Genomic DNA, 60,948 nt, shown 5'->3' with positions numbered 1-60,948 from the left:
GTGAGAAGCTCAGTGCTAAGGCTGTTTAAAGCTGAAATGTCAGGGATAGTAACAGGACCTTTTTTTTTCCCTTTTTTTTTTTTTTTTTTTTGCCAGCATCTGACAGCCAACCCTGATTTTGCAACTTCAATGCAGTGGGTCTGAGGCACTGACCAAAATGTTTAAGGAAGTGTAATGCCCGAGTCAAGGAAGTGTCATGCCTGGGACTGTGTCATCTCTGCATCACTTCTCAGTCATCATCAGATCCAGTAACACACATCCCACCTTTTTTTCTTCCTCCCTTAGTGCAACTCATCATCTCCCCTTCCCAGCTGGGATCACCTCACGCCCAGTTGCATCAATTCAACTGTTAGCATGGGCAGACTCCAACAATTGGAAGACTTTATTATTATTTTTAATTATCGCCAACTGGGGGTTCCACAGTAGAGTGTCCAAGACAAAGTGAAACAGTTGCCACCCTCAACTTCTCATTTTTTCCCTCCCTAGTGCTTTCTGAGTTTATGTTGTTCAGTATATGAGGTAAGCGACCCAGCTTTAAAACACCACCTTAAAAAACCAAAAAGTTATGAGGAAAGAGGGATGCCAGCATGGAGTTTTAATTGCAGAGCCTTTCAGTGCTGTGGTTCAGCAATCCTTTGCAGAGATAGACACATATCTGAGAGGGGCACAGGCCAGTAGTTCAGGAACAGGGCTTGAAGCATCTCCAGCTTGCTTTAGCAGAACAACACTAGGAGCAATGAATAGTTAGGACTTCATGGTGACTGCCCACATGCAAAAGGCCAGCTCTCTCACAGAGTTCTCACAAAAGAGAGCCATACAGGCATTAACAGTAAATCAAAGCATACAGAAAAAGGTTAGATACTCAGAGGGAAGCAGTATGACTCACTTCAGCTCACAGAGACAGCTCGGACCCCAGACAACAGCAATACCTTCCTCAAAAGTGGAGGATGCAGAATCCATGATCAGCCCCTGCCCTCATTCCACAGGAGGCACGAGTCAGGATCAGGACGGGGCAAGTGCCATGCACAGAGGACACCAGGAAACACTATCCCTTGCTTGGCTAAGTAAGCAGGAAAATCAGTGTTGATTTTGAGAACAAGGCTGCTTAGCCAAGTGCCAGTCAATGGAAGCCTGTTCTCACTCAGAACCCAGCAAAGAGCCCCTTAAGGCAGGCCAGCTCTTCTCTCCACTCAATGCTCCATTTGCTCAAAGAAGCCAAGATGCACAGAGGCCAGGAAGCTTCCTGAGCTTTAGGCTGTGAGATGCACGTGCTGGCAAACAGTTTGTCACATTAAGCACTGAGCTACAGTAAGGTGCACTGGGACTTTTACACATGCTGTTGTCTGTGGGTCAAGCAGCTCTGCTTCCCTATTACAAAAACAGGAAGCCAGGGACTAGCCCTTGCACTCACTACCACACCCTAAGCCAGGGTAGGGAGGCTGCCCTGAACCAGTTTTTGCCTTGAGAAAAACATCCACCTAAGACCATGTGGGGGCATCCTCTTATAATCCATCTTTATTTGTAAAAATCCACATATAAAATCTTCGGTTTCCTTTTACAAAAACATAAAGGCACATAAAACTACTCAAACTCTCATCCCCCTGGACTGATGGTCGGACATTCCCCCCACCCCAACCTCCCCCTTGCTTTCTCCTCCAGTCCACATTTCTTCATGTTTCCTTTAGTTTTCAGCTCACTCCTGCTCAGACAGTTCTGCTCTTGCAAAGATGAAGTATGCACACAGGGGAGATGGTGGAGAGGTGGCATGGGCTGTGCGTGGAATGTTTTACAGGTACTTTTTAGTAGTAGGTCTCTTTTTCCACCCAGCCTGAAAAAAAAGGAGGGAGAAAGCAGAGTTAGTCTCAAGGCAAACCAAATATGAGGCTCATGAGAGCTCCTTTTCAGTTCTTGAAAACTTGCACTGTAGCACCTGAGCTAGTAAGAGACCTGCCACAATGGAAAATTCTTGCCAAAGTGATGTTCTCCAGCTCTCATGATCTCTTCCAGCTTTCTAGAACTATCCAAGCATTATTCAGTCTTTCCCATCTACTTCAGTGCATCTGTACTTTTATATAATGGGAAAGAATATAGGGACAGCAAGAAGCCCATAATTTGAAACTAACTGCACAATTAATGTTGAGGAAGGGGAAAACACAGCAAAATACAGCCCCAAATAGTGCTTAGGGGTTCCTAAGCTTTGCTGGGGTTTCTGGAGAACTCAGCAGCATAAAGAGGTGGGGAAGGAAACACAGTGATGAGCAGCACATTCTTACCGCCAGGGTTGCGCCTGATAATGAACTTTCTGACTTCATCATACACGAATATGAGGAGGGAGTATGGGAAAGCACAGAACCACCAGGTCGGCCTGTTTGGGAGAGGAGACAGTGAGAACACGGGCTGTGGAGATGCTCTTTGCCTGGCACAGCTCTGACTTGATGGCACACTCAAGCACAAGAAGGCTGGCATGACCCAGCTTGCCAGTTCAGTCAAGACTCCTCCAAGCCAAGAATTACTACCAGGTTTTCTGCTGCAATAGATTAATTCACTTTTGTATAATAATTCCAACACAAGGTGTGTCATGGCACCTTTGCTCATCTCTGTACCAGCACCTCCCCAGCTATCAATCAAGCAATATTGCCTCTAAGTACACAACCTTTGTGCCCAGAGCCTTACTAACTGGAACTGTATTCTTTCCCTCGTGATTTACACATACTAACATCCAGCTGCTGCAGGCACTGGGCAGAGGCCAGCTTTCTTGTTAGGAAATGCTCACACTTCAGCACCCAACTCTTGGAATGCAAGATGTACCAGGATTTTTTTTTTTTCATGAAGATTTCATGGCACTTAAACTTTGAACAGTCCTCCGGCTTAAGACTAAACCCTGCCATGAAGTGTTGCAATGCTGTTGAGCAACACTTAAATGTTGGCACCTTCCCAACCATTAGGAAAGTTACTGTGCATCAACTGGTCATCTGCATCTACGTAGCAGCTTTTAAAAGACTTTACTACTTGTTCTCTTCCTAAAGGATGTAGTAAAAAAGTACAAGACATCATCAGCAGTTCTTCAGTACCCAAGAGTCATTTGGCCTATGAATTACAGCAATAAAACTGGCTTTCTTTGGAGGTGCAGTACCCTACCCATAAAAATACTCCATGAAAATAAGTGCAAGAGGCAGCTGCACTAGAGCACACTGGTACTGAAGTTGTATTGCTGATTTTTAGTGAAGCACTGAACAGGAGGCTCCTCATGAACATTCCACACACAGTGAAGAAAATCCCAGTGTGCCATAGGACAGCAAAGGATCATGACACCCTCTAGCCTGAAATCTTAAGACTAGGTTTGATGCTCCACTGGTTCACAACTATTTTTATCCATCTCCCTACCCCAAGCACTATTGTTCTGTGGTACAATCTGTTACACAAAAAGCACAATGCAACTTACTTCAGAGGATACATCCTTAGAGCAACATCCATCCCAGGGCAGTAGGACAGGAAGGCAGCCAGAGCAGTCTCCTCAAAGAGACCAAATATTAAGATCTTGTTCCTAGAAGAGACAGGAAAGAAGTCAAGGACAAAGTACTTTCAGAGATGACCTCCTAAAAAACACCTAGTTGCCACATGGGAATGAATGGAAACAGACATTCCAGTTCAGCGCAGAAAATCATCAGGTGGGGACTACCAGGCCCATCCATCCAAGGTGACAGCAGAGTTGCCATGATGGTATTTTCAGTTTCTTCAGAGACCGCTCATGATCAAATCAACCAGCATTGCTTTCACCACAAATTCAGGAGGTGGCTGAAGTTCATGCCATGAGATCTCTTGATGAACAACATCAGGAGATCAAGGCTGTATGCTGGAGTGTCAGTGTCCTTTGAGGTGGGCTAGCTCCCACAGACAATGCCAACAGAAGCCACCATTTCTTTGTCTCAGCCTGAGAACTGCAAGTTTACAAGGAAGAGAGCACCCAGTCTTCTTTCACTCACTACCAAGGCAGTCTAGTCAAGACTTTTGCCAAAACACCCAGACGCTGCTGGGATGAAGGACTAGAATGCTGTGTGCTGGAGAACACACAGAGTCCAATTCCAAATCTCCTCCATGGACAGGCTGACTTACTTCATCCCCTGCTGGAAGACAGAGTTTCTTCGGGTCTTACAAATGATCAAGTCTGCCCACTGCACGACCACGATGCTGACAAAGAAGGCTGTATGGCAAGTGAACTCCACTATCTTCCTCTGTTCATAGGTCTAGGAAGCAGACAAAGCAGAGAGCATTTGTTCAGACATGCTGCCTTTGCTCTCTGGTGCTCACACCAAGTTCAGCAGGCATTAATATTTTGGCAGGCAGCTTCTAAGCTGTGCCTCAAAACTTACCCATTGCTGCCCATAGCTGTCTTCCACATCATTAATCCATCGGTCATCCCACTGAACTCTGATCCCTAGCAAGCCGGAAGGCCAGAACCCATTCTCCGCCATGATTACAAAATAGGTGAAGAAACCTCCAAGGGCCTGGATCATACCTAAACAGGTAAGAAAGGATGATAAAACTGATTAAGCTACTGTGCAGAGCAATTATAACAGAACAACAGTTTGCAGGAAACCCTAATCACCTTAAAAATCACTCCTTGCACGGCAGGGCTCAATGTCCCAAGCAGCAACTGTAGAAATAGTTCATACTAACATCAAACTCAGCTGCAACCCTTTTGCTGAACAGCTTCTGCCCCCAACTTTGTACAGTTACTTCTGTTCTGCCCTGTGCTGTGACGGCACCATACTCAAGGACACAAGATAAAACTCCCTTTGTATTCTTATTATGCCTTGCCCGCCCCCCAACCCTTGCAAAACACAGTCAAGAAGGTTCCCAAGGTCTGCTGCAATTAAGCATGAGCTCCCATCCTGTGAACTGGGCACATCTCTGTAGCTGCCTTTAATCAAGGCTCCTAATGCTGTGTGTTCAGGGATACGCTGGAGAGAATCCTTTATTTCTAATTAAACTAACAATGGGATCTATGTTCTTGCTGAACAAGTCTGAACCAGAGGAGAGCTGGTTGTCAGCCAGTTCCTTTACAGCACTGTGCAATTAAACAAAATTACTGTGAAAGCGATTCAATGGGATCAAGCTGCACAAACCACCGTTATAAGCCATGGGGGAAGAATCATGGGAAGTTCTTTACTGCCTGAGGTTCTGGTTTACACACCCCAAACCTCAACCCTACCAAAATAAGCAGAGCAGTCACTGACTCAAGACTGTGTACAACCCCTGCTACCACCAAGTTCAAACTGGTGCCAGAGAAAACAGAGCAGCTTACCAATCTGCCCATAGGCCATGCTGATCAGCCGTTCATTCACCAGCTTGTCTGTTTTGGGATTTCTGGGCTGCCTCTTCATGATGTCACTCTCTGCTTGCTCATATGCCAGGGAGATAGCAGGGACCTGAGGGTGGCAAGACTGCTCTTAGAAGAGTTTCAAGTTTCCACTACATAGAGTCTTCCCTGTCCCATGTATTCAGTGCCAGAAACAGCACTCCCCAAAAGTGATACTCCAAAAGGACCTTACCCCCTTCCCCAGTCTGTCCTTACAGGGAGCTGAAAGATCCTCATACTCAAGAGCCGCGAGATAAATGTGAATAAAAGGAGTTTCAGATGGTCACTTACTTTAAATCAAAACACTAGAGAAAACTATTTAAGCATTTTCCTTCCACCTGTCCTTTCTTTAGGGTACCTAAGAACATCAACATTTTTTCTTGAGACAAAAAAACCACATTCACCATGTCAGTGCCCAAGTCAATGCAGAGGATGGTGACTGTTCCCAGAGGAAGGGGTATGTTTGCAATGATGAAGATCAGGAACGGCGTGATTTCAGGAATGTTACTGGTCAAGGTGTAGGCAATAGACTTCTTCAGGTTATCAAAGATCAGACGACCTGGAGCAAGGAAGAGAGAACAGGGTAATTCTCACTTGTCAGCAAAAGGCAGCCAAGCAGCTCACAGGCAGCCTCAGTGCTAACACCAAATGGCAAAATGCTAGTGCAGCAAATGAAAGGGTTCTCTTGTATGTAAGGGTGAGACTGCTCCATGCACAGCAACACCTGTTGACAGCAACACTTTTGGTCACAGCAATCAGGACTCACTGCATACAGCAGTAGGATACTAAGCCTTGGTTTCTGCACATCATCAAGAGCCCCTGGAGGGACCCTCAGTTCTGCTCCTGTTTGAGAGCTACTTCTCCATCAGGGAGGAAAACGTCACACTCAGCTGGCAAAGATGACTGTAAGGTCACATGTTCGGCAACAGCACAACGTAGTTTTTGTTACTCAGCTCCTTCCTACTCTTACCCATCCTCAAAGGGTCATGCAGAGCACCCATGGAAAGAAATAGAACTTTTAAGGGAGGAGGAAGAGTGCTGCTCTCCTTGAAAACTCTTGTCATGGATGCAAGCTCAAAGAGCCCCCAGATGCCTTTATTTCAGAGGGGATGCTGAAGCATGTTACTTTACCACCACAACACACAAGTTATAGACTCACCTTCTTCAACCCCAGTCACAATGGAGGCAAAGTTGTCATCCAGCAGAATCATGTCAGCTGCCTGCTTGGAGACATCTGAGCCAGCAATACCCATAGCAACACCAATGTCAGCCTTCTTCAGGGCTGGGGAATCATTCACACCATCACCTGTGACTGCTACAATGGCACCCTAGTCAGAAAAAGAGGAACAGCAAGACTGAAATCATCATGTAAGATCTTTTTTTCAGAAAAGCTTTCTCCTACCTTACAGATGAAGCACAAAAAAACGATTTCACTTTGCTGTAAATAAACCTTAGCTCCTCTTTGCCCTCCCCTCACCCTTTCCCTGTTCTGATCAGGCTCATCAAGAGAACCATGCTGCTCTCTCTAAAGGAGACACTGGACAACATTTGAGCATGTTGGATCCTCCTCTCCCAAGCACATTCAGAGAATTTAGGAATTAAGTTTACTAATGAACATCCTAGGATCAGAAGAAAACCTCAGTACAAACTGAAGATGTTTTCCTGTCAGACCCTTATATTTATGTTTTGTAGAGCAGCCTGACATCAGCAGCTGAAGGCTGCTGACAGACAGATTTAATCTGGCCCTTTGCATGAGGGCACTGAGGAGACTTAGCCCTAGCACTTCAACAGCAGAACTGCCTGGTAGTTTACATATATATGTCTGGGCATTTCTCTAATATGACATCCTTATTCTCCCTCTCTTTCTTTACCTGTCGCTGACAGCCTTCCACAATGATAAGCTTCTGCTGAGGAGATGTCCTGGCAAAGACAATTTCTGTATGGTGAAGCAGGATGTCATCCAATTGCTCGCTAGTCATGTCCTTCAAATCTGAGCCATGAACCACACAAGCTTTGGCATCCCTGAAAACAAGATAAGGTATATTTTACTTCACAGTAAGTTTCTCATAAGCTGTACTTGCCCCATAAAAATAAGGCTCTTCAGTGCTCTGGGGAAAGACCAACTTCTACTATGACTAAATATTAATCCAGGCAGCCTTTGCACAAGAGGTTTGATGCTCAAAATTTTGAGAGGCAGATAGGGAACACCAAGAAAAAGACAACAAAACAGAACCAAGCAACAGACAGAAAAAACTCATGAGCAAATTAATTCTTTCCATAGCTTTCTAGAAGGCATCAAGGCAAAGACTAGTTGTTTCCACAAATCTTAGCCTCTCTGAAAAAAAAGGAACTCCTGGCTCAGCTAGTTAGCTTCCAAGGTTTCAAGAGATGCTACTGTCTTCTGCAGGCAATCTTTTTTGCAATAGACTGATGACCATGTGACTGGTGATACATGGTTCTTCACAGAGAGTGTTCACACCACGCAAGTTCCAACTAATTTACACCCTTCGGCCACGAAAGCATGCAATGTTATATTTAGACTGGTTTGGTACCCTACACGCTGCAGCAAAATACCATCTCTCCAGCCCAGCATACCATCCCTTATAGGTCTAGGAGACTATCCATGCAGCTCTTGACATCACCCAGTTTAGACACAGAAATTCCTTCCCCACCCTTGGAGCCAGCTGCTGACCTGCTCAGTCATACAGCCCACCCAACCCCAGCCTGCATTGCTGGGTTTTGAAGTTACCCTCAAAATCTCAAAAAAAAAAAAAAAAAAACAACAACAACAACAAAAAAAAAAAAACCACAAAAAAAAAAAACACCCAACCAAAAAAACACCTCAAGCAATTTCATTTCACAGGGTGTCTCTATTCACAGTTCATAAGCTACATGGCTGTCCTCCAGCCCAAACACAGGCTGGGTCAAGCTAAGCAATGCAGACAGCCCAGCCATTCTGCAAACAGCCTGCTTATGCCAAAGCACATTTTCTGAGGATGCCTCAGTCCCAGCTAGGCTATGAAGGCAATCATTAACCCTTAAGAGGAAGGAGCTCCCTTTTTACATTTATTCTGTTTGTAGCTATGCACTAGTGTCAACTCCTCTACCTGGCATAAGTCCTGCTCCCTTTACTCTCCTACAGTCTTAGTCTTAAGTACTTCCCACACACAAGACCTGCACATTTAATACAATCTTGTGCATTCTTCACATAACTCGTGATATACACTGAAGAGCCACAATATGCTGAGCTAAGCAAGAAGCCAAGCTTTTAATGTCCAGGGGGGAGATGCTGAGGGATTATCCAAGGCAAGGAGAGAGGCAAATGCTGAATTCTTTGAACAGCTCTGGCCTTTCCCAGCAGACATTACCTAGGGTTGACCTGGCTGACAGGAATGTTGAGTCGAGCAGCAATATCTTCTACTGTTTCATTGCCCTCGGAGATGATGCCGACACCCTTGGCAATGGCTTTGGCTGTGATTGGGTGGTCTCCAGTAACCATGATAACCTGAAATGCAAACAGACTGCCATGAAAGCCTTGCCTGTACTGCAGAGCAATGCTGCCCAAAAGGAAGGGCCCCTTACATTGAAAAGGCCACATGTCTTTTGTTCTACTTGTGAGCCCTAGCACAGAGCAAGTCTGATGTACAGGCAGTAACCTGCTACCAGTATGTGAGGGATTGAGGTGAATGGAAGACAAAAAATTGTTCATGTTGAGCTAATGGAGCCAGTTCAGTCTCCAGCCTGTGCTCCCCTCTCATTTTAGTCAGCACAGTGGCACATGCAGAGCTTACCCTGAGCCAAATCATGGGCTTTGGGAGACCATGCTCTCAGCACCTGCCAGGGCCCTAGCAGTTTGGAGTTTCAGTCATTTTTCAGTTCATGAGCACACAACCATTTGTATTTAACTTAGAAATTAAGCCTGAAGTAATAGTAGTTAAATCCTGATCAATTACTCCATCCACTCACATTACAGTCATACAGGAGGTCAAGGAAGCCCTTTATTTCCACAGGTATGAAGTGGGGTGATTTTCAACCCAGGAATAAATTACCTTGATCCCAGCACTTCTGCATTTGCCAACAGCATCTGGCACAGCGGCACGAGGTGGGTCAATCATAGACATCAGTCCTACAAAGCAGAGTTTGTCTACAGGGAAGTTCAGGTCATCCGTATCAAACTGGAAGCCATCAGGGAACTGATCATCAGGCAGAGCCAAGTGGCAGAATCCTGTTAAGACATCAAACCCACATTTACTCTGTTCCTACACATCAGGAGGCAGAAAGAGTGAACACTTACTGCTTCTGCAAACAGCTGCACAAGAATAACAGGGCAGCTTAGTCAGAGACTTAGCCAGGGCTGTTGAGACAGGAGTCACACTCCTATTCTGGTAACTCTCAGCTGTGGCTAGGTGCCCAGTGGAATAAACCCAACAATACTGTGTTGTCCCATGGAAGGTCTCAAATGCTTTGCTGCATTTTGCAATTTCACTGCCAGGAGAGACCAGACCCTGCAGACTGCCTTTTAGATTAAAGGCAGGACTGTCCCTATATGGATTGCTGAAGTGACCTTAATACTATGGTTACACTGCAGGAACAGAGTGACCCTTCACTTAATCTGTGAGGACTGCATGGGAACATGAAGGACAAATATTTTCCAATGTAATCAGGCTGGTTTTCCTTACCTAACACTCTCTCCCCGAGGCCTCCCAACTCAAGGTAGGCATTCTGAAAAGCATCTTTCATTTCCTCATCCAGTGGTTGCTCTTTGCCATGAATGAGAATAGTGCTGCAGCGATCCAAGATCCTCTCTGGAGCTCCCTTCATCACCAGCAAGTAACGGGATTCTGATGGATTTGCATTTTTGTGGATAGACAGCTACGGGTGAAAGAAATGAATCTGTTCTATAAACATGTACCGTGAAGGACACAGTAATCAACATTAGTGTTTTGCAACTATGGCAGCTCAGGGCCATTTGTGATGTTCTGCTCTAGTTCTCATTTACCCACACTTTAAAGAGGTTTACAAACTAAGGAGATTCTGCATTCTTTAGCATTAATGTATAACTGCAGGTGTTGTAATGACCTTTTCTGTATTCAAGTGCCACCTGTTAAGGTCACTTCCCAGCAGTTCTCTCCTATTCCCAGATTTGAGTTACTCCATGCTCTGTGCATTACTGCTACACAGGTTGAGAGCATGACTGATCCTTTGTTAGCAGCTAACACCTTAGTGTCAGTGCAGCTCCCACACGTGTAACTATGGTCTGATTTATAGAGCAGTCTTCAAGCAAGTAATGGCTAGACAAGATTTGGGTGCCAGAACAAGTTCAGAGGCACACTGTGTGCAAATTTGCCCAAGTACTTCACACAGCAGCTCTCCTTTCAAGAGGACACCTGCTTACCTGGTACTTGTTGGTAGAGTTAAATGGTATTTCCACCACTTTGGGATACCTTTCTCTCATTTGCTTGACAGAACCACAGCACAGTTCAATGCATTTCAGAAGTGCAGACTCTGAGGCATCTCCTGCCACTGCTCTCTGAGGAAAAAAGACAACTATCAAAACATACCACCACAGAAGACTGGATATTTAAAATAGATTTTAAGAATGAATTAATCACAGCCCAGTCCCAGCTTCTACATAACATTATATGAAAGCAAAGAAGAAAAAATTCTATTATCTAGTACCAACAAATACTGCATTTCAGAAAGCCAGGCCTCCCATCTTGAGAGAACAGCAGTCTTCTTGTGACAAAGTCAAGAAGCCCTTTAAAAGGGTTAGAGAAAGTCACATAACCAGGTAGTCAAACTAAGTGAGGCTGGAGGGTAAACTTTGAGAAGAACTGCTGTAAGCTGTTTGCCATGAAGAATAGCTAATGTGAGATGAAGACTGACTACATGCACACAGAAACACTTCCATGTGCTCTCCCACTCCAAGATAACACCACCTTATCAAGCCTCTGGGAGAAATTTGATCTGTCCCTTCCCCATAAAGGTTGGCACTGGTAGAGATGGGGGTTCTCAGCCCAGGAGATCTGTATGTGCTCAGTGTCCTGGTGGAGCTTCCTTTGCTGCAATTGAAACCAAGTATTTCTTGCTCTTCTGGTCTCTCTCTTTGTGAGAAATTTACTTTTTTTTTTTCTGTACTACTTTTTGGTATCTAAAGACTTCTCTAAACTTCCCTCCCACAAGCCTTCCTTAAACAGGAAGAACTCCAGCTCTTTAACTTCAGGTCACATTTTGTAGACTTAAGATACAGTCAGAGGAGTGCTGGGGAAAAAGAGTTTGTTCCATCATCTCTACTACCACTGCATCAGAACACCCTTGGGAATAAGTTTATTAAGCAACATGACTAATACTTGACAGATTATAAGCACTGTACAGTTAATTTCAGCCCTGGCTGGGTCACAGTTCAGAAGGAGGAATGTAAACTGGTGCTATGCCAGCATCTGCACCAGCAATGATCCAGTGAAAGCTTAAGGAGACTGTCTCTAGCCAGTCTCCCACAACCACTGCTCCCCCTGCTCTAATGTTTATTTCTCCTAGCACCAGGTGTTTGTAGCTTTGAAGCGTACAAATGCCAGAGATAGCAATTCCTGGAACAGCCAGATACTGGGAAATGCCTAGGAAAGCTTTCTGGTCTTTTCTAGCCCTATCTGAAATATGTGGCCTCCCAAACTGAGTGTAGATGGGCAGTGGATGGCAAGGATTCTGCTGTCGGAAAAATAAAGTCTTTTCAATCCTATCTCCCTGGCCCACAGCACACTTCCTCTAAGACTGCTGGACTGCAAAAAAGATTAAGAGTGGCAGCTACCTCTACTTTGCAGGTCTGTGTGACCCACAGGATGTAATCTCACTACCATTATGAGAGGATGGTGGTGAGGAACAAGACCAACACTTTTTGTTTGGAACTCACCTTGAGAATTGGTACATTTTCCTGGCCAGCCTGAAACACAGCACGGTTACAGAGACCTGCAATTCTGGACAAAGCAGTCCAAGTGGCTGAGCTCTTATCAAAGGAAGCACCTGAAAGCAGACAAAGAGTGTCAAAAAGCCACCCCTCAAGAAAGTCACATAAGCTCAAAATCCCATAGATTTAAGAGCAAGAAACCTTATCTCAGAAACAGGAAATACTCTGAGCATCACTGCATCTCTTTCATTCCTCCTCCCTTCCCAGATACTTGAGGAGCAGCTGATTATTTTAAGACAGCAGCAGTGCAAGAGAACACCTCTGCTTTCAAGATGCCAGTAATGGCTGTATCCAGCAGCAACAGAGGGACACACTAACAAAGCCAAGGAATTCTGGACAGATAATGTTCATTCAGAGGGCTTGAGTAAGGGATGCTAGGTTCTACCTCCAGGTTGTCTTACTGTATCCATCAGCCTACAAACTGGGTGAAATAGCTCCCAAAGGAACAATGCTTAAATAAAGATACTCTCTCATTCTGGCTCTTAAGCTGGCTTTAAAGGAGATGAATTGAAGAGACAGTTAACCAATAACCTAACAAACTTTCTGTGAAATGAAATCTTCTAGGCTTACTTCCACTGCAGCCAAGCCAACCATTGCCAGGCCTAGGGCTTCCAAAAGATTTATAGCTCATTACTTTACATTAGTGTTAAATAAAGTGGCTTTTTTAAGTGGTGCAGATAGGCACAATGTTTTGGACTGGTTCAGGGCAGGATGCAGCAGCACCACTGGAAAAATATTTATGCTAATAATGTGTTGCAAGCACAGCATTTCACAAGGTAGACGACAGCTAGGAAACTCCCGAGTTTGGTTGTATTGAACAGTTCTGGAGAGATAAGCATTTCTCTCAGCTGTACAGCATACTGAGACTTCAGATTTTTATCAACTAGGAGAAACTTCCTGCTAAAGTCTTACACTCATTGCTGGCAGTATGCAAACACAACCTGGATCTTCTGGGAACACCCCTGTCCAAAGGCAAACATCTAGTTCCACACGGGAACTTGCCATCTATGTCCAGCCTCAAGTAATTATTATCAAGGCCAATACTTCTGCTGTCATTACTTTCAACAGATTTAAGATTGAGCAATTTCATCAAGATACGTTCTAGCAAAGATAATCAGGTACTTTGCAAATATTTCTATGTACAGGACAAACATATGGGGCTGAACATTCAAGAGGCTCAAATTCCAATGGAGTAATTCTGCACAAAAGACAGGCTAAACAGAATTTAAGGATTAAACAGAATCATGGTACAGTGCAAAGCTTTCTATGTGTCATTTCAATTTTTATGCTCATTCTAGACTGTACGTTAGAAATCCTTGCATTGTGAACATCACTTGGACTAAGAGCTACAAACACAGGTTCTTAGAAGTACTAGTGTCCAGGTAGGTCCAGAAAAAGCCATTTTTTAATGAGATGCCTCAAGCACAGAGAGGTTATCTTACCACTCTGGTTCTCTGTAGTATCAGCCTCATGGATCTGATTGTCAAACCACATGTGGGCAACTGTCATACGATTCTGTGTCAGAGTGCCTGTTTTGTCAGAACAGATGGTGGATGTGGAACCCAGAGTCTCCACAGCCTCAAGGTTCTTCACCAAGCAGTTCTTACGAGCCATACGCTTGGCTGTTAGTGTCAGACATACCTGGGGACAAGAAAGATGTCAGGTTAGATGCACTTGTGCATTAATAACACTGCTATCCAACTCAATGTGGACATGGAATGACAACCAGCTTCCATGCCCAGCAGTGATTCCCTAACTCCCTGCTCACCCTGCCAGAGCAAAATAAACAGCAACACTTCAGCCCAGGTGCTAGGTTTAAATGACATTTTCCTCATTACAAAACCTCCAGCAAAGGCTTCAGCCTTTCAGCCTACTTCTCAGTGTATTAGAAAGGAAATAACGTGCCTCAGACTAACATTTCAGTCAAAGTTGCCACCTCCTAACGATAAAGAGTTCTCAAGATAGGTGAAGGCAAGCCACATATGAGAAAGCCCAAATTAGCTCTGGTGATAAGGCTTGCAAGTTGCTGGGGTAGAAAGTGAGCAGCTCCAGCTCACTTTCTCGCTAAAGGCTCTTATCTGGTTCCAGTTCCCAACTGTTCATTCCCTGGCTTGGTTGCTACTCTGCTTCCTAAGGCAGCATGCAAGCATTTTCTCCTGTCTACCACCACTCTCCGTACACCTAAGAACACCTAGATGCTCTCATCACCTCTTCAGGAAAGCAAACTTACAAAAACCTCTGACAGATCCCAGACCAAAAGCTGGGGCTAGACTGAAGCTTGCTGGATGCTCTGCCAGTCCTTAAGGGTTGGAAGGGCTGGTGTGCATGTGAGTGTAGAAACCCTGATGGTTGTAGCAGGAAAATCCCTTATTGCCACAGAAAAAGGCAGGACTTAGAACTCCTAGTCTTGCTCACTTCAGCTGTATGATACCAAGCCTCTGTGCAGGTCTAACTCAGGGACCCATCTTTATGAGATAAATTGCTGCAGAACTTGATGTTGATTTAGGCAATTAGTTAAAATACACTGAACTTATAAAGCCCAACCCTACACATTCATCTTCCATTACTTCAGTGTTTACCTCTCTGAATGCACACTGAGATAAAGCACTCCACTTCATTAAGGACCAAATTCAATCTTTTTTCCAACTTCACTCACCGTAACGGTTGCAAGCAGCCCTTCAGGGACATTGGCAACAATGATTCCAATGAGGAAGATAACAGCTTCCAGCCATGTGTACTCAAGGATGAGGGACAGGATGAAGAAGGAGACACCCAGGAACACAGCCACTCCAGTGATGAGGTGGATAAAGTGCTCGATCTCCATGGCAATTGGAGTTTTCCCCCCTTCCAGTCCAGAAGCCAAACTGGCAATACGGCCCATCACAGTGCGATCCCCAGTGCTAATGACAATGCCACGGGCAGTGCCTGGAAGAGAGATGGGTTTCAGAAAACAAAAACAGCCACAGCTTAATATCCTGTAGGTGTGGAAGAGGTGTCCTGAGTGGGCTTCAGCACAAAGACCCCATATTCAGAGCTGTAACAGAAGTCCTGCCAGAGATGCCTGACATTCCTGCTTTCTGCAGCAATTGTAATACTTCTTACAGCTCTACCTCATGGTTCACGTTATGTTATCTGCATTTCAACACTTTATATTTCTAATAACACAGGCAGGCTAGAAGACACACCACATAGCTTCTCCTCTGAAAGAAGCAAGAACAAAAACCCAGTAGTGCTGTGGAGTCTTTGCCCATTCTACAGCAGTGCAGTTAGAATGGACAAGGACTTTGATGGGGACTTCTACCCTGCTTTTGCATTCCCACTGCTTATCTATACAGCTCAATATCATTGCTCATACTTCAGGGAAGTAGGAGACACACATACCTTCCACACAGTTGGTGGAAAAGAAGGCAATGTTCCTGGTCTCCAGTGGGTTCTCATGGGAGAAGTCTGGAGACCTGGTTTGAGGCTCTGATTCACCAGTAAGTGAGGAGTTATCCACCTACATGAAAGAGTACTTTGTCATACACAAGCAGACAGATGCCTACTAGGTACTTTCCCCATCCTTCTCCACTCCAGCCCCCATTCACAGCATAGAAGACTAATTCATCCTCCTTCAGAATGAAGTTTCCAAACAGCCTGTCACTACTGTACCTTGCAACCATGTGCAGATATGATCCGAAGGTCAGCTGGAATTCTGTCTCCCCCTTTTACCTCCACTAGATCTCCAACTACAACACCTTCAGCATTTATGCTCATCTTCTCACCATTTCTGACTACAAGTGCTTGCTGAAAGACAGTGAAGAAACAATCTGTGTCAAAAGCAACTCTTAAGAAAAGGCTCTAAAGAACTGAGAATCTTAAAATAGTTATGCTATACTTCTACAAGGTTTCTACTAAGAGATGTTTATATCTATGTTATTTAAGAAAAATAAGTTGTTTTTTTCCTTGATATTAAAGCTCCTTGTTACCAATGTGATAGTGTGATAGTTATGATCCAGATTGTCCCTGAAGGAATTCAAATTTTAGTGCTTATCACACCAGTTATTGAACTCCCTAGACTATGGAGAAAGTGTCCTATTATTGTAAACAAGCTGATGGAACCCACAGGTTTTCAGGAACTATCTTGGCCTATTGGCATAGCTACTTAGAGCAGTCTCACAGATCCCTCAAAATTAAGAGCTAGTAACCCACATTAACAGCCAGGCCCTTGAAATTGGAGATGGCGTTTAAAACAATTAATACCTTTGAACAAGCTATGGCTTGCCAGACATCAAGGAAATTATTTATTCCATACCTGAGGCACCAAGTTCTTGAAGGACTCCATGATCTTGGAACTTTTTGCTTCTTGGTAATAAGAGAAACAGCCAGTAATGATAACCACAGCTGCCAACACAATACCCAGGTACAGCTACAAAGAGCAGAGAAAGTGAGTCAGAGGACAATCTGCCTGAAAGGCTTCCAGTTTGTCCAAATTAATTGCCTGGCATTTAAGTGCCCCATCACAAGCATGAAGGTACTTGCAGTCTCTGTTCAGTCTGAACACAAAGGCTGTCTACAAGCTAGTGTTGTTAACACAACACAAAGGAAGTTACCTGTTCATTTCATTATGTGGAAGCATTCCAAAACATGTTAAGCTTGCACACTGAATTTCTGTGCTTATGGGAAAAGCTTCTGGACTGAATGCTTAAAGGAAATTAATCTGCCTTGAGCCCAAAAGGCTGCTCAGCCTGCCTTGGAGGTAAACCAGACCTTTTTACTTACATTATCCTTGTTGGGCTCCTCCTCCATCAAGCTCTGTATGCCGTAAGCCAGAAAACACAGAATAGCACCAATCCACAGCAGGAGTGAGAATCCTCCGAAGAGCTGCCGACAGAACTTCACCCATTCAGGAGTGGTGGGTGGGGGGGTGAGGGCATTTGGGCCATCACGAGCCAGGATCTCAGCTGCACGTGCAGTAGTCAAACCCTGCAAGAGAGGTTCCTTTTTAGGCATTGTGGCAAGACCAGCTGCAGAAGGTAGCTGTGAATTTGCTCGAGTTTTATCGCAGCAACAAGGAGCTGCTAACAGAAAAGGGAGATGTCCAAAGCTACCAGGGTTCCACAACACAAGTGCAGGATGTAAGAGATGAATGCCAAAGCAGGAGCTACAGGATGCTGAATGCTACTTGAGGAGCCTGCAGGCCATGGGCTTATGAACACAGAAGAAGGGCAGGACAAGAAGGCTACAGCCACAGACTTTGAGCTCTGAGGAACAGCATAGTGCCATCCACCCTCATCAAATTATGGAACAAGTGAAAGCTGGAGGCCATTAAAGTGATGACATGTTGGAACAACCTTCCAGGAAGTTCAGCTTTCGGAAGCCAAGATCTTGGACACAAAAATGCAAATCTCTGTACTCTGTAAAGAGCAGACTTGATGCTATATGCAATCATGCAAGAAATGCATTAAGCAATGCAAACAACAGCAGAAGTATTAAACCACTGCAGTGCTTTTGCACTGGACTCTATCTAAGGTAGCCTAGGACATTTGCACACCTCTTACTGCAGAAAGGCAGAATTTTAACTGGTACTAGCCATCATTAAGTCTCTGGGTATGTGCTAGCTCTCTAGACTACATTTGCAACATAACAAACATTTGTCTTCATTGCATGCTCCTCCAGAAAAAAACACCAAGAATCAACTTGACCTTGAATGACTCAGAGGCAGATAACAGTGACTTTGTTAGAAGAAAAGTCACTAAAGTATTGCAGTCAAGTTGTACAGTGGGAGGATAAAGAAAAGTATTTGTGAATTCCAACAGTTCTCCCAAAGCCTGAGAAACTTAACTGGAGGAGGGGAGATTAAACACAAAAAGAAAAAAAAAAAAAAAAAAAAAAAAAAAAAAAAAAAAAAACCATACCAAAATCAGACCACCCAGATCTCCCTTTGAAATGCTCTGAGCTGTGGCTGTTTCTTTTCAGATCAGGGCAAAGAGGGAAGGAATACAATGTTTACCTACCCGATTCAAGTCTGTTCCATATTTACGATGAAGTTCATCAAGGCTCAGCTTGTGGTCATCCTGAAAGAAAAGAAATAGTTGGAAGAGAAAAGAATCTGAGAAAAGAGCTCAGTAATTTCACCTTCTACCCCAGGTTCCCTATCTGTAACAGTTGGTGTGATAGCAGGACTACAGTTCATCCTCTCTGTGAAGAGAAATCTCAAACTCATTCTGGAATTCAGCACAGTCACATCTTTAGCATTCTTGTGACTACTTGGGTACTTGAAAGCTTTTTTGACAAAGTCTGACTTTCTCTCATTGCAGTCCTTACACCCTCAGCAGATTCCGTGAAACCTCAGTGAGTGTGTTTTTTTGGGAGGTTGAGAGAAGAATGGAAAGAAAAGGAGTTGGGAAGGAATGTACAGAAGATTTAACCTGTAATTTCACACATTTTTAAGCAGTGTTGCTATATTAAGCACTACTTTGGGGGAAGTGTTTCTTTCCCCAAAGAGGCTTCTTTTCACAGCCTGGCTACTTTTCAGTTGGATTGAGTTGGTTCAGAGCATTGCCTCACTTAAAAAGCTGTACTGGAGGAGCAGATACTTTAAGTACACATGTCTACTGAACACAGAATGTAATCTTTGAGCTATATTTAGAATCCCCTCTTCCTAACAGAGGGGTCAGAAATGGTAAAGCCCAGTCTCAAACCCACAGAACAGAAACAAAATCTGCATCACCTTTAAGGACAGCAGATCTAAGCCAGATGATGTTCACAGACAGATATAGCATCATCCAGCTTTCACAGATGGAGATTGGAGACACTCCCCACAGCCTCAAACATGATTAGAAGGAATAACACTGAGGTCAGTCTGAGCAGAGGCCAGCAGTAAATGGAGCTGTACAGCCTCAACTCCTCAGCTGGAATGAGAACAGCAGTCCCACTCACATGACAGCACAATAAAGCCTGTAATGCTGCTATGCAGAGAGCGCTCGCCTGGCTGAGGAAATACATCCATACTGTGCTATGGGTACTGCAGGCAAGTACAGACTTAGGTTCTGTGTCAAGTGCCTTTTGAGAAGTGATGTTGCCAGGGTCTATTGTGTCCTCCTCTTGATGCTGAAACACTGACAGCACATCTGACTTGGGGACAGAGGGGAGGAGAAGGGAGATCAGTGCCTTCAGTCACACCACACCATCAGCACACCAGCTCGTTTCTCTTACAGTCAGATTAGGCACAGGGCTTTAGGCATAGCAAACATCCTTAAAGCTGCCCTTTCTGTGCCCTACACTCTTACCATTACAACTTCTTTTTTAAGTTCATCCATGTCCCTCTCCTTCTTCCCCTTCTTCTTTCCGCCATGCTCTGATGTAGCAGTGGGCTCATACTTGTCTCTTCCAGCCTGCAAGGGAAGACACAGCACTATTAGAAACACCTTACAGTCAAATTCCACAGCAGTAGACATGAACTATACACACAAGACTGCCAGGCAGACCAAATTATCACAGTTTATTAAAGCTTTAGTAAAGCCTTTGACACAGTTTCCTACAGCATTCTCTTGGAGAAACAGGCTGGTTGGACAAGCTTGTTGCTTGGACAGGTGCACTGTGTGCTGAGTAAAAAACAACTAGAGGGTTGGACCAAGAAAGCGGTGGTGAACAGAGTTACATCTAGCTGGCATCTGGCCACCAGTGGGGCTCTCCAGGCCTCAGTATTGAGGCCAGTCCTGTTTAATATCTTTATCAGTGATCTGGACAAGCAGATTGAGTGCACTCTCAGTCAGTTTGCAGATAATACTAAGCTGGGCAGGAGGGTTGATCTGCTGGAGGGCAAGAAGGCTCTGAGGAGGAATCTGGACTCGCTGGATTGATGGTTTAATAAGGCAAAGTGCTGAGCCCTGCCCTTGGGTCACAACAACCCCAGGCAGCACTACAGGCTGGAGGAAGAGTGGCTGGAAAGCTGCCCAGCAGAAAAGGACCTGGGGGAGCTGGTCAACAGTGGCTCCACATGAGCCAACATGTGCCCAAGAAGGCCAATGGCATCCTGGCCTGTGTCAGCAACAGTGTGGCCAGCAGGACCTCAGCAGTGATTGTCCCCCTGTACCTGGCACTGGTGAGGCCACACCTTGGGTCCTGTGCCTAGTTCTGGGTCCCTGATTGCAAGAAGGACATGGAGGTGCTGGAGAGTGCCCAGAGAAGGGCAACAGAGCTGGTGAAGGGTCTGGAGCACAAGTCTGATGAGAAGCAGCTGGGGTTGCTGAACCTAAAGGAGGTTCAGGGGAGACCTTACTGCTCTCTGCAACTCCCTGAAAGGAGGCTGTAGCCAGGTGAGTGCTGATTTATTCTCCCAAGAAGCCACAGGCTAAGAGGAAATTACCTCCAGTTGTGCCAGGAGAGGTTTAGATTGGCTATTAGGAAAAATTTCTTCACAGAAAGGGCTGTCAAGCCCTGGAACATGATGCCCAGGAAACTGGTTGAGTCACCATCCCCAGCAGTATTTAAAAGATGTGTAGATGTGATACTTGGAGAGATGGCTTAGTGGTGGACTTGGCAATGCTGGGCTAGTGGTTGGACTCAATTATTTTAATGGTCTTTTCCAGCCTACATGATTCTATGAAAGTTATGCCACTACAATAAGTAACAAAAATGAGCTAGTGAACAGAGAAGTCTGCTCAGTATCATATCAAACACACAGATTAGACCCAGACATTGTGCAAGCTTAGCAAGGAGGAAAGCAAGCTACACACTATTCTGGCAGTCTTGACGCGTGAGCCTCGGCTCAAGCTGAAAAAGTGACGAAGAGCAGAAGAAACCAATTCCTGAATGTATGTTTCCTTCAAGACATTAACTCCTCCTCTCCCCTCCCAGCCTTCCACCTCCTCTGGTGAGAAGGAGCAGCCTGTCAACTGAAGATAAATAAGAGGTGGTACCTCTGGCTGGTCTATTCTGGGGGCTAAGTTCCAACACTTTCATTCTCAGTTTGGCAAACTAGCTGGCTGGTTTACACAACAGAAATCTGCTTTCAATTTATGGCAGTTTGAACAGCAAGAATGGTATACAAAGCAGCAGTAAACTTTTGCAGATTCAATCTGTGCTTAGTCCTGCTTACACTTCACAGAGCAGATGATTTGCTTAAAGCCTCTTTATTCAGAACAATTTTTATTCACTTTTATTACAGTTAATTCTACATGAAATTGTGCAAAGATTTAGATCTAGTCACAATGGGGTAAACAAGCACCTAAGGACAAACAAATGATGATTTAGTGCACATAAACATCACTTAAGACAATCTTCTGTTCCCTTCTGTGTGGGACCAATTACATCCCCACACTCTGCCAAGTTTTATGTGATGAGATTTTCACCTAATAAGATCCCTGAGAAGAACTTTAAGATGAAACAGCACTTAGTGGCACCAGAGTCAAATCTTTAACAAGATTAAGAAAAGGTTTCAAAGGCATTGCCTTGCTTGTTCTTTGCATGAGCACCTCAAACCATGAACTGGACTCCAGACAGCTGGATTCCTGCAAGTGACCTGGACACAGGAACTATTATTTGGATCCAAGACCTGTTCTGATGAGCAGCTAGCACAGGAATAATTATCTATTTCGAGAGAAGTATAAATCAAAACCAAAAGTGAAACTGCATGAAAAAGAAGGAAGATCATTACTTTTCTGAAAGAACCCGTCAGTCACATCTAGACAAGGGTTTTACTATGCTGAGAAAGCTCTGTGTGCAACACTCTGCACCCATAGTCACACATTTCACACTGCACAGAAAATCTCCCCTTGCCCTGCTCATTAAGGCAAGCTTTGCACGCCACTACAGAGCTGTGCAATGGAAACAGTTTTTAATAAGTACAGCAGAACAAAGCTATTTGCCTCCACTGATCCAGGAAAAGGACACAGAACTCCAGACTGTCAGCATTCCTGACATTCTCTTCCTTGCACCTAAACTCCCATTTCCCTTCTTCAAAAAGTGAAAGCCACAGTACTTAAATCAGCAAGGTCCTTGCATTCCAGCATCACAGGATTTTGCCTCAGGACAATTCACGAAAAGCCACCATGAAACATCTCTTTCAGTCTCTGAAGGAAACAACTTTGACTTCTGCTGGAATTATGGCAGACAAGTCCAAACAGGGCCATGCACAAAACACATGCCTCTTGATTACTGCTTGAGATGAGAAATGATTCCTAACGAAGGTGAAGGAGCTAGTGTCATGTTTAACTACCACTCCATCACCTTCAGCTTCACCCCTTCTCCCCAAGGAAAGCTTGGCAAGCTCTTGCAGGTGATCTAAAAACCTCCTGGTTCTTTGAAACTTCTGTGAGAAATATAGTTACTCAGCTCACTGGGGGCAGTGAATAATCCCAGGATATAGAGGTGCTTAGGCTTTTTCAGCTGCAGCTGAATCAATCTACAAGTGGCCAAACATGAAAAGGCTCACTCTGCCCTTGTTCAAGCAGGATTTGCTTTAAAAAAAAACAAAACAAAAAAAACCCCAAAAAAAAAAAAACCAAAAAAACAACAAACCACCAACTTAAAAAACCCAGCAATCATCTCCAGTCAGAACAAAGAGTGGATAGAGTTACTTCTTTCTCTAAGCACCCAAGTATTTGGGTCTTAATGGAGTCTATCTTACTGGAGTCTATCTTATGGAGGAGTTCAGCAATTCCTCAGCTTGAAAAAAAAAAAAAAGGCACAATACTTTCAATACTTTCCCTTCTGTTGCTTTAGCACTACATCCCACCCTTACTGAAAAGGTAAATAGGTAAGTCAGGAGAATCAGCTTCAGCTCTTGTTAAAGGATCATTTCATGCAGAATCCGAACTTCCTGCTCCATCATTCAAATCTGAACTTGACACAGGCATCAGAGTCCAAGTCCTGTCCCTGTTCTGTGCCTCCAGGGCCACTGCCTCCCTTCCTGCAGATGAGCCCAATCTGTTCAACAAAGGCTTGTGCTGGCTGGGCTGCCAGGGGAAGAGGTTTTCATCCCACCTCGGCGCTGTAGGATTTCCCTGCTCTCCCCTTCTTTTCCTGTTATACAAAGAGAAGAAGGCCTGTGGTACTCCACATCCACATCTTATCAGGATTTAATCACATGGCCTGAACACAAAGGAAGGTCTGTCTCATCAGAAATGTCACCCCTGTTCCTTGACTTAGCCCAAGAACTGACTCATCAAAACTGCCTCAGAAAAAAAAACAATGCAGCTTCTTTTTTTTTCCATGCAAGATTTATTTTTTTTCCACTGGCTTAAGCACAACATTTGTACACACCAGCGTAAGAAGTTTTATACATCCCCCAGAAAATCCTATTGTCTTTCAGCTACAGCTGATGATTTTCCGCTCTGGACTAATTGAGCCATTCATGGCTGATGTTCTCAATACAAGCCGTGATTGACCAGGAAACAGGAGGGGTACAAATCAGCAGACAAGCTTAGAAGTACCCTGTTCTAAGATCACCTAATCCAACAAGAAATGTCAAGTAAGAGCCAAAACAAATTATGCTGTCTCTGGAGACCTGGTCTGTTTTACTGCTTATGTCATTATAATCAATTGTGCACAGAAAACAGAAAAGTTACTGTCCTGCTGCCTTGTGAGCCAGTAAATATATTAACCAGATGAGTCATAAAACTAACTCCGCCTGTTGGACTGCAAACTCTGTTCCATGACCCTATGTAATCCTAGCAAGAGATGGAAGAGATGGTTTCTTTGGATTATTCTTACTCCTTCCCAAGAACTGTGTTCAATCTCCTATCTTGAATCAAAAATTTAATCTGCATCAATTGGGAGGACTCTCAGCATTTAGGACAGTACAAGGCAGTTTTTACTCAACAGCTAGTAATTGCTAATTGTGCAGTCTGCTGCTTCCCAAATTATGAAAGGACAAGCTCTTCTCCCATGAGAAGAGATGCAATCCTAATCAGGTTTTTAATCATCGGGATAAAACAGAGGACCACCCACACACCTTAAGCCCTGTCTAGGTATTAGGACAAACATCTCTACTGCTCTGGAGTTGTGTGAAGACCCAAGAGCAGACATTTCCAAATGTCATCACTGCACAGCTGAGCAGCCCATCCTGGGTTTTTTGGTGCTGCACCAACTACAAAGAGTCACCTTCCTCACTTCTTTGCCTGTAATAAATAGTCACCATAACTCCAGACATCTCTAGTAGTTGACAAACACATCAAGTTGAGTGGACTGGACCCAGTTTTCCCCTAGACTAGCTGGTGAAGGCTATCCGTTGGAAAGGCCTGGGTGAAGGACAAGCTGCAGTTTTCAGCAGGTCACGACTGGAGTGGGTTGTACTGCTCACCTCACTTGCCAGAGACCCCTGTCCCTGTTCCCCCGTTTTTCCAGAAACACAGGCTGACTAGGCTCAGGGTTTTCTCTGGCAAAAGGACTAGCCTCTAGCCATAGTAATAAAAAGTGAACTGTCATAAAATAGCCATAGTAATAAAGGAATGAAGAAGATAGGGGAAGGGGAAGGGAATATATTAAGATTTTTTAAATTGCACCAGATAAGAACAGGACTGGACCCAGTTTTCCCCTAGACTAGCTGGTGAAGGCTATCCGTTGGAAAGGCCTGGGTGAAGGACGAGCTGCAGTTTTCAGCAGGTCACGACTGGAGTGGGTTGTACTGCTCACCTCACTTGCCAGAGACCCCTGTCCCTGTTCCCCCGTTTTTCCAGAAACACAGGCTGACTAGGCTCAGGGTTTTCTCTGGCAAAAGGACTAGCCTCTAGCCATAGTAATAAAAAGTGAACTGTCATAAAATAGCCATAGTAATAAAGGAATGAAGAAGATAGGGGAAGGGGAAGGGAATATATTAAGATTTTTTAAATTGCACCAGATAAGAACTGCTTTGATTTGCATTATTTCCCCTCAGTTGGTTCCATTATGCAATAAACCTTCCTAGTTCCTGACAGGGGGAAAAATCCTTAACTGGGGTTCAAAGAAATCCAAGCTAGCTAAGAGGTGTTTCTGCTCCACACAGGGGTACTTGATCACAGCATCCAGCTTCAAAAAGCCTTCGCTACTGTTTCCAACAGCCTTCACACACACTTTTCTTTATTTAGAAGATACAATCTGAATTAAGGACATCTCCTCCCCATGGCCTTTAAGGCAGAGCTGAGCTCCAGAAGTGACCCAAAGCACACACCACCGACTCTGTGCTATGCCTGTGTGGCGAGGGAGATGGGAGTGAAACATGCTGCTGTCTACCAACAGCTTCCAGTCAGCTCTTAACAGGAATGAAATCCAGAGTGCTTTCCTCCACTACACACTCCCCCGTTGGATAATCTGCTTTTTGGACTGCACAGCAGCAGCTGGCCCTCCCCTTGCCCCATTACCATTTAAAGTAAAACAGACTCAGCTTCTCCTCACAGCCACAGAGAGAAGAAACTTGTTTTCTCACACTTAGGCTCTTTTTTTTCTCTTCCATCCAATGCACCCATAGGAAAGAAGTTTCCTTTTTGGGCACCCTAACTCAGGGCAGGCACATGCTGTTCAGCGCTGCATCCACACTCTGCTTTTTTCACTGCCTCACTCTCTCACATGCCCATTTTTCAGGGGGTCCCCAATCATTCGCACACATTCTCAGCGCTGAACGAGCAAATCTTGTGACTTGCTACCAGAAAGCATGAGACAGCAGTATTATCCCTGCTGAATTATCCCTTGTGGCAGCACTTCAGTTTCAGGCTAATTGCTTTACTATCCATGCAAGATCTGAAATCTGAAGTGGAGCAAGACAGCTTTCTACACTGGAAAGCGTTTGTATCTTCTATTAATCCCACCAAGGCAGGAGAAGCTCCTGAAGCCTTTTGTGCTGCAGCCCTAGACACACACACAACTCAAAGGCTGCTCTGATGATTTAAACAAGATTCAGAAAGTATTCAGTGCCCACACTGCCAGATCTCTCCTCACTGTTTTATCTCCTAGATGAATTTTACTGCCCATACCGCCTGTTGCCTACTGGACCTAAATACAACAGGCTGCGCTGCCAGGCAACAGAAGAACTTCTTAGGAAAAGAAACACAGAACAAATGCCAAAAGCCCACCCCACACACTCCTCAACCCTGTTTTCCAAGCAACTGTCCATTCAGCCATGTTCTTGCAGCTCTCCCTACTACTCATGCAGTTATGTCAACATTGCTGCTGCTGTACTGCACCGACGAGGACAATACAAAGTCAAATCAATGTTTGAACAGCGCTTGGGAAGCACTGAACACCTGTTGGCAGGGAACATGCTACCACCGCTGCCATGGCCCTGCACGGTCACCCTCCTCAGGAAGTAGAGAAATCGGGGAATTTTACAGGAATGCATCTAAACCAAAAGTAAACACGAATTTACACACCTCCAACTACACAAGATACACACGGAAGCATTCGAAGGGAAAAAACAAACACCCAAGCAACAAACCCCAGAAACCTGTCTCTAGTTTTTTTGACATAAAATGAAATCAGAGCAAGCCAAGAGGTGTTTCTGCTCCACACACGGGTGCTTGAGTACAATATCCCCCAACAGCCTTCACATACACTTTTCTTTAGTTAAAAGATACGATTTGAATGAAGGACTTCTTCCTATAGCCCTGTAATGGGCTATAAGGTAGAAACAATGCTGATCCAGGGCAGAAACCGCTGCACAGCCTCCTGCGAGAAGTTATCTCCCCAGTGAACAGGAGACCTCAGGCGTGTTCGCCTCCCTTCTGCCACCATCTCCCATCACACTCTCGCTGCCACCAACAGGCAAATTAGCCCTAATAACGCTGACGGCTTCCCTTCTCCCGCCCCCCCCCCCGCCCCACGCCGGGCCCTCGTGTCTCAAGAAAAGTCTAAAGTTCTCTCAGGAGCCCGGAGAGCAGCCGCGCTCCCTCCCCAGCTCCGCAAGGCCACCAGATAACACCAGCCCCGGGGGCTGCGGGCGGACGAGAGGCCCCTCGTCGGGGAGGCACGGCCTCAGCGAGGAGCCGGGGGCTTTGGGACGCCGGCTCTTTGCCCCGGGCTCCGCCACGCCCTCGGCCCGGCTCTTCCTTCCCGCGGGCGGTGGCGGCCGCCCTCGCACGTTGCTGGGCGGCTCGGGCACCGGCGCCGCTCGCCAACGACCACGGCCGCCCTCGCACCCGGCCCGACGTGGCCGCCCCGGCCCGGCACACACAAAGCGCAGCCTCGTCGAAGGGAAAGGGGCATCGGCCACCGTCCGGCTCCGTGAATTTCCCATTTCCCGCCCCGGCCCGGCCTCGCCGCTCACCCCCTTGCCCATGGTGCCGGGCGACTGCGTGCGGGTCGAGTGACGGGGGGCGAGGAGCGGCGCTCAGCGGCGCCACGTGTCCCGGCCGGCGCAGGTGCGGAACAATAGGAGCACCCCGGCCGGCGCCCTCCTTCCTCTTCTTTCTCTTTCTCCTCCTCCTCGGCTCCTCGCCTTCGCCTCGCCCCCCTCCGCCCCCGCCCGGGTCGCTCCTCTCCGATGCCGCGACCGCGCGGAGCTCCGGCCGCCGCTGGGTTCCCGCCGCATAAAGAGCCTCGCTCCGCCGCCCCGCCCAGCCCGTTGTGGCACCCCGCCCCCGTGCACTGAGGGGGCGTGAGCGGGGGGCGGTGCTGGGGGAGGGGGAGTGGCTGCGGCGCGGGCTGCCGGGGAGTAGCGCCCGCGGGCCCTTCCGCCGTCCCGGGTGCATCTTGGCAGGGGGGGCTCGCCTTGAGGCTCGCCCAGGCTGCCCCGGCCGCGCCTCGCCGGAGTGAGCGCCCCTTCCGCAGCGGCCGTCTTGTCTGCGGCGTCGCCGCTAGGCCGGGGCTCCCCGGGCGCCTTGCCCGCCGCCCCTGCGGGAGCTCGGCCGTGTGGCCGCCCGGAGCCCCCAAGTGCCGATTCCCCGCGGGTTTTGCCGCTGCTCGCTGAGAGGCTCAAGAGGCCCGGTGCTCCCTTCCTACCCACGCGGTTTGTGCTGGGCATGGTCCCTGCCGTGCTGCCAACCCGCTGGAGCCTCAACGCGCTCCGTTCCGTGGGAGATGCTCTTGACGGAAACTACTTCTGGTGATTCGGTGGACTCGGTGGAGAGTTACGGGGCAGCTTTCTGTGCCCTGTGCTGCTCAGGGAGCCTGGCTAGGGAACCAAGTTTGGCTATGGTCATCCTTCCCTTATGCTTCAAATTCTTTGAGAGACAGATGCAGAAATTATGACTTTGTGTTTGTTTACTTTGTTTGGTTTGAGGATTTTCTTGTCGAAGTTTGTTGATTTTACTTTTACTTCCATCTAGATTTTCTAGTAAAGAAAATGAGCTGATGCTCTTTTTTATTCTGGACGGCTTAGTAGAAGTCCTGGAACCTTGTATAAACTTGGAAATGAGAAAGCGTTTCAGGAGGCTTCACCTACTGAGGGTCCCAAAAATAGCTGTGAACTTTCTTGGGAAGGAGGAACATAGAGCACTTCCCTGCTTTGCATGGCTTGAAACCTTTCCACAGGAAAAGAGAACTGAATTCAAGCTTTAAACATCCTACACAAAGAGCTTGCCCATCAAACTGCCCACGAAACCACGGTCTGTTAGGGGAATATGTGCCACTGAAATCATGATGTTTATTGAAACAATCGTGTAGAGGCACCACATTGGTGGTGAGGCTTGGCCCCGTCACTTCTCCCTAGACCAGCTTTTAGAGTTTCTGATGGTTCTGCTGTTTGCAGATGTGGGGGATGCTCCATCATTGTGACTCCAGCTGGACTTAGAAACGTCTTGATCGCTCAGTTCTGAGGTGCTTCCGCAACAGAACATACTGAACATGAAAGCAAAAACTAGCAGTGAGATCAGATGCAATTTTAGACAGCAGACCAGCATTTCACAGACATTTTTTAGTTGTCTGCATAAGGTCCATATTGGAGCCTCTCATGGTCGATATTAGATGTTGCACTGAGTTGACAGGCTGAGAGGCTGTTGGAAGCTTTTGGATTACCTAGAAAATACCTGGACAGCTGTCTCCCTAACAAGCTGCACCAACCCAACCCTGAGGTGACACTCAGATAGCTTTCATTACTTACCCTTGAGATTTTCTTCTGAAATTTCCCAGGAAATGCTTGGCTCTTACCTCTGGGTGGGGAGAAGGGGATAAGCATTAGGAACTGGGTCAAAATTCCAGTGCCTATTCACTGGAAATCACCTATTAGTTTCATTTTCACTCCTTAACAGCATTTTACTTCTGAACAGCAATGCACCGTACCAAACTTGGCTTTCTTTCTATGTGGCAGTGAAGAAGCATCATCAATAGGACACTAAAAGAAGACCTCCAGACCACTTCTGCACTATATTGCCCCTTGAAGTGCTACCTAACCAGTTTGACCCATCTTTTCCATGGGGTAGTTAATGCATTGTCATTTCTGCATCATACAAAACTGCAGCATGCAGCTGTGGTACTGTAAACCTGGATTAATGTCTCAGTGTCACTGTCAGTGTTTTAAACAGAACAAATCCATACAGATCAAAAGAAATTTTATTACATCAAACCAGGCAGGGATTGTAATGTTCTGTATTGGAAATGCTTGTGTTCTCTTTCCGTAATAGGTATCAGTGAGATTAGCTTAAGAAAAATCAGGAGAGCTCTGCTTTCAGTATCTACAAGCAATTACAAACTCTTTGAGACCTTAGCAGGGTGACTGAGAGAAGCAGCGATAACATACAGGGAACTTCACTCCTGCCAGCAGGTGAAATCCCAGTCAGGCTCTGATCCCTGAAAATTCCTGCTCTTTGGCTTGCGTGTCCTAGTCCAGGTCATCCCAGGAGTAATCTTGAATTGTTACTTTGCAGATCTGGAACCATACATCGTTTTCCCCTCAGACAGCAGCTGTGGTGTGGTTGTGGGCTGCTGCACAGCAGTCGAATTCCAAGGATAGGTAGCATGGGATACATTGAAAGGAGAAGGATGAGCCTTAGCTAAGCAGTGCAGGGCATTATGTGAATGTGGACATCACAAGGTTCTCCTGCCACATTTTTTACTTTGAGAAGCATGGATTGTTTTACAGCAAGGAGTTTTATTATGGCCATTTACAGAACAGGAGAAGAGTCACTGTGAGGGAAGGCCGGCATGCAGAAAAGCTTTAGCAAGTTCCAGTTAAGAGTCCAAGGGTCTGAAAGTCCTTTGCTCCTGCTGCTAGATATGACAGCTTGCTCTCAAACATATTCCTTCTTCCAGTAATAGGATCTGTGTAGCTTGATACAGAGAAGCAAATCTTCTTTACCCCTTCACAACTGCCACAGCCTAGGGCTGCATTTGCTGGGAAAACTAGGATCCCAGCAGCGGATAGTCCCTAGAATAGGAAAGAATGCCATCTCTCATCTGTTTTTTCTTTCAGTGACATCTGCACCACGAGTTCTCTGTCAGTGTGGTTCAGAGAAGTGATCAAAAAGGGTTTGTGCTTTTTTGAAGACCACCCCCCTTCAGAGGGGAAACAGAGATGACAAGGTGTATGAAACAGTATTTCTATCGACCTTCCATCTGCACTTGCAGGCCTCCTACCCTCTGCTGTCTTGTCCCCTGCTTTTAATGAGATAATTTTAAGGCATAAGGCAGTGACTTTATTAAAAGGGGGGGGAGGGCGGGGGGAACAATATCTAACTGTGGTGTGAGCAAAGATCAAGATCCACTATACCCTGTCAGGCTTGGCTACGCTTCCGGCATGTTTTTTCCTTCCCCCTGGCTGAGGGATACAAACATTTTGCATTTTTGACAGTATTTAGTATTTTTCTGAAGCCTTCCAAGTCATTCAAATAGTGGTGCAAAAACATGACAAAGGCTTCTCAAAGACCCAGTGAAAATGAGGGCTCCAGCCTCTACCACTGCATATAAATAGATTCACCTTCCTTTAGAGCCACGGTGTCACAGGCTGCAGAGGCAAAGGGCACAAATACGCAGCATTCCCAGCATTTCAAGTGCCTCAGTGCTATGCCTGTACAAAATTCCTGTGCATTGGCACTTCCTTAAGTGGGAACTCTGGCTGCTCAGCCTTTCTCTGTGTTAAGCCAGAAGTCCCTCAGCCCGAGCACTTAAAAACTATGCATCTTTTGTGTTTTCCCAGAGAGGAGGTGAATGGAGGCTTACAAGAGTCATGCAGTGAATCAGATCAATGTGTGGGATTTAGGGGAATGTGGTTCTTGTCTGACTGCTAGAAGATGGGGTTTTACTTCTGGTTCACAGATTCCCAAACACTACTTGGAGGGGGGCGATGCTGTGAGAGCACAGGAAAAAAAGCCATTGCCAGTAGATTGAAATACACAATTCAAGGATTTGTGCTTAGGAATCCACAAATCAAAAAAAAAAAAAGAAAATAAAGGATTAATATCTTGATCTGAATAAATCTGTAACATGCATTTAAATGACACTTCTTTTTTAAAGCCCATACTCATAATCTGTCATTCCAGTTTTAGTCACCAACACTGTTATTAATTCACCCTACTTTGCCAGTGAGTTATCTGGGAGATAAAGCACCTTTGAAATCCCTAGACTCCCTGGAACCAAGGGAGTGTATATCTGTGTGTGCACTTTGCCATTCCAGAGCAGATAAACTGAATGCCATGTAACTTATGGCTGTTCTGGAAATCATTTGAGCACTAGTAGCTGTATGGGAATAAATCAAAGAGAGCATAAGGTTTAGCCAAAAATGTCTGCATGTACTCTTTTTTTTTTTTTTAAATTTTCTTCCCATTTGCATCTGCCTGTATTCTATGGCAGGGAGGTGGTTGCATCTAAGTATAGACAAGCTGGTGAAAAATGCCAGATTTTCTTTTCAATCCATGCTTTGACTGTTTTCTGCCTAACTGAGAGGACAAGTGGGTGTGTTGATAAGTAAAAGGGAGTTGAAGATTCTTGCTGTAGGGTGGACAAGGAGAAGAAAATAAAGTATGTGTTGCCACACTAGAAACAGCTCTCTTTGGCATTTTACTATCTATGGAAATATTTTCAAATATACAAAAGGCAGATAATGTTCTACTGAAAATTTTCACTAGAAAAAGATGATGTTTCTGAGAAACACCCTGAAGTCAGGATGTGCCCAAGTCCAAGCTCTGCTCTCTCCACCTGCCTGTGGTGCAGCCTTCAGCCACAGCATGCTGCTGCATCCAGCATTTCAGGTGAAACACTGCTCAGCGAAAGCTTTCATAGGCTGAGGTTTGTGTTCACCTGCCATAATGCTTCATTTTCCAAGGCTGGTGTTCTCTGGGTTGGAGCGACCCTTTCAGCAGGACAGTCCGAGGTGTTGGAGTGAGGAGAGCAGCCTGACAGGGACCCTTGCTGGCTGCAGCCTCAGAGGCCGAGGTCAGCACGGAGCTCACTGCCTTACCTGGGGACTGATGGCCAGGTAAGGGTGATGGCACAATATTAAGACCCTTCTAATACCTGATCTGGCCTACTAGAGGCTGTGCCTCACTTGCCCACACCTTATGCAGCCAATAAGGGTACTAAAGCTCGGTGTTCCTGGTAGGAAAAGAGGATACTGGCTGGAACTTGTTGATCTGAAATAGCCTGAATGTGACAAGTTTCTAAGCAAGCTACATAAGCCATCAAACTGACAGGGTGCTGGAGGGGAACTGAGAATATTCTTCCCAGCATGACAGGGATGGATTTTCTGGAGGTGGCTGCTTCTTTTCCCGTACAAATTATTACTTTAAGATAATAAAAAATGAACAATATGAGTTTGGGCACCTAAGGCCTTAAATAGCCATGTCTTTAATTTTAATTTAAGTCTGCATCCATGAATAAAATATTTGATATTGTTCACTAGACAACTGAGTTCTGCACAAGATGTTCAGTTTGGCCCCAGTTCATCAAAACACTTAAATGCTTTGCTGAATCAGGGACCTGCCTCTCATTAGAGTTGGCACTTTTTATTCAAGAAAGAAGAGAGAGCATGGTGCAACCCTACCTCACTGTGTGGGCTCTCTGGACAAGTGTTGCACAGAGTAATTCCTTATGGATTAGGACCCTGTTTTCAAGGCCCAGACTCCCACTCTGGATCTTCTACCAGACTAATTTTTCAGCTGGTTATCAAACTGTCATAGCAGTGCTTGAGCTTTGGGAAAGCACTGGTTGTTGAACACTGATTTGTTGCAGGTTTTCTTTCCCTGAACCAGGGAAATTCTTCTGTACAGCCTCAGGATAAGAGAGAAAAGTTTGATAGTATTGGGCTCTGAAATGGAGTCACTTGTTATGCAGGTTCACTTGTATAAGAATCCAGCCCCTATTAAGATTTTTGCAGAAGTAACAAAGTCAAGTACTGTGATAAGGCAAATACTGCAGAGCAGATATTTTAGTAGTGCCTGAAGTGTAATTGTCTACAAAGCAGCATGTGGTAAGAAGAAACCAAAGTGCTAAAAGGTGTATCCCCCAGGTACATGCCTCAATAAGGAAGAGGGAAGGTAATCTCATCATTTAGGAGTCTGAGACTGCCTGGATGTCCCCAAAACATCCATCAACATTCACAGGGCAAAAGCTTTGTCTCACCACCACAATCCCCTGGCCATTCCTTTTGCTGCCCTGGAACTTCCCATCTCTCCCAGCAGCTCTGTGGGCTCAAGTGCTATGGACAAACACTGAAACAGGTTGGAGAACCGGTCCCACTTGAAACAAACATGCAGAAAGCATCCCCCATTTTTTTTTTCTTCCATGGAGTTTTTTATTTGGAAATCTGGTCTTACACCAGATCCACATAAACAGCACTGCCAGCACAAGGCAGCATTGTCATAGACTGGTATTGCCACCACAGTGTGGGAGACAGGAGCCCCCAGGTTTGCTGGTAATCAGCTATAGTTCCTATAGCTTATAATGGCCAAGTCTTTTACTGTTAGGAAAAGCATCCTGCCCACCTAGAATCACTAAGGAAATGCTCTTGTCTTCCCAAGGAACAGAGGGAGGGCCTCAAGTAGGATCTCTCTGGGGTTCTTCTGCAGAAGTGACAGAGTTGGGGAAGAGGTTGTGAAACACATGAGTCTCACCCTACACTGGGTTTGGAACACTCTGAGTATGGTCCTAATCCCTGACACTCAGAAGTACTCCTTACTCCTGGAATTTATGTGCAGATAAATTGGTTGTTGTCTTAGCTGAGATGCACAAGAATCTAGAAAAGAGCAAGAATGTCACCTACACCAGCCAGGTTGGTGGTTAGAAGGTGCAGGCTCACAGTAGTTCTCCTACACTGTGTTTGCAGAGGGAGTTTTGTACCCTGGGAAACACTAAGCCATTTGCATAATTGATGTTTAAATACAGGGCTACTTGAGGACAATGTAACTTGGGGAAAAGGATGATTAAAAAATGGTTTTGAAATGGACAAGATAGCTCCATAAAATCTTCCACTGCCTGAGATGGGAAGCCAGCAAAAATAAGTTTCACCAACAAATACATTTAATTCTAGCTCTTGTGGTGGGAAAATAAAACAAGAGAACTGCCAAAACAGTAGGTTGCAGTCCATGGCATGAGTGCACTGGTATCATTATAGTCTTGACATGAGCAGTTACCCTTATTAAGAAGTGCATATTCAGCAGCAAAATTGTTCTGTGAAGATGGGCTGTAGCCCAAGGATGTGTTATATTCCCAGTACTTACTGCTTAGAGCAACTCAAATAGGCATGAGCAAGCAAAACACTGACCAGCTATAGATTTTTTGCTTCAAGTCTTCCTTAGAATTTTAATTCTGTAACAATTTAATTCTACAATAAGATCTGTTTGCAGAAAATCTTTCTCTTCTTAAAAACCCTCCCTATTTGCACTCATCACTGTTCTGGGGCAAAAGAAAAGAGCTGCTTATCAACACAAGTTAATATTACTCAATGGAAAAAAGTAAGAAAATTAATTAGAAGAAGAGAATTGCTGAGTGTGAGAGAGAGCTCAGATGACAGGCATAGTCGACAAGGTCACTGGCTTTTACAAAGGTGTCATTTTAAAAATTTTGTGCGTACATGTTCAGAATCTAAACAAGAGACCTTAAAAAGTAGCCTCAACTAGTGGTAATTGAGAAAGAACCTGCACAAACCTGCAGTTTCACCTGTGCTGTGGATGAAGTTCACTAGGTCTGTAAAAATTAGAGCAAAGTCCTAGCAAGTGTTGTCTCTATTGCTGCTTACTCTGCATAAAGAGCAGAGGACACAGAGGCTCTCACACTTCAATCAGCTTCAGCATGTGTTGCAAAGAGAGGGTTTGAATGGGCCGTGGGCACTGGTGTATAACACGCTCCCAGGAGCATGGCTGGACACTGCCAACCCTGCACCCCTTCGTGGCCATGGCTGAGCAAGGCCATGGCCTGACTGCAGAGCAGAGCAGAACTCATTGCCTTTCCAAAAGTTCCTGCAGAGCAGTGATGGCTCGGGCTAAAACCAGAGAAGGATTTGCATTATCTCCTCTGGGCGTGCAGGCCACATAGTCCGTGTTGGCAGGGCAGAGCCAGGTGCCAAGGCAAGGATGCTGTTTCTTTGCTTCCTCCCCCCTCTCTGGCCTTGGGGGGCTTTGCAGGCCAAGGGGATTTACAGCCCCGTGCTGAGATGGCTACAAGGCTACTCCAAGTGACATATCCTGATATGCTGTTGAGTTATAACTTTCAGACTGCTCCAGGCACTCCCCTGCACCATCAAGGCACCTCAGCGGTCCCTCTGTGCATCTGAGGGGAACAGGGTGGCAAGTCCTTTCTTGTGGGGCCATCCATTGTGCCAGGCAGACTATCATGCAGCTGTCACACGCCTCTGGCTGCCCTAGATAAGAGTTGCACATAGACCAGAGGCAGTGATACCTCTGTCTGAGGCATTACACTCAGATTAGGAGAAATTGGTCCTGTGTATGATCAAATTAGTAAAAGTACAAACTGGCAGCTGATAGAGGGACATACCACGCACATGGGAACAAATTATTGCCAGGGAAGATCATGTGGGTTATAGTGAATCCATTCCTGTGGCTGCCCAAGGCTGAGGACAGGATGCTGCCCATTTGACATGAATAAGAAGAAGTGCAGTGGTACACCCTTCTGAGAGCTCGCTTGTGTTCTCCTAGCTGCTCTGATGCACTGCATTAGCCACTTGTGGATTTACCCAGCTGGCAAACTGACTCTCCAGTTGTAGTCCCACACTAAAAGCCCCATCATGCCATTGTCTACATAGTACATGAGGGAGAGAGAAACACACCACAAAGGGGCCAGGGTTGAATGTGTGCTATTTCCAAACTCACTTGAGAGCACCTCTCCAAGAGCAACTCATTCCATTGATATCCAGCATTGATCCTAGAGTGAGGTGTCACTCTGGACGACTCCTTGTTTCCCCACTAACTTGGGCCCTGTTCAAAGACCTAAACTTTTCAATAAGCTAAAGTTAGGGGCAGTGAATTGCACAAAAATTTGTCTTGGCTCAGGTCTTTGGAAAGTTCATGGGGAAGATCTGCCCATGATCTGATTAGGATCACACAGATCCAGGCAAACCTGAAAGCCCAGCCTCTCTTTAGCGGGATATCATCAGCTCTTCACCAGAATGCTGATGCTTCCTTTCGGTGTCCTTCTCGCATTGGCGGCTCTGGGGCAAGTGCAGATTCCCTTTCATGATACACATATGTGTACCAGGACCTCAACGTTATGTTAACAGCACCTGAAATTGTGGTAAATCTGCTGACTTGGAGCTTGGGTTTTCCCCTGATGAAGTGCGAGATGTCTACCCCTGTGCTTTGCTCCAGGCGCTCTCTTGTTGTCGGCTTTGTTCTTTCCCACAGGCTGCTGAAAAAGCAGCATTCCCTGGGGCCACAGCGTTAACATCTAGCACTCCAAGAGGCAATTACAGTGGAGACGGCAGAGCAGGGGAGCAGCTTTGAGGAAGAGCATGTCCCAGAAGGACGTGCTTTGCTCCCCCCATGACACTGCTTTGCACAGTGCACAGGTTATCTGCCAAGTACACGCAGTACAGCAGCCCAGTTCCCCATCCCCCGGTGTGGTTTTTTTTTATGATTCTGTGGTATTTAGATACATTTAGACCTTGGCTTGCCAGCACATAGCTATTGTCTGCATGGGCATGTCCTCAAGAAATGATGCAAAAGGCCCATTATGGTTAGTGATAGACCTGGGCTGGATAACTGAGATCCACCCTTAAGCCTCAAGATCTTCTGATCTAGTGCTCAAATCCAGCAGATTCATCTCTCCTCTCTTGCAGATAAAAGGGAAAAAGAAAAAAAGAAAAAAAAAATAAACCCAACCCAAAACCCCAACCAAACCCAACATTTTCAAAGCTGAATTTTCTCACTTTTAAAAAGCCTGAGGAATTTCTTTTGGTTTGAGGGCTGTGTCAGAGTTCAGATCTTGTTCTCATATATATATGAATGTTCAGATGGACTGCTGGATGCATTATCTTGTTTCAAGCCTGATCTCCACTTAAATTGCAAATGTTTAGTGGGAGAGGATAATCATGAGTTCAGTGAATATCTGGGAAAATTAATTTTAAGGCACATCTGTGACAGGCTTTTTTGTGCCAGAATAACAATATTGTTAAGGAACAGCTCTTTTTTTACTTCATCTTTTTTTTTCCTTTGGCAGAGAAGATGAAATTTCCATAATGACAAGAACCTTAGTGCAATGCAGTTGAATCCACTTAAAAGTCTTCTTGCCAACAAGTAATAATTTTTGTTTAACTTATTGAAATCAGCTAAACCAAGAGAACTCTCTTGTGACAGCAAAAGCAGTACTCCCACAAGGAAAGTTTGCCTGGATAGCTTTTCCAGAATACTTACACCTGGAAATGTTAAGACTAAGACATCACTGAAGTAAATACATAGAAATATATATATATTGCAAAGAGGTGATGAAGAAAACAGCCTGAGTAATCTCCAATCTATCCCAATGGACAGATGAGAAAGCTTCCAGTTCCTACATAAACAGAGGGAGCTTCCTGTCTCTTATTTATGCCCCAATAGGTAGGAAGACAACAGTAACAAAAACTGCCAGCCTTGCCTTCATTCTTTGAAGCTTATTTCCTTACAGTGTGCACACAAACCTCTCCAACGGTATTGCCTAACTCACCAGATAGCCTCCCCGAGGTATGTTCTTAAGAGCTAATGCATGTCACACCCAGGCAATCTTCTTTTCCTGCATCTCCAGGCAAGGGCTCAGCACAGCCCATAAAAATATGCAAATCATTCGCTGAGTGTAAAAGAAAATATTTCCTTGCCCCGAGGAAGTCAACAGCAATAAAGAGATGGAAAACACTGGGGAAGATCTAGAAGGGGTCAGCTCTTCTCTAGTTGAAATTACAGGGGTCTGACCTGGAATATTGTGTGCGGTTTTGGTCGCTGCAATAAAGGGTCACTGATCTCTATGGTGGGAGTGACAGGACCCGAGGGAATGGCCTGAAGCTGAGTCAGGGGAGGTTTAGGTTGGATATTTGGAAAAGGTTCTTCACCCTAAAGGTGGCTGAGCACTGAATAGGCTCCCCAGGGAAGTGGTTATAGCACCAAGCCTGACAGAGTTCAACAAGCATTTGGACAATGCTCTTGGGCATTTGGTGTGACTCTTGGGGATGGTCCTGTGCAGGGCCAGGAGCTGGACTCCATGAGCCTTGTGGGTCCCTTCCAACTCAGCATATTGTGTGATTTCATGAAGCTGGGTGATGGAGAAGCCAAAACCTCCACATTGGCCAGCAGGACTGGGCAGTGGGGCAGAGGGTTCCCCTCGTGGCTCAGTGCACCCCGAGCTGAGCAGCTGTCGTGGCCTTTGGAAGAGCTCGGGCTGCTGCTGCCTGGCAGGACTGGGATGGCTCGGGCACTGCACCTGACCAGCATCTTTCCCCCAGTTTGAGCTTGTCTGGCTCTCCTGGCCATCAGGGAGGGAGCTTAGAGAAATCCGTGGCTTCTGGTGGCTGATGTAGTGCCCTGGGCACTGCAGAAAAACATTTCTGCTGACTGACCAATGGAACTGTGATGGGCATGGAGGGGATTGCTTGCAAGTGGTTGGTGCTCTGCTGCTGGCCTTTATAGGCTGGACCTATTGCAGAAAGGGCCTTTCAAATGTTACAGATACTTTTAAAATCTTGCTTAGCAGCTTGAAGAAATAGCCTTTATCCTCTTCCTTAACTTTTGGGGCAACATTTGTCAGGGATACTCACAAACTCAAAACATAGGCTTCCTGACGTAGGCTAAATGTATAGAGGAAGAAGCTGGCATTAAAAACATTGGAGCAGTACCACCTCCCAGAGAACCACACTAGAGAAGTTTTCGCAAACCTAATCACCTGCTCCTAAAGGAAGTCACTCAACCAGCTCCTCTCAAGCCAAAGCACTGAACGCTTAAACAACAAATTGAGATATTGCCTGAAATAGGAAAAGCTTTTTAAATCCATATTGACCAATGCAGTTCAAAAGGGAGGTTTATTGTTGCAAGTGTATATACTATAAATAAGGGGGTTATTTGGTGTTCTGAGAATTGCGTAACAGACTGTTTTATGTGATCTTTCAAGCAATGATTTTAGCATGAGTGAGGTGGGTGGTTTTCTGAGTATAAGATTTCACCAGTGTGCTAAGGCTTTGGGGAGAGCTTCCACCCTAAGAAAGACGGATTTGTTATGCTGGGGATTTTACCTCTCCCAGGACACAGTGAACAGACATGGTGATAAAAGGACATAACCCCCTGGAAGAAAAGAAAAAATTGTGAGAGTAAAAGAGGAGAGATATTTTTTTTATTGCTCTTCCAATCAGGGAGTTGGCTCTTCAGTTTTGGAAATAACTTTTTGTTAATATTGCCAACACAGGCAGCGGTGGGGGGGTCAGCTAGATTCTAGGAGCACTCCCACAGTCCTTGACAGCAAAACACAGGTGCTTTCATGCTCTGTGGACATCTAGCAATCCTGAAATCAGCCTATAATATGGCAAGGAAGAAAAAAAAGGTCACAGAACAAGGAAGGGTATGTGATCAGATATGGGGAGGGTGCCACCAGGCAGGGTGCCATGAGGCAGGTGTGGCAAGCTAGAATACAGTCAAAAGATGGCAGCTCCCTTTCTTCACCTGAAGGTCTTCAGGACTGCAGAGGGACCTGGCCATGACTGATATTCAATCTTGTGCTGTTAACTCTTTACATTTCCACTCTCCAGTTATGCCATGTCGAGCCTCATTTTTCTGCTCAGAAATGGGGCAGTAGATTGCAAAATGTCTCTTGCAGATGCAACACCATTAGGAAATGTAATGGTCAGAGAAGGCCAGGGTGGAAAACAACTATGGAAGTGGATGCAGGTTACACCTCTGGTTCCTATTGGCACACAGTGCTTGTGTCTCTGTTGATGCAGGATTAGTTTTTTCTTGTCTGATGTGGTTGGGACAGGAAAGCCAAGCTCCTTTGCCATCAGGCCATCTGAGTTAATGAGTATGGACTGGGTTTGCCTCTATAAAAGCAAATGCCTTGAAGGAACACTGTAGTGTAATAAAAAAAAAGGTAATCTGAGTACTGCATCTAACTTTGTGAACAGCACTGTGTAGCTGCAATCTTACTCACTCTTACTAGACCTTTACACCAATTGGATTGCAAGACTAGATTTCTACCCAACATCTGAAAGAGAAAGAAAAGTTTGATCCAAAGGGTAGGGTGAACTGTGAAGGAGATCAAGCTGTAAACTTCATGGGCATTGCCCTGCTTCTAGCCATACTTAAGTCTCAAACACCATGTACTAATTGATGAGGATTCATCATGGAGCCTAGAAAACTCCAGCTATATCCTAAGTGGAAAACTGTAGTTCCCCACTGCACCGTGCACTCCTATGCAAGGTGCCCTCCACATTTTCTCCTGCAGTTTAGCCATGAGCTCTCTGGCTGTTGTCACCCAGCCCCACCCGGCTAAATGAAGGGGATGCTGATTGAATGCATTCCTAAAGCCTTCTTCCAAAAAGGCCATGGGCCATGCCCAATTGCCTCACCGATTAGCTCATGGTGATCTAAGCCTCCCGTTGCTCTGAGACAGGATCCAGGATACCTCACCCTCCCGACTGTGGAGACAGGTTTTAAAGACCGATGGGTGGTAGCCCAGGAGCACTGTCTGTGGGTACTTACTGGAAGACTAGCAATCCTTAAAAACTTTAAAATATTGCCCCTATGCCTACCATAAATCACCTTTATTGTAAATCAAGTCAGGCCTTGCATCCATGGACATGGAGAATAATGCATCACAACTTTTACAGTTGTGCCTAGAGGAAAAACATGACAGAGTCTACCACACCTTCCTCAGAGGTCATGTTTTCTGAGCCCTCTGCCCAGCTTGCTAATTCCTCTTAAAATTTTTGCTCCCCTCTCCAAGCCTTTATCCTGATATAGTACAAACATAAGTCTGAATCCTGGCCCCTACATAAAACTCGCTGCGGCCCTAAATGAACAATTTCCCTGGTGAGAGAATAGAAACCAAATCAAAGAGGATACCTGTCACTGGGTCATTACTTCATAGAGTCTTTTTCTTAAAAAGACTGAGCCAAAATCCTGCCTTTATCCATCTCTGAACTTTGGATAAACTTACACTTGAAATGCACACATGGGCCCATAAGCAGAGCCTGACCCACATTAATTCCTGAGCAAGACATTAATAATGCACAAGAATTAGAAACTTGGGACACTCAGCTTGATTTACCAAAAGGTCATGTCCACAGATTGAGTTGCAGGTCTCAGCACCAAGGCCTGCGTGACTTCTCTATGACAGCAGAGGTGGAAGAGCCTTTCCAGGTGGCATTCCTTCTCCCTGTCCCAGCAGCAAGGACAGCAGAAGGCATGGTGTGCATTACTGCTCTGGGTTTCAGCACATCTACCTGTGGTAACCGGAGAAGCTGTGGCACAGCATGAAGAAGGCAAGCTGAAATTGATCCAATAAACGTGCAGTTCCCCAGCCTATCCTGTTGCAAATCCCACTTGAGAGGATGTCAGTACTGTTGTGTCACAGATCATGGAAGAATGGGCCTTTCACGTTTTATAGTTATAAATACAAAAATACATGCAAATAAAGTAAGTTTCCATATTTTGTGTCCCTGTCATAGTAACTGAGAACCTGAAAGGGCATGTGTAAGAAAGTCAGCAAGAGCTGAATCTCACAGGGAGCAGCTTGACCTCTGAAGTTTAGCAACCAAGAGGAAGACTCACACATCTGGAGTGCCAGGTAATACACAGAGGAGGCCACTCCTGTCAAGCAGCCAGTGTGGATCTCAGCTGCCAGGAGGCTTTGCCTGGCTCAAATGCATCTGTGCCTTTATCTCTTGGGACAGGGAGGAGGGAGTTAACAATCTTGTAGTTTCCTACCCCAGCCTGAAGGCACAGGATGTGCCCAGGCAGAGAGAAAGGGTGGATTGATGGGCCCTCGGGCTGCATACAGAAAGGGAGGGTTGCACGGTGTCTGGGGTGACCTGTGGAAGCAAAGGGCTCTCAGGCTGCACGCAGCAGCAGCTGTATTTTGTACCACAGGAATAAAAGCCACCCCAGGTGTGCAGGCAAAGCAGACTGGGCTGGTGATGTTTGGGGAAAGCAATAGCTGCAAGGCATCCTGCTTGTCTGAGCTCTGTGTCCTTCCACCCCTGGCAGAGTTGGCAAAGGACATGGAGCCACCAGGAACACATGATACCTTGCAACTGTGCACCTGCTCCAGGAGCTGGGGCACTTGGTACTTCACTCAGTGTGCAGGTTTCTGCATCAGCACTTTCCTCAGAGGGCTTCTGGCCAGCCTGCCACATCCCCCGGTGCTCAGGTCTCAACTCCATCCTCCAGAGCTGGGTGTGCCTCAAGCCTTGCACAGGGCTTGTGAAATCCACATCTCTGCACTGCTCTGTCTCTCCAGCTGTGCTATGGGGCTGTCAGAAGTGCTCCCAGTGCTGGAGCTTATCTCTAATTCGCAGTGCCTCCTAGCTCTGTGTCCCTTAATCAGAAAAAGCCGCAGGTGCTCAGAAGGAGTCTGCTGCCAGGGCTGACCTGGGGCCCATCCCACAGTGAACTTGCTGGAGGAGAGGGAAGGGTGGATCATGAACAGTGACCTGACACAGGGTGATGGAGTGAGGGGCTGCCCCTCATGCTTGCTAGCACTGGGGCTTCACTGAGGGGCTGCTCTGTTTGTATAATCCCTCACCGGCAGAGCTGCTCTGGGAGCTGTGGTTCTCCAATTGCCCATCACATGGGCTGCATCCTCTCAAAATGTGCCTCCTAAAGTCCCTCATCTGGGGTGCCTGAAAAGCAGTACCCAGATGTCAACTCCTGCTGCTCAGATGGGAGTTTTGTCTGACTTCTGTATTTGCTCCTGTTCTTCTCTGCTTTACCTGTTCTCTGCTTCTTCAAATGACAAGGGTCAGTCTCCTTATTCTCCCTAAGTCGAGCAAATGTCCAGTTGAGCATGGAGAGGGAGAAAGGAAAAAGAGATTGTTAGCAGCCTTGGAATAGCATATAAATCATCTGTATCCATTGCTCAGCTCCACCACGGGGATTTGGAATGGATTGACACTGTTTTCCCACTTGTAAAAGAGAGATAATCAGTCTTCCCTAAACTGTTGCTGGGAGAAAGTTTGGCTTTGCTCATTACACCCTTTGAGGTTGTTAAAGAGCAGGCTAGCTGGTCTATCACCCGTCTGGAAGGCACTCTGTGACTTGAAATACAGCAGCTTGTTGCAGGGGGGAGGATCATAAATTCCACAGGGCATCAGATTAAACTGGAGGAGGTGAAAACACAAAGGAGCAGTTGAAGTTTCAAATCCCTTCCCCCCTACCCCATCCTCTGCCTCCTTCCTCCCACCTTTGCCATGCCAACACAACAATAACGTTGACAGCTCTCTCCATCACTGCTGGGGGCTAAAGCAGTTCTGCTGCTCCAGGTCCTGCTGCCCATGGGCCGTGTCTCCCCTTAATCCCCATTCCTCCCCCTTGATCAGCAGGTGGACAGCTCGAGCAGCCTCTCACCCAGGAAAAACAGAAGAGGAATGGTGATAGAGGGAAGGACAAGGCTGGAGGGAGGCAGGGGAACGGAGGGTTGCAGCAGGGGGTGGGATGGAAAATCTGGAGCTTGAACAGAAGGAAAAAAATGAAGGTCCCGAGGTAAAATCTGGAAGGGGAGAGAGGAGCACACAGACATGCTTGCAAAAGAAAGGCAGCCGTGGAAGCATGGAGGAGGGCTTGTCAATTGGAGCTGGTGTTGTACACATTTCCTGGCAAGTGGGAAAAGATGAAAGGTCACACAGAGGCTCTTTCCCAGCACACACTGCTCCAGGCAGGTGCCTGGTAGCACTGATGCACTCAAGTTAGCAACCAGCTTCACCTGGCACTGCTGGAACAGTTTTGGGACCAGGCCAGAGATCCACAGAAGTAACATCCCCTTCATTTGGTGCAAACAGTGCCCACTTTGCCCAGCTCCAGCCCTGACTGTTTGTCTTCCCCATGGCAGGGTGGTGATCAGTCACACAGCGGTCACCCAACTTGTTCTGCTGCTTTGGTTGGACAACACGGAACAATTACAGGACAGTTCCCATGAGGATGAAGACAAGGAAAACAAGGCTGTATTTAAAAGTGTTACCAGTGTAATCATTTTGGAAGGGGGTTGGGAAGGGGAGGGAAGACAGCACTCAGTCAAAGCAGCAACAACTCAAGTATGGGTAGAGTTATACTGCAAAGGAGTACTTTTAATAGGAAAGGTTATTTCACTTTTTCAAGGAAAGCCTATTTCACTTAGAAATTCCTGCAAACAACACCAACAAGTGTTTTGTGTGGCAGAAGTATGCATACAAGAGCCTAGAAATGCACCCAGGTCACCGTGTTATGGCAAATTCCTGCTCATCAGCTGCACGTTGCCTGGGGTGGAACATCTGAGTTCACAACATATGCGGGGTCATTGCAGAGAGACAAACAATCTATAATCATTATTTATTGGTAGTTTGTTCCCACACCTAGACAGTGGCTCTAAGCACTAAAATGTGTGCTGTGCAAGGAAAACTAGGCTAAATGCAGCTTTGGGAATAGCATGCAACTGATAAACCACTTTGGGGAAGACAGAATCTTCACTGGTTGTTTTTTATTGCATAGAGGATTAACTGCAGTAGCTATGCAGCAAAAGACATGTCCACATGTCTTCCTACTGCCGGGAGACTTCTCTGCTAGAGTATCCCAGGGCAGGTACAGCCACAGAAAGGGAACAAAGCCAGAGAGGCTACATCAGCAGGATTGACTGACTTCAGCCTGGCTCCTTATGCTCTTGGACTCACCTCCAAATTCTCCTTCATCCAGAAACATTAACCCCAAGCCCTCTCTGACTGTATCTATTTTTCAGCAGCGATGCACGCTCAGGCTTGGAAAAACACTGGTCATTAATGTATCCTGCACAGAAAGGATCGCAGGCTACTTTCAGCCCTTGGGCTGAAAAACACATTCCCCCAAATGAAGGGTAAAAGAATTTGCCTCTTTGTTTTAGGGATTGTTCTCCCCAACCCTAAGCACAAGCTGAATATTCATGAACCTCCTATATGAATTGGTTATCTTCTAAAAGCAAACACAAAGTCCCCATTCTGCATGAGGTGCCCAGGCACCAGACAAAGCCAAGTGTCTGCTCTAGCCGTGGGTTTCCCAGGGACTCTGTGTGCTGCTTTAAACCAGTTACTCTTGCCTATTAAAACAGGATCAAAATGAACAAAGAGGAAAAGATCCTTCCAGAGCTGTTTCAGGCAGCTGCAGCTAGTTGAGACTTCTACATCTCTTGACCTAACATGACTCCCAGGCTGCCACATTGTCTGCATGGGAAGCCAGAAGGGAAGGTAATGTGATTTTTATTGTGAGAGCTGCTCACCAGTGCAGTCAGCCTAATTTATGCTAAGAGTTCATGTTGCTACGTAGTTTGCCAGCACAGAGGTCCAACTTCATGTCTGAGCAGTATTTGTGGTAGGAACAAATGGGTGTATATGAGTCCAGACCTGTGTAATGGCCCATTTGCAAGTGTTTGTGGTAGTGCGCAGGGGAAATGGGCATTTGTGGGTGGGAGCACTCCTGAGGTTGTTGAGGATATCTGAGGATGGTTCATTAGTTGTATAGAGGATGGAGCTGACATGATGGCATTTAAGAACTGAGTATCACTTGGGAGACAGACTCAGGTCCAAGTGAGATGGCAGGAATGTGAAAAATAAAAATAAAAAGTGTGTACACAATATACACAAGACATGTCTACTGTCTGTACTGGGTCTGTCAGGAATGGAGTTGGGAAGGTAACTTTTTTCACAGCAGCCTGTTTAATGCATCTGCCTCCCAAAGGGAAGTGGTGAATTTCTTGTTTTGCTTTGCTTCCAAGTGCAGCTTTTGCTTTTCTTGTTAAACTGTAATGATCTTGACCACAAGAGGATTTTTTTTCTCCCCCTGATCTATTGAGGTGGGGGGAATGAGAGTGGCTGAGTGGGCATCTGGCAGCTGGTCATGGTCAGTCCAGCACTGTCCTGTCATTCAGGTGGCCTGCCTCCTTCCCAAGACCCTCTGTGCAGACAGTGGAGATTTTTAGGGACTTGTTAGGGATTTTTTAGATTCTTTGGAGGTTGGTAAGCAATTCAGAAGGCCTGTGTGGGGAACTGCCTGGGGCTGGGCAATAGGAAGGAGTACCAAGGTCAGACTGACCTTGTGTCTGAATGCCTGGGAACACAGCTATCATTGCCCCTGAAAATATCACCCAGTACTGGTGCTATATTCCAGTACAGTAAGTGCCTCTGGGCTGGCCTTGCCAGACTGGGATTTCAAAATTGCCAGGACCCACTGCGTCTCTGTGCAGTGAGGCTGCTGAGAGGGGGGCTGGGAGGTGCTGCTCCCAGCATGCAGCATGTGCTGAAGAGCAAACCTGGGGCATGTGGAGACCTCCACAGCAGCCTCCCCTGCCCACATCAGTGCAGCTCAGAGCACCAGCCATGTGTCCCTTTGCCTACGCTCTATGCTATCCCAGGACACCAGGGTGCCCAGGACTGTCTCTGCTACTGATTTCTTTCCAGCTCAGAGCAGCCAGGTCTCCTGCAACCACCAAGGGGCAGAGGGGGGAATGCCCTTGATCAGTCCTCGTTGTATATCTTCCACATCTTCTGTGCAAGTGGCAGAGAGACCCAAGTTCTCCAGAGAATGGTCCTGGCAGGTGTCACCAAAATTGGTGCTTTTCTGAACTACAAGTGATTAGTGAACTACGAGTGATTAGTCCTCACTCGCTTCCTTTTTCCAGCACCCTCAGAAGATGTTGAAGGACACCAGTGGAACTGATAGTTCCATGGGCCAACTCCACACCCTGCAGAAGCAGCAGGCACAGGCATAGTCACAGCATGGTTTATGGGGTTCCTGGACACAAATCCCTTCTGCAGCATGAGACAGAACCTGGCACACGTGCACCTGGCATGCACCAGTCCCTCTCCCATCTTCCCCAAGGGCTGTGTGTTTTTCTCACTCCCTTTGTGCCAGCACCTTCTCCACCTCCGGGCCCACTATGCCACAAGACCTTGGCAGCTTCCTCTTTGCCCTAGTCAGACTGACCACCTACAACCCCATGAGAAGGTGAATGAAGAGAGGAGACCACAATGGCTATTTCTCTCCCTGCACTTTGTATGCTTGTAGGGAGAGGTGGGCAGAAATGGTGGTGTTTGGTGTTCTGCTCCATGTCCCCTCATGGCTCCCTATTCTTGCACTTTTAACCTCTGACCTTCATCCTCTTTCTCCCGTGAATTGTTCCCATGTCTGTTGTTTTCCTTTATGCCCTCTCCCCTCTCCAAGAGCCATATGTTTTAGTTAGGATCAGCTGACACCCAAACTGAGGGGTAGGGTTTTCCCCAGCAGTCCTTGGCTGGGGGCCACATAATTAAAAGCAGCAGGGGAGCAGCAGCAGGAACCCAATCTGGCATTAATGAGAGTGAGAGGTTGTTGTGTGACCGGCTGAGCTGCAGGAGCCCGGCCAAAGAGCAGCTCAACAAATGGCACCGTGTGTGCAGGGCTCTGTGTTAGCATAACATGCATCTCCATTACACCTGGGCTGCTCAGACTCCCAGCTTTGGCCTGTCCTCATCATCCCTCTTGCATAAGCAGATGATAAAGACTGGATTCTTACTTGTTCACTGCAGCAAAAGAAAAAGAGATGTCTGACATTTCTACTTTAGTAGAATTTTAGTGTTTCTGTCTTGCCCATCTCCAGAGCTATTGGGATCCTGATGGGGCTGGACAGGCTAAGTGATGTGGGACTGGGCAGGGTGGAAGAGGACTATCTCCATTCTCTTTGCTGGGAGCCTGCTTCCCCCAGCAGGTAGGGTAGCAAGGTGTCCATAGGCAGGGAGGACCAGGCAGGGTACAAAGAGTTGTTAGGCTTTGCTGTCATCACTGCATGGATCTGACCACTGCTTGGATTTATGGGATGCAGTTGCTTTGGGCCTTACTGCCCTTCAGACCCCCAAACCCTTGTCTTTCCTTTATGCAGACTGATCACAGGCTGCCAGCTTCAAAATTCTCTTGGCTGGCCACTCTCTCACAAAGTCGGTATTAAGAAACTCCTTCTCAATGTAGCTCACTGCTACGCTGTACAGCAAAACATGAGGGGCTTTACAGCAGCTACTACTTGTAGTTTATTTCAGCTCCTCCATGTACAACAAGCAGGGGCTTGCTGACACAGCTCAGTAAGCCAAAGATCCTGCTTTTGCACAGCCCTAACTGGTAGCAGATGTGGCGAAGGTCCTGAAGTCCCTCACGTGAATATGATCAGATGTAATTATATAGTGTAGCTATTACTATACCCCTGCACACAGCAGTGGTCTCAAACTGGAAGTTTGGAGGCAGTCCATAAACTTTGTGCAATCGTGGGAATTGATTGCAGTCTGAGGAAGCTACAGTTCATGCAGGCCAGAGACATCAAAACAGGGTATTGGCCACAACGAGCAATCTTTGCACGGTATTAGCTAAGGAGTGACATGTCATAGGTGGTCATATCTATCATCTGTTCAGCTACACCACATAATTCATACAGTCACAGAAGTCATGTCCTTAAAATTTCCCAAGAGGACAATCCTCATCATGGTTTTCTGACATCTACATAATTCAACATTTTCATGCTGCTCAAAGCAGCTCAGCAAGCACTAAACTTTCAGTGTAAGAAATCCTTTGAACAAAACCAGCACCTTAAAGGCTAGGTCACCATCCAAGAGTTTCTCAGCCTTTTCTGGAATAAGGGAATGCATGAGCAGTTTCTGCTCTTTTAGAATATGAATTCAGAATTAATTCTGCCAGGAGCTTCAACATTCCTCATTTGGAGCTGGGAACCTAACAAGACAGGCAGCGTTTGGTCTGTGTACATCAGGATAGTTTGTAGCGGCATCTGCATTTCTGCAACAGAGGTGTGATTCATAAGAGTCACAAAAAGACTCATACTTTTTGCACCCCATGTAGAAAGCAAGCCCATCACAAGTGTTTCCACAGACCCTTTGCACAGATCACTACTGGAAAACTCCCATGTCAGGGCAGGAATTCTGAATTATGCCCTCAATAGAAGGGATATATGAGATATTTATGATTTTGAGAATGTTTCCTTTGCATGCAGCCTGAGTGGGGACCTGTGAGGTTGACTTGACCACATCTCCAAGATCAGTGACAGAGTTGCTCTGGGGATGGAGGTGAAGCCGTTCAGTGCTGAGCACAGTAATGCCAAGCTGCCAGAGGCACTGCTGTGCTGGTTGGTGAGGACGTGGTGTGGCCCCCACATCAGTGAACAACCAAAAACTGCCACTGGGAGATGGCACCCAGCCACCAACATGAAGTGCACCCTGGTCCGTAGCACACACTTGCTGTGGTTGTGAAAACTGCGCAGCTGCTCTCGAAAGCCTCTGTGAGCACATTCACTAGGGCGAATCACAAAGTTCTCCTGTACAATGACAACTGCATCCCAGCAAATGCCCCAGTGCAGGGCCCTCATACTGGCTTTGAAGAGCCTTCCACAGGCAGAACCTCCCCAACACCTAAAAATGCCCCAGGCTTCAGCTCTAAGGAGAGCTATTGAAATGTTACCTGCAAACATGATTTTGTCTTGCTGAATACAGCAAAACAATAGTGCAATATTGTTGGGGTGACCTGGGTGTAAGGGGGTTAGACAATAACACTAAAGATAGGAAGTGTGCCTGTGCAATAGGTGAGATATGGAACAATGTTCTCTCATAAACAGAGTTTGGCCTCATCTACACAGAAGGGATTAAACAGCCTAAGTTTACCATATCACAGCCTTGCAGAAATCATGGACCAAATCCTGATATTTCACTAGCTTCAAGGGTGGTGCTAACTCAGAAAATAGTTAAATGCAGTTCTAGTTCTCTGTGAATGAAAAGGATTTATTTTCCAGTATCACAAGGGGAATACTGTACCTGGCTGCTTCAGGGCTGCGGTAATTGCAACAGGGATGGGACTTTGGCAGGCCAAGAAGTAGGAGGCAAGAACAAACCATGAACTGTATCTGTGAGGCCACAACAACAGATGAGGCTGGAGGAAAACCATCCAAATGAAAATTGTCCATGGGCAAAGCAAAGACTGGCTTGCAAAAACCTGTCTCTGAACGTGCCCACGCAGAATGGGTGTTTGGGTCTCAGTCCAAGCCTTCCTGGAAGCTCAGTGGTGTAAGAGGTTAAGAGTCAGAGCAGAAGAGATCCCAGGGTTCATATCAGCAGAGGGTTCAAACCAGGTAAGAGAGTCCAAATCCAGCAGCTCCTTTGTCCAGTGACTCATGAGGATGAGGGCAGTTTTGCAGAATCACAGGTTCAGGCCTTTGGATGGTTTGAAGCAGGCACCTCAATGCTGATGCATGTGAACTGCTCTCAGCTGAGCTCTGTGAGTAGAGAGCATGGATGGCATTTGACCAGTTCTGGTTTTATCCACTCCCTCTGTATCACCACCATCACAGACAGTGAAAGAATTGCACAAAGGTTTGCTCAGCTGCCTCCCCAGCTCAGACTGTGGTAGGAGGTGAGAAAGCATGGGCTGTGTTTCCATCCAACCTGGAGGGGACTGTGAGGAGCCACTGCAACAGGCTTCAATCAGGTGAAAGGTCACTGCAAAAGTCAAAGGGGAAAAAAAAGAACCTGTTCTCTTTTCCCACTGGGGAAAAACCAAACTGATGTGCCTTAAACACACTAAGAAGACCCACATCAACACTATTAACATTCTCTAAATAATAAGGTGAGTGAATCACTTCCTGAGTAGGCTGGAGGGTTGTAGGGCTGTTAAATATGTGTCAAAAAGCATTTGTCAGGCATGGGCTAGGTCTAGTTAATCCTGCCTTGGAGAGGAGGATGGATTAGCTGATCCCAAGGTGTTATTCTATGTTCAGTGATTTCCCCATTCCTCATGGTATTGAGGAACCAAATACAGCTGTTAAAAGCTTTGTAAGATCCCTATTGGTTTGAGTTTCTTTCATTAAAAAACCCAACAACAACAACAAAACAAAAACTCAAAAAACCAAACAGACTCACCCATGGTTTATTTAGGAAGGAAATAGATATTCAGGGAAGGAAAACATCCTCTATTTATTCCATAGTCAATGCTTAAGGGAGAACTGTGAGAGGAACCAGGTCCTGCAGTGCTTTCTAAATGCAGGCAAAACTTGTCTTGTAGGAACAAAAAGATAAACCACAGCCAGCGCAGCAATCTCTCCTGTAAGTGCCTCCAGTTTTTTGGACTGGTGGCTTTCAACCTCTCTGATTATAGATCTTCCCATGATTTTCTCCCTTTGAAGACGCAGGCCCCATACAGTGAATTTAAAGTGGCCAGCAAGAGGCTTGCTCTCCTTAATTAGCTTTCAGAATAGAGGGTCTGCAGGCCACAGGTCAAAGGGCACTTTGCTGAAGAGAATTCAGAGTTAGGCTCTTCAAAACCAAGTGCAAGGGATCAGGCATCTGAACATGGTATTGCCTGGGGCTCTGCCTTGGATTACGCTCCCAGGGAGCATTTTGTATTTCGGAGCCCTTCTTTGGGACAGACCTAAAAACAAGCAGTTCAGTGTAAAGGGAGCTGTGCTCAGGCAGAGGGAAAAAAAAAAAAGTCTTTTTGATTAACAGTGACAGACTGGTCTATAACCCCCCTGGGGCTTGTCAACAACCTCATCACAGGCTGTGCTGCCATTTCTCACGCACTCAGGGAAGTAGCCGGGCCTTTGCTCAGACACGGGACATGGTGTCTTCCTAGGCTGTTTGCAACCCTCACAAAGTTCCCTAACACACACATCTCAGGACAGTAACACTGCACAGCTTTTGTGGCAGGGTAGGAGCCTTGTGGAAGTTATATGAGTTCCTCACTGCTGCACTTCCTGGGGGCTGCCAGGAGTTTCTCTTTCAGTTCATGCCTCGGAGGGCTGGAACACACCATATTGTAGCACGGAGCATTGTCAGCAGAGACTGAAATGGGTTGTGCTTGGCAAGCACAGTGGAAAGGAAAAAGAGGGTGACCTGGGAGGATTGCTGTTCTCACTTCATTTTTCCATTGCATCTGCTGGCTTGTTTTTTTAATTTTTTTTTTTTTTCTATCAACCCTGAAGAGAGAAACAGAACAGAAACAAAATATAAATGGGTTCTCTCACTGTAAGTGCTACAGCAGGGGAGCATTTTTGAAAAGACAAAAGCAAGGTCTGGGTTATAGTCTCCATCCTTACACTCACCTCCTTCTCTGTCTTTTCCCTCCCTGTCTCACTTTCTCTCCAGCCTCCCATCACCAGTGCCTCTCAGGGTGCTGAGCTGATGCTTGTGCTGGTGCTTTGACAGGGTACCAAGGAATTACATCACTCACAGGCTGGTCCTGAAGAGACATTTTTGAAAGCACCTCAGCCCTCCCCACAGCATAATTTCAACAGATGCAATGGCTCAAATACAGCAGCAATTGAAGGTGACAAGAATATCTTTGTCATCTGAGCTGCTGGGAGCAGCCTCTGGCTGCTTAGGGGGGCCGAGTGTCCTGGTGAAGTATTGACCTCAAAGCTGAAACTGTATAGATGGTGCTGCCTTCCTGCAGCACCACCTCCAAACCACCCCTGGCAGAAGATGAATCTCATCGGCATCTCCCTCCCCATGAGAAACCCGGCCCTTCCCACCCAGTCCAACACAGCCCCTCTCCTGGCTGGCTCAGCTGGAGGTCCAAGGAGTGAGTGGTCCAGGCAAGTCCTGTCCTGCAAAGGACCTGGCATGGGGAAGGGTTGTTCTGCCACCCTCTGGGCTGCACCCTACCTCCCCAAGGCAAAGCATTCAGTGTTGGGCTCAGGGACACCATGTGTCTCTCAGGAAATCTGCTTCACCCTTCCCTACTGGCATGTCTCCTGCACCACCTGCCTCTATCCATCCCCAGGCAGCAGGAGAGCCAGAGGACAGGGGTTATCCGTGCTCCACACCAACAGTCTGGCAACTTCAGTTGCCCGTTTCCATGACAACGTCACGGGCTGCAGAAAAAGGTTTACAGAGGGCACAGTGCCAGAAAAGTCCCTGGAGAAGATCTACGTAGAGAAGATTCCCTTTTAAACCACAATCTCACCCACAGCACCCATGACAACTGAGCTGTCCTAGAACTGAATACAGGGAAAAGGTATTTATTTTTATGACTGGCAATGAGTACAAGGTAGACCCCTGGACTTGGGTTTCCATTCACTGGCAGAATTGCAGTGGCTGAGGGAATTGCAGCTCCCAAAGCCTCAGAGCAATCATGTGCTTGCTTGCAAGAAAAGTTTTGAAGCTGAAGGACCCTTTACTTAGACCTGGATACAAAAAAACCAACATTTCTTCATTCCATAGCATGTCTCTGAGAACCATTGGTACCATGAAATGCCTTGAAACCAGATAGCAGCCAAAAGCAGGGTCCAAAAATTAGGACATTCTTCCGAATGCCAGGGAGGAGGCTGTGTGTACACCCTGCCTCTGAGTGTAGCCTCAGGCAAGCCACTGCCTTGGTTGCCTGCACCTCAAACCTGCTAAAAGTACCCTTTCCTGGTCTTGCTTTAACTCTCCAAGAACATGAATTCCTCTGCAAGCCCAGCACATACCACTCTCCACATTTAGCTGGCCAAGTAGACCCTTTGGAGCTGCAGCCTGGGCCCTTTAATTGTTGCTCCTGTATTTCAAATGGCTCTTGCAAACCTCCTGTAACCTGAGCAGACAAAATTGGTGCTGGCACTGTAAAGCAGTTATGCAATATGCAGGAGGTAAAACCCTTCTAGCAGGGGCACGTGAAAGGAGATACAAGTGGGAGGCTCCAGTTGCTGAGGTGAACACCATGTCCCACGAGGAGACTGGGAGAGAGGAGATATACATGTCATAGAATTGTAGAATGGTTTGGATTGGAAGGGACCTTAAAGATCATCTAGTTCCAACCCCCACTCCAGTGACTGTCTCGCTCCTTGCTGTTGTTCTCCCAGACCATCTCTGCCATGAAGGGTGGACAGATCTGGATAACAAGGTGAAGACTCTGCTGGAAAAAGCAGCAGTCTGAATCTGAAAAGCCAATAGACAGGAGGCCTGTGCAGATGCTGTGTACCCTTGTGAACATGTTTCAAGTATCACCTTTTTGTGTTCAAAGCCATCAAGTCAGCCACATGTTCACTGAGTTGTACCTTGTCTTCTCTCTCCCAATGCTACCCTGGAGCATGCAAACACAGGAGGCTCCTGAGGCAGAGCTGGGAAGGTGCTGGGCACCCCCACAGGGTGCAGCCTGCCACCTGTTGGCCTGGTGTGCCATGCCATGCCATGCCATGCCATGCCATGCCATGCCATGCCATGCCTGGCTCCTCCGCCACCGGGCCCTGCTGCTCCCAAGGGCAGGGTTTGGCTGAGCCAGACTGGCTCTGGCACGTGTGAGCAGCAGGGCATGGATCTTGTTTCCTTGCACTGGCATGTGCTGTGCTGTGTGGTGGGGCTGTACAGGCTTGAGCTGTCCTGTCTCCTCAGGTGAGGTCTGATGCTGATCCCACCCCTGCTGCCGGGGCAGCTGCTCCAACCTGTAAAGGCAGGATTTTGCCCACAGCATGTTTTTCTCCAGCCATGCAAATTAATTTGGAATTAACCAAGAAGTGAGATCTCAACAGTGCTCTGTACCACCTACCTGTGTTGCAGTTGCTAGTGTTCCTCTCCTCCTCTTCTTCCTGCTGAAAGCCCCCAAGTTGCCAGCTCTATGGAGCTGCCCTCCCACCCTCAGCCAGAGAGACCTGGCTCCCAACGCTGCCAGTTCAGCTGTGAACAAATGCCCACCAGTTTCTTGCTGCATTCTCCTGCATGAGCCAGGCAAAATATTTGGATTTTGGCTGCAGAAGGTCTTGCACCCTGCTCCTTTCTAACCCTTGAAAGAAGCTGTCTTGCTTTCCCCTGCCTGATTAAGCACATTCCTTCCTCTCTCTCTTCTTCGCTCTGCCCTGCAGCAATTTCCAAAGCATTTTTGTGGCATCCAAGACCTGGAGACAAATTCATGAGCTGTGGAGATGTGGTTTCTGTCATGTGCTCTCAGCTCTGAGTCCTGCACTACAGGGGCAGTGGGTCCACAAGCATGAGGGCACTGTGATCCTTTCCTGGGGGCCAAGGGGTACTGTTCCACAGCTATGTCTTTCTAAGTGAAATCAAATTGCTCATTGTGAGCTTATTGGGGAAATACTGTCTGTGTGTTCTCTCCCAGGTTCCTGACTCTCAAAATAATAATAATCATGTGGCCTGGAAAAAAATTATTGTTAACCATAAGCCTGGGAACTGCTTCTATTATTCAGCTTTATGGGAATCCATACAGCTCCCATGGAAGGGGATTATTTACCTAGGCCCTGAGAAAAAGTGGAGGAGCCTGCATGCTCCTTCTGGCTATTGTATTGCCAAGTCCCACGGCAAGGCGTCTGGAGAGCGGTTTCCTCTTGCTGTCATTAATCCTTGTGGGCTTGGCGACCTCAGCACACGGCATCCTTTGGGTCACTGGCTGCTGGGAAGCCGGACTATTGTTTGAGGGCTTTTGTCCCAGACAGAGGAGCTGAGGAACCAAGCTTTTCAGGTGTCCCCACCACAAAGTGACTGGCTTGCAGCCTGGCACTTGCTTGGGCCTTTCCTAGCACTGCTGCTGGGAAGCCAGCTGGATTTGGACCCATTTTGATGAGGCCAAAGGAAGGAGGGGCCTGGGGATGTCCCAGTATGTGCTTGCTCAGCCTGTATGAGGGAGCTTCCCCACATATCTGTGGCTGCAAGGGAGTGGGTCCACCACAGCCCCAAGGATAGGATGGAACACCCAGGACCCCCAGCTCCCTCCTGGTCCCTAACTCCCAGTCTGATCTTCTAATCCCTGCAGGGCAGAAGCAGGAAGTTCAATTCATTAAACTGAAGTTTCAATTCATGAAACTGAAGCAAAGGAAATGTGTTCTTTCTCTAAGAGCTAAAAGAAGTCTTGCAGGGATGCTTTCTAATAGAGATGCTGCTCATGGCACATCTGTGCACAAATGTGCATAGAAGGAATTGTGGCATGGAGGGAAACCCAAACAGGCCCTTCATTCTTGCCATGGGCTTGCAGAGCCCTTTCTGGTTCTTTTAATGGTGACAACCTTAGAGGAAGAAACAGAAATATGTGTTTTCCAAGCCAGGGTTCAAAGGGGGTTTATAGCTCTGATGGGAAAGTCTCTGTTCAAGGTTGCATCTGTCTCAGCACAAACTACATTTTAGAGAGAGCTCAGAAGGAAGTAAGCTGTGATTTCTTTCCCACTGATGCTGGCAGGCAGTGCACTGGTAAGCAGTGAGCAGCCAGCCCCTACTTCCACCACATTGTGACTGGAAGCCTCTCTGGCTTGCAGCTGGAGCTCCCTCTTACTGCCCTCTTCAGCGGTGTTGAGTGCCACCACAGCTTTGCCAGTGGCAGCAATATTATTTTGATGCTGCAATCACTCCTTTTTGGTAACTCATTGCTTTGAGAGGTGCTGCTGATGGACAGGAATGAGAAAGTCAATTTTTACAGCAGCCCAGCAGTGATGCCAGAAGTGCATCCAGGATCTGAAGGACTGTCTGATGGCCCCCATAAGCAGAGCTGTGCTACTGTGCTCCCCGATGCCACCTGGGCAAGGGACACAGGGAGAGTCTGTGGATCTTCCCAACCCACACAGCATGGGGCTGCCTCAGAGACCCCTGAGCTGGTGCATCTCATGGCCCTGTGTGCAGTGCTGGTCTGGGGCTGGGGGCACAACGGTGTGGCTCCATACCTGGGCTCCCAGCCCATACCTCCAGTGTAGAGGTGCAGCTGGCCCAGGCAGCCTCCATTCCCTGCAGGGATCACAAAGCACCAGTGTGGCCCAAGGGACCTGCCCAAGGTTCCCCTGGGAGTCTGCAGCACAGCAAAGGTCCAAGCTCTGTGTGACCCAGCCAGTGTCACACACTTCTGCCATTGCCTGGTGGAAGCTGAGCCACCCTAGTCCCTGCATCAGCCTTCACAGTGCGTGGGGGAGTGGGGTAATGCTGCTCTCAGGCATGAGTCCCTCCATCTTCTCTCTGATTTTGCCCAGTGAGGGGCATGCAGGGGCACAGAGGGACACCCTTCCCCTGCCCTGTGCTCAGCGGATGCAGACTGCGGTGGCAGCTGGACAGAGCTGCTTTCTCCAGCACAGTGCTGCCATTGTCCAGCTGGGCTCTGGGCCCTCTCATCCCCACCAGGATGCAGGCACAGCCAGGACCTCTGCAGCCCAGCAGCACAGACAACAAGGTGAAGGGGATGGATGGGAGCCTCTGGAGCAGGCAGCCCACCTTTGTGTCTCCACAGTGCAGCCCCACTGCTTTTGGACTTCTGTGCAAAAGACGATACAAGGGAGCACAGTAAGGTGGTGGCTAAAAAAAAGGAAAATCTGAATGAATAGGAGGGGGAAGGGAGAGCAGATGACGCTGAGATGTGAGGGGCAAGACAGAGCCAGTGAGACAGAGCTGGGCTGCGAGCCGGAGAGGAAAAGCCGTGAGCCCCGTGGGAGCTGGGCTGTGGGAAGAGACAATGTGATGGAGGGGAAGGAGCCAGCTCCCACTCTGGGACAGGCACTAGGCTGCAATTAGAGAGAGGAGACAGCGTGTCTGCCCAGGCTGGGAAGTCTCCTGCCATGGATACAGGGTCGTGCAGGGGCTGGGGCAGAAAGCCCCTGCCTGCTCTATGCCCCTCCCCTTCGACTGGCACCCTGAAGGGGCAGAAGCCTCAAGGGCAGACACTGGCAGTACCTGTGGCTCCAAGGTGCAGGGGCTTTGCTCCCCAGCGCTGGCACGAGATGTCTGGGTTGCTTTGTGCTTGCACTGTGGTGGCACGGTCATACCAGGCCCCCTTCCCTGGGTCAGCCCTCCTCTCCTGGCTACCCTGGGCAGCCCCTTTCTGCCTCCTAAACCAGCTGATCAAAGACCAGTGTCCTCCAGGCAAGCAGGTTACTTGAATGCTCACCCCTCACAGCTAGCACCCTTCAGTAGGCTTCTGGAATTTTCCTGGATGAAGGATGCTATGGAAATATGCAAATCCAGAGCACAAGCTCTGGTTTTAGTGTCCTCCTCTGCACTGCAATTATCTAGCTCCCAATGGAAAATTTAAGTTTGTTTGGAAACAGTCTCTGGGTTTGGCTTGAAAAGGCTCAGAGAATACCATGCAAGGGTCACAAACTTTTAGCACAAGCCACGTTTGGCTGGGGCTGTAAAAGAGGAGGAGTTGGAGGAAGAATATGAGTACACACCATTTTTGCTACTGAAAACTTGGCTGGGAAACTCTTTGCGCTTTGCTCCCCTGGACATAAAGGTCCAAGAAAAGAGTTTGGTGCTTTCAAAAGAAAACATACGAGTCATGCAGCCAGAGGAACTGATTTCCAAATTTGCTTTTTACGGCTCATTTTCACCATCCAGCCAAGAGGCAGATGAAGCAGAGCTCCTGCAAACTTCTGCTGAAGTGACAGCAAAGGGAGATGCTTGAAAAAAGCCATAAATTCCTGGCAGGGACAGAAGAAAGAGGAGAGCCCTGGTGAACCAGCAGTGTTTTTTTAAAAATATAAAATAATATACTTCAGACTTGCAGTGGTTTTTGCTTCCTGATCAACAGTTTTAAGCCAACCCAACTGCTTTCCTCTTTTTCTGGTAATTTTAAGATCTTTTCACCGAGGTGAAATTAAATACGAGGTGCGGGAGGAGACCTGCAGGTTTTCTTGCCATTCTCACCTGCTTGGGAGCGCCAGGAGCTGGAAGTTAAGGCAGCACCGTGTATTCACTGACCAGGCAGGCACAGAGAAGCGTGGAAGATCACCACAGTGTATTTAAAGCTGTGCAGCAATAACAGCTAATTTGTTTTTGCTTAAAGAGCAGTTAGGGTTGGTTTTGTTTCATTTTAAATAAAGACATTTGGACTCCAAAGGTCATTTCCGTGGAATAACAATACTCCTTTCACAAAGGGGCACCAGCAGGGTCTCCGTTACTCCCAGTGCTCCCAGTCTGGTTTGAAAGCCCAGCAGCAGCTCAGCTGGGCGAGCATCCCCTGGGCTGCCCTCTACACATTGCAGCAGCTGCTGTCACAGTGCCCCCGCTACGGGAAGTGCAGGAGCTCAGGAAGAAGTGTCAGTTCCTCTGCTGGGGTGTTCATATAGGCACCATCCTCTCGTGGTGCCTATTTGACAGAAAAATGAGGATGGTGTCCAGTCCATTTCACCCCCCACCCCAATCTCAGCAGCACCCCTGTGCCTTCTGGAAGTGCTGGCAGAGGATGGTGCATCCCCAGCAAGCAACATAGGGCCGTATGTTCTCCTCATCCTCAACAGGTATGGCATGAGGAGCAGATATGATCAAAAATTCTGATTTTAAAGTAGGTCATTTGCAGCGTGGCAAGGTTTTCCATGAGCTGATGCCTTTAAATGGCAGGTGAACGTGCTTCACTGACTTGAGTGAAATTGGTACCATGACCTGTATCCATGCAACTACATTGAAGCTAGGCAATGCAGGAAGCATTCAGCAGAGCTGGGTGAAAAAGAAGGCAGCTTGGTTCCCAGATCCAGTTGCATACTTATTTTCCTACATGCTTCCTAAATAGCTACTCTCTCAGTCTCTATCTAAGCATGCAGAAAGCACTGGAGCTGTGAAAAGTAAACCTGAGGCTCAGGCTATTCTCTGTCTTGTAGGCATGTATTTGCCAAAAACTTCCTCTCTGCTTCAGTGCAGCCCCCAGCATCACTTCCTATCAGTCAGTCTTCAAGTTATAGGGCATTTTGCTTGAAAAGTACCTTATTTTTTATTCTGTGTGGGGAAAGGATCTTCAGGAAGAAAAAGCCCTTCAGTTAAAAAGAGCTCTCCTCCTTAGTGAGCACTGCTGTTTGTCACCATCTCGGAAATTTGTAAACTCTTTTCTCTGTATTTATCTAACTCTGCTATTTTGGGATTTGCCGTAACTGTCTGCACCAATGAGGTGTGTGTGGAAGGGAGAGCGTCTGTGCTGCTTGGCTGATATTTTTGGCCAGTGCAGAGCTCATTTCTGGGAACCTGGGTACTGCAGGAAGATGCAGTTGTGATCCCCTCCTCTCTCTGCCTCCTCTACCTCTTCTGAGAGCATTGATGCCCACAGTGGCTCAGCAGTCCCCAGCATAGATGCTTCTGGGTGTGCCAAGGGATGGAGGAGAGGGGAGAAAGAGACTGGGATGGATGGCACAGCTGGCTGCAGTGGGACCTCTTCTCCCATTCCAGCACTCTTGTGGCTCCAGGAAAATTCATCATGACAGCTGAAGAAGTCTG

The 60,948-nt window shown here is 46.8% G+C and overlaps 1 protein-coding gene across 1 annotated transcript; it reads right to left on the bottom strand.

Moving 5' to 3' along the window:
* Window positions 1-359: 359 nt before the first annotated feature.
* ATP1A1 (ATPase Na+/K+ transporting subunit alpha 1) lies at window positions 360-27,710 on the bottom strand. The gene is made up of 23 exons (XM_053969758.1): window positions 27,541-27,710; window positions 19,592-19,696; window positions 18,317-18,376; window positions 17,082-17,285; window positions 16,615-16,728; window positions 15,972-16,106; window positions 15,702-15,819; window positions 14,977-15,245; window positions 13,763-13,961; window positions 12,267-12,376; window positions 10,755-10,889; window positions 10,039-10,231; window positions 9,409-9,584; window positions 8,728-8,864; window positions 7,231-7,381; window positions 6,519-6,687; window positions 5,764-5,918; window positions 5,306-5,429; window positions 4,371-4,516; window positions 4,114-4,244; window positions 3,443-3,544; window positions 2,274-2,365; window positions 360-1,828 (listed from the first exon to the last, which is right to left on the bottom strand). Exons 1-23 carry the CDS (start codon window positions 27,550-27,552, stop codon window positions 1,800-1,802), a joined length of 3,066 nt encoding a protein of 1,021 aa, XP_053825733.1. The 5' UTR covers window positions 27,553-27,710; the 3' UTR covers window positions 360-1,799.
* Window positions 27,711-60,948: the final 33,238 nt, after the last annotated feature.

This window comes from Vidua macroura, chromosome 2 (genome assembly GCF_024509145.1).
Source record: "Vidua macroura isolate BioBank_ID:100142 chromosome 2, ASM2450914v1, whole genome shotgun sequence".
Classification (NCBI taxonomy): Eukaryota; Metazoa; Chordata; class Aves; order Passeriformes; family Viduidae; genus Vidua; species Vidua macroura.
The sequence above is the reverse complement of the archived record's forward strand: the minus strand, read 5'-3'. Positions and strand labels throughout refer to the sequence as shown.

Bases quoted from the DNA above. Each gene is read 5' to 3' on its own strand.
- ATP1A1 (XM_053969758.1), bottom strand. The intron at 5,919-6,518 runs GTGAGTCTATAA...TCCTTGCTCCAG, and splicing joins TGTGACTGGGGTTGAAGAAG to GTCGTCTGATCTTTGATAAC. The intron at 4,245-4,370 runs GTAAGTTTTGAG...TCTGCTTCCTAG, and splicing joins ACAGCTATGGGCAGCAATGG to ACCTATGAACAGAGGAAGAT.